The following is a 69,570-nucleotide window of genomic DNA, read 5'->3' as shown; positions in this document are numbered from 1 at the left end:
GATTAATTAATTTTGATGAATACTGTAGAGACTTGAAGAAGAATAAGGGGGGATACTTTTTCTTCAGTTGTGATATGTTTTGCTTATAATTCTTCAAGTTTGCACAGAGTTAAAATCACTCAACCAATGAAATGCCAACACTCTCCAGAGGAGGTATATATGTTACCATGCCAACAGTATTTGGTGTCTGATACTAAAATATATGTCAGATAATCAACCTTGTGCCAAGAAACTTGACAAGACAGACTTTTTTCAAGATTATTATGTTCCAAACTCCAAATTGACTAATTTGAGTGATCAGCAACTTGTACGATTAACAATCTAATAAGTGAAAGGTGATCTTTCTACAGACCATGACAAAAGGAACATACATGTATATATAAATGCTGTATGAGAGGAAAAGAAAGAAAAGAACATGTTGATTCTTGTGTCATCATCTCTGGTAGTGAAACTCAGTTTGTTTCCACCAATGACTAATCTCATTCAAGTGATATGCATTGTGAATATGTGACAAAGTCAAACTTGGCACAAGTTTTTGTTGTTGTTGTTGTTGGTTTTTTGTTTGTTTTTGTTTTTTTGACAGAATCTCTTCCAGTGCAATTTGTCAGGAGACAAATGTCAGGAGACAAAAAAAAATGTTCACATTGGTTCTTCACTTCCTTGGATATGAATGTTGAGAGCCATTTCTATGTCTTGAATGAATACACTGAGTCAGATGGTTCAGTGATCTTGCATAATGAAGACAGATACAAAACAAAACAATGACAGCTGCATACATTCTTTTTTTTTGTGTGTTTGTGAATGCTGCTGGTAAAAATCTTGTGTGTAAATAGAGCCACTTGTTAGTCGCATTCGGGTGAATGTCACACTGTAAAATGTGAGAGAAACAAAATTCCTTGGCTTGTTGCAGCCTGCTGCCCAGTGTTGTAAACAATCTTAGCTGTGAAGCTAATGCAGTGTGGTTTTAATGCATTGTCAAATTTTAGCGTGTAATGCCGACAGTGGTAGGCTGTGATATCCCTTGCTCAGTTGAGGCATGCTAGAGGAAGTTGTTGATTAAGTGAGCGGTGTCAGGTCAGCAGGTAGTTAAACCTCAAGGGAGAGGGGATGGAAAGATTAGAGATACCTTGTCCTGGCTCAAGTGGGGTTGCTCGTTTTCTGCTTGTTTTCAGAACGCTGCTGTCGTTTGCAGCAGATTGACAAATTGCCCTTCATCAGTGTAATTAAGCACCAATTATTCAGTGTTTCAGTTCTAGCCATCATGAAAAATCATCATACATGCAAGGGTTGGGATCGAAGCAACAATCTCCTGATTACCAGATTTGCTGCTTTTGTTTTGTTTAGTTTTTTTCCCTCGATGATATGCATGCATGTGTTATGTATTATGCCTTCTCATCATGGTTTGTCTATCATTATTGTGAGGAAATAGTCAATGTCGCTGATGAGGGACAGTAAAACTGTTAATTGTGAGCTGATTTTAGCAGTTGATATCCTGATACAGTAATGCTAAAATCCATGCACAACTGTGACAAATTAAGGCAAAAGAGAATGTTCTTTAGTCAAATTCTTGCGAAGTTTATGCGACCCAAGTTATGTCAACAGGAATGTTACAACATACTCTTCTCCCTGAGACCTGTGACTTTAACCACAAGAAATAATTATGAACCAAAACTAGACAATCTAGAAAAAAAGTGTGTGTGTCTGTGGATTGTATTGCTTGTACCTGCATTAGAATACTTCATTCTGCTTCATATTGAATTATGAATTAAGGTGATTATTAGTATTTTGTGATTTTTTTTTCTTCTTTTCACAGCTGGTGCCTTATGAATCTATGAGAGATAAATGTTGATGACATTGTAAGATGAATGTTTTAAAATTTCTGTCTTGCTGGAAGATCTTGCGCATGACATTTAGTCTCGGTCAAAAATATGCGCTGAAAGTAAAGACATTGATTTGGTCATAGCATTGAATCTGTTGATATGGTATTTTTTTTTCTTTTTGGTCAAGAAAGTCAAGGAAAGATCCTAAATAAAAATCATTAGATAAAGTATGACTTACATCACTTTGGCATTAATGCCTTTGAGATAATGTAAACAAACATCCAATGCAAAGGAAGTTGGCTAATTAACTGAACTTGATAGTGGAAAAAGATTGTACATGTAATTCTAATTGTGTTGATTGCCAGCGTTTCCCTCTCAGTAGCATGGCCAGTCTTGCACTGACCAGGATTAGCACATTTTGCTTTTAAAGGGGACACCAAAATGATCTATGGTGTATGGTACAGCTCCTTTGCATAATATCATTTATTTGGCAGTTATCCAGTCAAAACTAAACTATTTACTATGCAGTATTCACCCTTGTCTATAGCAAGAAATGGGAAGGTCTGTCTTATTTTGATCTGTTCATATTTCACTCTCCATCTCCATATTAGTAGACAAAGTTTCGCATTCTGACCCGTTCATGAACTTCTCCACATATTGTCATCTGTGTGGAGACTATTGCCACTTGATGAAAAGAAATATTGTGTGCTTCTAGATAATAATAGGAGTCAGTGTTGCTTCTTGTTAACGGGGTCCTCCAGACGATTTTTATACTTTTACATTTGAACAACTGTAAATTAGTTCAACTGAGTATGGAGTTTCAGAATTTATAGTGATTGGGATGAGGGATGAGAATGTTTTCAAAATTTATAACAAATTGCAATGAACAAGGGTGATGACATGGCAGCCTCACCATAAGATGTGTGAGTTGGAGCTCAAGGAAGCGGAACAAATTAAGAAGGCATGCATAGATTCTTCACAGGTGAACTTGTTGAGCAAATGGTATTGTAATGGAATTACACGTACATGTGCACTGCTACATTTCTGAAATATGTGAGGCTCTGATGTCATCAACACTTCAGTGTAATTTGTTTATGATTCTCACTTAATTGGTTTCTCTGCTCAAGGACCACAATAAATCCCACGAATCTAAACACGGAGTTGTCGATTATGTACTACATGATGTGAAATTATGAAAATCATCTGGAATGCCCCTTTAATAATCAAAGAAAACGTGGGTCCATTATCTGGAGAAGTAATAAGGTCATTGTGTTGGGCATAAAGCTTGATGATAAATGGTAGTACACATATGCAGTTAATCACACTGTATTTAGTCCATTCCTTCTGATGTCAGATGACTGACTCATATGACATTTAACCTTTGCATAATGTACCTCACTCATTTATTTGTCTTCTATGCAAATTGACAGATCAGCACACTTTAACTTTTAGAGTGAGATACTTGGTGGTTTATTGTCTCACACAAGATGGATTTACAAGAGGTTGATCTGTTGCAATGTGATGACAGATAAAGCATGTTGACAATTCTTCAGTTGGGATGAACATGGCAGTTTAATGTAGCCCACTAGGAAATGATTGCCTTTTTGTATTATTTCATGTAATACGAGGGTATTCTGTTCGCCTAAAAATGCAGTCTCATCATACTCAATTTGACTTCATTATTTTGAGCAGTTCTGTTCTAATGTGTGACTTTGCATATATGTATTTACATGCTTTCTTCCCAGTTGAACTTTAGACTGTGACTTGGGAAGTTTTGATCAGAGGATTTGCCATTATGTGTGTACAGATAAAGGCATTCTTTCTTCAAAGATGACAATAGAGTGCAGCTGTGAACTGTTTGTTGCATAGCATTAGAAAAATCCTTTTGTGAAGATTCTAGGCTTAATAAAAAGGTCTGGTGATTGTTGGAATTTCTTGCCAGAGGAAATGAAATTACTTGTACCATTAATCCAGTACAGTACCTGTGAATTTCATACAACTATGCACAGTAGTATTCTGTACTTAGAATTTGATTAAACTCTCTCTTCCTTACCATCTTGTGATTTCTCTTTATTTGTTTATTTATTTATTTATTTATTTAGTGGTCATTATTTTCCCGCTTTAATTTAAAGCATGGAGTTGGTAACCAAATACAAGCCTTTCAAAATACATGTATATTTTATTTGTGGTGGCATACGTCTCGTGTAAATCATGGGACTTTAGAAGAGTTATTTTTGGTTTTGTTTCTATGCCACATAACCACTTCATTTATGAATTTGTTTCTGTTTGAATATATAGGTGACCTGGTCAGTTGAAATTCTCAATGTTTGAGGGTTTTTTAAGTCTTTTTTCTTTTCCATGTGTATATACCAACCAACAATCATTTGATGGGGGATATCCACCAACGACCGCCAGGAAGAATCTCCTGGAAGAATCCAACCTTGTTGGAATAGAAGATTGTGCAGCAGTTTGCCTGTAACATGCAGAAACTTTACTTAAATACACAATGAAATAAGACATGTACAGTTCAAATACTGCACTTGTATGAATACCTTATCAGCAGTCATGTTACATTGTGTACATAAATGTCTTTATGTTGTTTGTGTATGCCAATGCACATACAATGTACATCATTATTTTGAGTCCACATCCATACGATATTTTACTAGCTATCCTTATCTTACGTTTGAACTGATGGTTTTAATTTGCTTTGTATGGATGTTTAAAGAGCCAACTCTTAATTTGCAGTTTGGAGTTTTCCTTGACTGCCCTAGTGAGTTGTAAAGAAAGATAACTGGGGGTAATGGGTCCAAAAATTCGATGGGAGTCGTCTCAAAGGATAGACACTGTATACTTTGGCACAGATTATGGCATGGATGAAAACTGATATCAGTGCTTTGTCAAGTTTACCTTGTGCAATTTAGTTAAGATGTTGCCCCTTGACCTGCACTACAAGAGGGTGGTGTTGATACTATATCATATAACATGTGTACATTGTGTAGAAATGTTTTGTTACATGCCATTGTAAATATGATCCCTGAAAGTGTTTATTGATCCATGTCAAACAGTTCGTGTGAGAGGGGCTGCAGTGATGATGAATGTGAGTCAGAGAATTTACATTGATCAAAACTCAGACTGAATTACAGTTTTCATTTGTTGAAAAAGAATCTGTTGCTACCATTGTGTCATTATTGTTACAGTGGACTCCCGTTCTAACGAAGTCCTCGGGACCGGCAATTTTCTTTGGTTATATCAAAATTTAGTTATGACCGAGCAAATAAAAAAATAAAAAAAATAAAGGCAAAACAGTTTGCGGTCCGAATTTTTACTTCAATATAACCGTGTTCGTTATGACTGGAGTGCACTGTACTGGTGTTTTAATGTGGAAGCTATGTTGATGCGTGAGCCAACGATGGGCCAAGTCTTTAAGCCAATTTCACGATTAGTTCATTTGTACATTGCTACATGTACATTCATGACCCTTTTTTTTCACTTGATTAGGCACTTTATTTGTTTTTAAAGCAGCATAGTGCTTAAGCTTGCCCCACGTGTAACAATTCATGGAAGTTAAGATAAAACAGAACGAAGGAGTATAGACCAGTGACCAGAATGATTCGTCAATTCACACTTCGATAGGTATCCAATTCATTGTTTTGTATTGAATGGTTTCACTGCTATTTGTTTTTTTATTTTGTTGGTTTGTTGGTTTGTTGGTTTGTTTTATGAATACATGTACAAGTATATTACCAAATACCAGGCCTGCTGTCCGGTGGATTTGCTAGCAAGCACCACTAAAAAGGATTAAATGAATACAGTAATCATTACACCAAGGATGTTTATTTCAGTAAATCTAAAAACCAACAAACCTGTGTTGTTACCGTTACCCTTTTTACCATTCTTTTTTCTACCGTTTTCTGTCGTGCGCAAAGTTAACTGTGAACTGGCTTCAATTCCAAATGTTTCAAGTCGGACCCCGGATAACTGGGCATAGCTTTCGACAACTCACTTACTCAACTTGACTCACAAACAGCACTTTGTACATTATAACATTTCATGTGCATCTCGGCAACATTTATCATGGGAGTAACAAAACCTTGGAGTTGATTTGCGTGTCAAGCAGCTCCTCATTATTTTGGTCTTTTACATTGACATTGAATCTCTTCTTCTTCTTTTTTCCAAAGGACAGTACATGTATTCAACACGATGAGTAAAAGCTGTATGTTCGCGTGTATTTGCTTTTAAAAAGGAAATGTCAGTCTATCATTGCGTTGACAAATATATACTATAAAAGGAATATTTCAGTGAAAGCTGACGCAATAAAAGAAAAACCAAAACACAGACAAACAACTAATAAAATCCTATGATATCAATTTGGCACCTGTACTTCGTGGATTGTAATATGAAGAGTTTTAATACTAAAAAGTATACGTGTATAACCTATCTATTTTTATCAACTGGAGATATCTGCGATTGAATTTGTAGTGGGAAAAAGTCATTAAGATATTTATGTGATGATTTCAGAAATATCTTCAAAAATATTTTGTTATATAACGAGTGCAATGTAATCGGAAAAAAAATATTCTTTTCGATCTGAGGATGACCCCATATACATGTACGTAAAAAACTGTTAAAATGTGTTTGTCTGTATGTATTTGCATTCAAAGTCTTCATTTAAAGAACTAGAGACCTGGGAGTCTCGCGCTCAACTAAGTATCACAAGTTTAACTTCAACACATTCTTGCACCTGCAGATTAGATTGGTAGAAGAACTAAGCAAATTCCGTTCTTTGGGAACCTCCTGGTGCATGGGGTCCATGATTTATTCTTATATACATACACTGGCAATAATGAATGTGAAATGTGACCATGCATTTTCAAAAAGGAACTAAAAATGTGAAAGCTGAAAGGTCCCGGCCCAAAGGAGGCCATCCCTGACGAGGTCACAAACAACTTATAATGTACATTGTATTTACTCAGAGAATTTATGGTTTCATAGAAGAAGATTTTTAAAGATTCCCTAATTTAGGGTTCTGGGGGCCCCTTGAGGGGCCCAAAAGTATAGCGCATGGTGCTCATTAATTTCGTACAAAAATCCATGTATAATTGTATTCTAACTTCCTTGCAAAGTACTTGTAAAGTTTCGTGAAATCTGTCTCGGGGGTTTTCAAGAAGAAGCTGAAAATAAAAAGTGGGGCACCCATGGATCCTCCATGAAGAAACTTGAAACTGCACTCCAATGTATAAGGCCTACTTTCTCATAACCTACTTAGCTCTATCACTTCTGGTTCTAGAGAAGAAGGTTAATTTGGGGGCTTTTAGACCATTGCGGGGGGGGGGGGGAGGTAGTGCCCATTTGAACAAATTAAGATCATATCACCCTATCAGAGATGCTATCTATATACATTTGATGAAAATCTGTAATGAGGTTTTCAAGAAGAAGCTGAAAGTGTGAAAATTGGATCCCAATTTTTCCCCATCCCTGAGAGGGATACTCCAGACTTATCATCAACAATCTTGAAGCTGCAATTACCAAAATGTGAATTACTCATCGCACTAGTTAAGCTGTATCACCTCTGATTCTTTAAAAAAAAATGTTTTCAAATTGCTAAATTTGGGGGTTTGGGGCCCTCAGGGGAAGGTGCGGGGATTGTGCAGATAATATGAACAAATTTGCGATGCTGTCACCCTAGGGATGTACCTGTCAAGTTTTAGTGAAAATCTATCAGCGGGTTTTCAATGAGCAGGAAATGTAAAAAACTCCCGACACCAGACGATGAATAGTCACAATAGTTCACTAAATTGGTTGGCTCTTCGGATGAGCTTAACAACCATTCGCGTTTCTCTTAAACTGTAAACTGCTAAGGTTGAATATTACTCATGTTCTAATTTATCGCATGCGAGATAAAGAGATTTTTGCCAGCGGAAATGTGGACGCGAGAAATGAGCCTTTGGATGGAGTTTATTAAAATAGCATATTCTTGGACCGAGAGATGGACTCTCGCAAGCTTCGAGAATCGAGAGGGGCGAAACTCTAAATCAATTTTCGCAAGAGAGAAAAAAAAATAAACCTTTGAGCTTACGCCAACATGCGTGTATGATTCGTTCAATAATGTCGCAGGACGTATGCCTTTTTCATTTCATTTTTTTTTTGAGGGGGGGGGGGGGGGGGGAATTGTGGCAAGGTCAAGATTTGCAGCAATCTAGGAATACCTCTTGTGCGCACTCAACCCGTGTATAGCACAGTAATAATGAAAACAATATGAATTCTCTAAAATTTGTAGTCATGGCAACATGGGCGTGTCCTTCCTGTAGTTAGATTCCCCTCGTTAGTATTGAATTTCCTGCCCTACTTTGTGCGTTCTTAAAAGCATTTCGGGCTTTTCGGAACTGACCTTTCCGTATCATTTCACGTCCAGGCGTGCCCCCACCCCCCCCCCCCCCCCTCTCAACTTTTAAGTGATATAGATCAAAACTTTGGTGCATGAAATCAGTTTGCTTCTTCACAAGTTAATGTGTGCTCTAACTTTGGTCATTACATCTTACTTTACAGGCACTGGTACGTTCCCGCGAGTGCATTTTGAGGTGTAAGTATACATCATGAACGGTTACCAGCCTTTATGCTCGGCTATAGGCGTCCGAAATGTGATATACGACCGTGTCATTCGGCTCACGTAAATACAAAGTATTATGATTGTTTCTGTGAAGCTTAGATGATTGTCATGTCAGGTAGAATGAATCCAATTTCATTTCCTCATTCCTGCTAAGGACGCAACATGCTTGAAACTTGTAAACCAAGCTTTTAAGATATCATCGTATCCAATTAAATGAAATATAGATTAAAATCCACTTGCTTGCAACAATTCTTAAAAAGGAGAAAACAAAGAAAGAAACAAAACTTCTGCTAGTGGAAAAAAAATCCAACTATACCCGTCTTATGATAAATTTGATTCGAGCGAAGCCGAGTTGAAATTTACTTTGTTAACCTTGGGGAATGCGACAATCAGCGGGAGCTGTTTAATTAGTTTGTAACCAACAGAAAAAAGAAACGGAGGAGGGGGAGGGGAGGCTGTTATGGAAACGTCGATCGAACCGTCAATTAGAATAACTTTCTTCTGACTCCCATGGCTATATTTATGGATGATTAGCACGGAGCTGCATAGGATTAGTGTACTAAGCCTGCTGGTGGATCATCGGGTGTCTGTCTCTTTCCGCAGGTTGCTGGAAACTCCGAGACACCGTTGAGACACCCCAACCCCCGCCCGATCCGGGAATCTTTAGCGAGATAGCCTGATGCAGGAAATGGCGTCTGTGGGATTAAGTCTGATGAGGATTGACACAGATAGCTAGCAAGTGTTTTTGCTTAAATTTGATTATTACTCCTACGGTTTTAAGTAAGACAAATTAATGTTTATTTCTGGAAATCTTCCGACGTTCCCAACGATAGCTACGTGTCTCAAAGAAAATGAATGGAATGAAGTCATTTCCGTTCTGGGCGTTCTAAAAAAAAAAATCATACTCCTGTGTATTTGTGTGTGTGTGTCGTTGTTATTGTCGTTGTTGTTGTTGTTTTACAATAATAATATATGTCTCAAACATGGCGAATATTAAATTGTTGAGAGCTTGTAATTTTATTAAGACCAGGTGTAGTCGGCAGTGGCGGATCCAGAGGGGGCGCAACTGGCGCACACTTCCCTTTCATTTTTCGTTAAAAGCAAAAGAAATAAAAAGTAAAATGAAATGTAACCCGGAAGTGGCACCAGAAATATTAGTTGCCCCCCTCCTTTTACAGAATTCCTGGATCCGCCCCTGTGGGGTGTACAAAGAGAAGTTTAAAAAAAAAAAGGAGAGAACTCCAAAGATCTGCTAATGGATTAGATCAGTGATTGTTTCTCACATCAGCAACAAATAAAACGGCAAATCACAGTACAAAATACTGTACGAATAAGTATATAGATCATTTGACTAGATGTTAACATTAATTTTTGATACACCATGCAGTCTTTCAAACCCTACTGTTGTATTTTCCTATTTTTGGTATAGGCTCCTGATGGCAGACGACATTATTCATGGATAAAGAAACACATATCCCTTTTGGTTTATGTTACTTGGATGTGACCAGGCTTGATGCGATACCCTGGGGTCAACCCAAGCAGGATGCCAACATCATGAATAAGGAATGAAGCACGACCTACGAGAAAAAAAGTCGCAATTTCAGCAGATTTTGACAAAATGATGTAAACAAATTGGTTCTGCCCCTGCACGAATGGCCTATAGCCCTAAGCTACTAAAAACGAACACGACAGAAACGTGACTGGCTGTTGATAGTACCAGGGAGGTGGGAAATAGTACCTGTCAAAGCTTAAAGTCACACTGAACTTTATCCTTCGAGTTGCTAAATTAGAAATAGGTGCCAGATGAGAGAAACATGGCCTCATTGTTGTCACACAGCGTCAAAGCTTTCGTGATATTCGCATTAAACCATAATCATCATGATTTGTTTCTAGTTTCGAATGCTTGTTACCAAGTTCAATGCTCTCTTCAAATTTCCGTGTCAGCATATTTCATGACACACACACACACACACACACACACACACACACACACACATATATATATATATATATATATATGTATATATATATATATATATTTATCATGCTGTATCATAGTCGTATTGATAATATTCGTTACCCTATTTTGCCATCTTGTTTGAAGTTTTAAATAGAAATCAGTAATACCTAGTTAAACTATATCCTTCATCCTTATTTGCATAAAGTATAGGCATAAAAAGTGTCACAAGATGATATCTGTTATGTCGCATTGACAATGAAATTCAGAGTATAATAATACGAATCCTTACCACATGTTGCCTTTACAAAATATGTTCAAAATTTCTTAGACTTTGGATAATCTTTATTTCACACATTGTATCTTAGACATTGAATCTACCTTACGCTAACATCGCCTTTCCAAACGACTGGATTAATACTTTACGATATGAACTCCGTCCTCGGTCTACAGTCATTAATGCTCACTGACAAAAAAAACCAAACAAACCCAACAACAACAGCAACATCACGAACAACACTGATACCAGCACCACCAACAACAACACACACACACCTCCTCCTCCTCCTCCTCCTTCTTCTTCTTCTTCTTCGTCTTCATCATCTTCTTCTTTTGTTAAAAATCACCTTATTGACATTGGTCCAATGGTTCTAATACGTATGACGGATATGGGAGTCGATTAAAGTGTCTCGCCAGGTGTGTATACTTCATTATTCCAGTCGACAGTCAGACTGTATGATTTCATATTTACACAAAGGCGCCTGCGAACACCATCCATCTATTGTGCATTCATGTTTGTTTGCCATGTGTTAGATACACGTCCGCCTGGATGTTTATGGCAGTCACAGAACATGATGGATGTACCATGTATACCCTCAGGGGACTCTTTGTAGTTCTGCGGCTTTGTATGTCTGTTGTATATAGAAATCAGAACGAAATCCCCATAATGCTCTCACCATTCCTCATCCAGTGAACGTTAATGATTTCCTTTTCTCTGTTCCACTGTTCATGGAACATGAATGTCTTCCGTGCGACTATTGAAATATCAAAACACCATGACATAAGAGAACAAAGAAAAAAGGTGTTATGGGCGTTGAGTATTTATTCCAAAATTCATCTTGTCATTGCCATGAACTGGCTTTTCTCAGCTGGTATGAATCTGGCCCTGCAGTTCTCGAAAGGCTTTAATTCCACTCTGCACGGTTCTTTTTTTTCACTTGGCCAATTGTATTCTTTTCTCTATCATACGATTATAATCATATTGTAATTCTATGTTTGATGTTACATAATTGTTTTCGTGATTGTTGTCATATAATTATTTTATCAATAAAGACTGAATTATATATGTATATAATATATATATATATATATATATATATCTGCTCAAGCGCTTCAGAATGCTACTATTTTCATTGCAGTTTCGTGGAAATTCAAGCGAATTATGTTGACGGGATTTTAATCAGTTGCTATTCATTCTGTATTCTTTGACCTTTGAAACATTAAGTAGACACCACTATATTAGCCCGAATTCGACTACTGTATCCTATGATACAGACAGAATGAATACATACGTATAAAGAGGCTGAATGGCGGCTACTTTTTATTATATACAAATTCATGTATAAAAAGGAAAGGTTATAAGTTGTAAATGTTTCGTGCTTCTTGTTAAAGAACACCGTACAACATGTAAAAAAATGTAACTGGACATTTTGGTCTAAAATTGTAATATCGAATAAAATAGGTTGCACGGCAAGCATCTGAGAAACACATAGGTTATTTGTTATGAAAATATTCATGCATGTACTGTATTACAGAGTGATGGGTTTATGGTAAAATTGTTATAGCACGGTTCTCGACCCATGCTGAAAACTTTCGGTCTGCAGTAAGACACCTTACTTTATGACATTTACATCACGAGATTACAGGGATGAACTTTCTTTACACACACACACACACACACACATATGTGTATATATATATAAATATATAAAATAGCATACATACTTATGATACAGGCCGGCAGTGCACGACAAAAGTTATAGTGCACGCAAAATATAACGATTGCAAACGATAACCCACTATCGATTTGATATCGGTTTTTGCTCCCTCATTTTAATCATCGAGTACTTGAATCCCGCACCTTATCAACGCGATTGCGCCACAACCGCGATATATTTTGCTCGATATTATCGTTATTCTCAATTCTCGCAGGCTGGCTGGCTCTGCCAGCAACTTACCTGTGTGATAGGACTAGACTTTCAGCGGTAGATTTAAACATGGAAGCTGAAATGAACAGGTTCGCTACTTTTAGAGAGACTGATCTATATAAACAGTATCTTAGACAATAAGGACACAAAGGATGCCATCAAATACGCCCTACGAATTTTGGACTCCTACTTTTCTGAAAAAGGAATCAATCCGACGGATATTACTGAGCAAGTCAACCCAAGATTTGTGCCGCTTTCTCCGTACATTCTACGTGAAAGTGCGCCGTGGAAATGGGCAGCGTGTGGTGTGTACAGTATATACTTGGGTGACCCGCACCTCGTCATAGTTAATGTTTGCGCATATTTGAATCACATTTCGCCGCTGAAATTCTTTGAAATCCAACTCACATACAGGAAAAATGCTGAAAATTCCAATGGAATCACAAGTTCACTGATCGATATCGAAAATATGCTGCTATCGTCGTCGAACGCGAACGATGCGAAAAAGTTGCCCGCTAAGGAAGGGGCCCGCAACTCGTCACCCGCGCTCCCATAGACAAAGCACGTAAAAGACGTGTGCGGGTGACCGTGATGCTCCCATAGACATACACGTAAAAGATGCGTGCGGGGACAGTGGTGATACTTATAACACGTAGGGTCCTATTCCGATTAAAATTTCCGATTTTCGCGAAAAACTGTTCGGTTTTCACCAAAATTTGCTTGGCCCTGCCAAGTTTCAAGCGTACTGAACACAGTCCCGGGCATAATTTTGTGTTAAGTGCGCTTAAAACAATTTTAAGCGGGGTGACGGTATTCGGGCCCCTGACGAGGTGCGGGTACCTCGCTATACTCGTACGCTAAGCGCTCTTTGATCACGCTACGCTATGAACTTTACTACGACATTCACAACACACTCTCGGAATCCGCATGTGCAGCAATGGGGCCTGGTACGAGCCTTGTGTTTAAATCCAGTAGATCCCTAATCCTACAAAACATCATCTAGTCCTGGTCCTGGACCCACAGTGCAGTAAGTAGGGCGTCTAACGTGTTACTGTTAGTTGACCTATTGTAGGGTCAAGTGTTAACTAGCTCTGTCGCTCGTAAGTGACGTACAGTACAGTGTACGTAGATCTAGCGTTAGTATAGATTAAAAACGTTAGGCCAGGACCCCTAGGGCCCTAGACCTAACCTATCGTAGGGCCTAGAAAACGTTAGATGTAACCACGTAGACCCTAGACTCTATAGTTGAATTTGGATCTTCAGGATTTTGTCTACACAGGTTCAAAGAAACTAGTAGGGCCTATTATTGCTTGTGTAGACACGTGCAACTGTTAGAAATGATCTAGGCTTATCTTGCCTGGGTATGTATGCTATTTTATATATCACATAGTGCATGACATCTTATTGCACTATAACAAGTACCAAGCACCTCCAAATTCTGAATTTGCCCTCAGGCAATTATATTCAATTCGGCCTGCGGCCTCATTGAATATAACTGGCCTTCGGGGCAAATTCAGAATTTGTCGGTGCTTATATTGTTATAGTAAATAGGTAGAGTGAAATTTGGGTTGTGATTGGTTGGATAGTATCACGTGATTGTGCAAAAATTCCGGTATAGTGGCACGACCGTGCCACTATACCGAACGCTTACAGTGCGTGCCTACGCTTTATGCACGAAGAGAGATTCGCGCAAGGCCTAGGGAGCTAGGCGGCCGATGGACGTAGTAAGACAAGGCCAAGCATTTCAACGTCATGCGCGCGTACAGCCGCCTGGACGCAGAATGTAGGAGTTTATCACGTGGAAGGGTAGGAGGGAGTTGGTGGTGGAGGCGGTTAAGGAGAAGGAGGAGGAGTACCGCTTTGCCAAGGCTGTACAGCAGGGAGTGCAGGGAGCATGGACCCGATGGGAAGGGGTGGAGCAGAGGAAGGTGTCATGGAATGACCTTTGGTCAATGTCCTCTGGAGCTGTGCGCTTCATGATCAGTTCCACCTTTGATGTTTTGCCGTCGCCAGTAAATCTCCAGAGATGGGGCATTGTGGAGGATGGTGGATGCAGGGTCTGCAACAAGGCGAAGGGCTCACTAGAGCACACTCTGTCAGCATGTAGAGGTCTATTACAGGCCTATACATGGAGGCATAACCAGGTGTTGAAGGAGATGGCGGAGGTGGCGAGGGTGGCAGTGGAGGCAAGGAAGAAGAATGGGCCTCCTAGGGTGAGGGGAATCCGGTTTGTGAAGGAGGGTGTGAGATGCAGTGTGAGAAGGAAGGGTCAGAGGGATGATGGTGGGGGAATCTTAGCAGCGGGGGATGATTGGGAGGTGCGGGTGGATGAGGGAAACCGTACAGTGCCAGAGGAGGTGGTAGTAACTGCCCTTCGGCCGGACATGGTGCTGGTGGCTAGGTCTGTGCACAGGTTAGCAATGGTGGAGCTGACTGTGCCATGGGAGACAAGGATGGATGAGGCAAGGGAAAGGAAGCTGGATAGGTATGCTGAGTTGAGGGAGGAGTGTGAGAAAAGGGGGTGGAGAGCGGAGGTGCATACTGTGGAGGTGGGGTGCAGGGGATATGCTGGTCGATCGGTAAGGAGGTGGGTCAGAGGGATGGGAATAGGTGGTAGGGACGGGGAAAGGTGGATCAGGAGAATTTGTGGGGCAGCGGAGACAGGATCTGCATGGATAGTAGGGAAGGCTTGGGGGGGTGGTGGGAATAGGGGGGTGTAGAGAGAGTGTTTCGGGAGTGAGGAGAGGTGATTGATGCCAAGCTTTTTCTTTTCTGTCTTGTTTTGTGATGTTTTGTTTTGTTTTGTTTTGTTTTTTGTTTTTCTCTTTGAAATGCCATGGGGGTGCTGTCAAGGGGATCCCAACGCAGCACCGGCCAGCCAGGGGGAGGTGTACAGCACTTAAATGGCCGAAACACTGGTGATCCCTGGTGTGCTGCTGACGACCCATGGCATTTGCGGAGTTAACATCTTTCCGTTTATTTTCTTGCTTTTGAGACGCTTGGGAGAGGCCAGGTGACGACTGCGAATAGAGCAGTGACACCCCGGATAGGTGGGGCATCAGGGAAGGCTACCCTGATGGCTATGGCAAGCAAATAACCGGCCCCTCAGAGTTACCGGTTTTAAGTGTGGCCCATTTGCGGCGTAGGGCTGTGCGCCAGGGCTGAGGGGTGGCAGTGGGAGGGGTTTTCACCCCTATTGGTGAGTGTGTGCCCACTTGACTGAAAGGCTACTCACCCGCCTCATCCGCTTTTTCGCATTGAGTCGTGCTGAATAAGAATCCATACTGGATTCTGAAAGGGCGGGTACTTTGACTCACGACAATGAACAAAGATCAAGAGGGTGTGTGTGCGGGATGCGGGAGGAGGTTCAAGGGGAAGAGAGGTGTGGCAGTTCACAGAGCAAGAACGAGCTGTGGAAGAGTGGCAGTAGGGCATGACTGCACCAGCAATGAGCTGGGTGAGACAGTGGGAGGTCCCAGTCAGGTTTCAGACCACAGAGCCGGAGACCCTCAGCATGCTCTACATGCTGTGTTTGAGCGGAAGGAGCCGATTGCATGGCCACCGGCGAGAAGTGAGAAGTGGGAGCTTTTTGACATCAAGCTTGCGGGAGTTTTGAAAGTGGAATTGGCTGGGAGTGTTGAAAAGAAGATGCGTATGTTTGAGGGGTTGTGTTATGGGGCTTGTGCAGAAGAGTTTGGGATAAAGCCTGTGGGTAGTGGAGGTGGGGGGAATGTGGAGGGGGATTTTGGAAAGTCAGGGTCGAGGAGACAGCGGTTGATGGCCCAATTGAGGGCGGAGAAGAAGAGCTTGCGGCGTAGGTGGAGGCAGGCAGACGGAGAAAGGGCTAGTCTGAAGGGTTTGTATGAGGACCTGAAGAAGAGGTATGCAGATGTTAGGAGGGCCGAATATCAGTGTAGGAAGAGGAGGAGGAGGAGGAGGGAGAGGAGGGAGTTCTATAAGAATCCGCACAGGTTCACAAAGAGGTTGCTTGAGGAAGGGGTTTCAGGAAGTTTGCAGGTGTCGAAGGAAGAGCTCGAGAGGCATCTGAAGGCCACATACTGTGATGAGAGGAGAGAGGAGCCTTTTACTGGGGTGGCAGGGCTATTGAGGCCACAGGAGCCAGAGGTCAGTTTTGACTTGAGTGAGTTGAAGTTGTGGGAGGTTGAAGCCGTGGTTAAAAAGGCCCGAGCTGGCAGTGCAGCTGGGCAGAATGGCTTGTCCTACAAGCTGTTCAAGTACTGTCCTCGTGTCCGAAGGGTGCTGTGGCGGATCCTAAGGGTGCTATGGCGGGAGCGGATTGTTCCAGTCAGCTGGTGTGTGGCAGAAGGGGTATATATCCCAAAGGAGAGGGATGCCAAAGGCATTGGCCAGTTTAGACCGATTTCGCTTCTCAACGTGGATGGTAAGATCCTCTTTAGTGTCTTAGCAAGGCGGTTGTCAGGATTTGTCATGAAGAACAAGTTTGTGGACACCTCTATACAGAAGGCTGGGATACCAGGTTTCCCTGGGTGTACGGAGCATGTCCAGATGATTTGGGAGTCAATCCAGAGGTGCAAACGTGAGAAGGAGGATGTGGATGTCATCTGGTTGGATCTTGCAAATGCATATGGATCAGTTCCTCACAGGTATCTCAGCTTTGCTCTTGAGTTTTTCTGGGTCCCTAGGGTGATCCGGGAGATGGTGCAGAGCTACTACAGCCAGTTCAGGATGAGATTCACGACCCAGACTTACACAACAGAATGGCAAGCGCTAGAAATTGGCATCCCCATGGGGTGTCCAGTCTCGCCGCTGCTGTTTGTCCTTGGGATGGAAGTGTTAACCCGGTGTGTGGCCCCGAGAATTGAAGGGTTGATGCTGGCTGCAGATGTGGTTGTGCCGTCGATTAGGGCTTTCATGGATGATCTCACAATCGTGTCTGGCAACGAGACCCAGGTCAAAGATGGCCTCCATAGGTTGGAGGAGTTGGTGGCCTGGACACGGATGAAGTTCAAGGCCAAGAAGAGCCGCTCAGTGTCAGTGCGGAAGGGGAAGGTGGTCGCAAGGAGATTTCAGATTGGGGGAGAAGATATCCCTCAGGTCACTGAGCAGGGAGTAAAGAGCCTTGGGCGGTGGTATGAGTGCAAGTTGAATGACAGGCACCGAGGAGTTCAGATCTATGAGAAAGTGGTGGAGTGGTTGAAGAGGGTGGACAGGACACTCATCCCTGGGAATGCGAAGGTGTGGTGCTGCCAGTTTGGCTTGCTACCACGGATCATGTGGCAACTGCAGGTGTATGAGGTGGCAGTGTCCAGGGTTGAGAGGATGCAGCAGAAGATGAACTCATACTACCGGAAGTGGTTAGGCGTTCCAAGAATGCTTACAGATCTGGCATTCTTTTGCAGATCAGGCAGGTTGCAATTGCCTATGACGTCAGTGGTGGAGGAGTTCAAAGCTGGCAAGGTTAGGCTAGTGATGATGATGAGGGAGTCAAAGGACCAGGTAATAGCAGGAGTTAGGCCACCGATCCGCACAGGGAGGAAGTGGAGGGCGGAGGAGGCTGCGGACGAGGCAGTGGCAATGGCAAAGTGGAAGGAGATGCAGGGTGCGGTTCAGGTGGGTCGGAAAGGGGTCGGGTTTCATCAGGGTGTCAGATGGTACAGCAAGCAAGGCAGGAAGGGTAGGAGGGAGTTGGTGGTGGAGGCGGTTAAGGAGAAGGAGGAGGAGTACCGCTTTGCCAAGGCTGTACAGCAGGGAGTGCAGGGAGCATGGACCCGATGGGAAGGGGTGGAGCAGAGGAAGGTGTCATGGAATGACCTTTGGTCAATGTCCTCTGGAGCTGTGCGCTTCATGATCAGTTCCACCTTTGATGTTTTGCCGTCGCCAGTAAATCTCCAGAGATGGGGCATTGTGGAGGATGGTGGATGCAGGGTCTGCAACAAGGCGAAGGGCTCACTAGAGCACACTCTGTCAGCATGTAGAGGTCTATTACAGGCCTATACATGGAGGCATAACCAGGTGTTGAAGGAGATGGCGGAGGTGGCGAGGGTGGCAGTGGAGGCAAGGAAGAAGAATGGGCCTCCTAGGGTGAGGGGAATCCGGTTTGTGAAGGAGGGTGTGAGATGCAGTGTGAGAAGGAAGGGTCAGAGGGATGATGGTGGGGGAATCTTAGCAGCGGGGGATGATTGGGAGGTGCGGGTGGATGAGGGAAACCGTACAGTGCCAGAGGAGGTGGTAGTAACTGCCCTTCGGCCGGACATGGTGCTGGTGGCTAGGTCTGTGCACAGGTTAGCAATGGTGGAGCTGACTGTGCCATGGGAGACAAGGATGGATGAGGCAAGGGAAAGGAAGCTGGATAGGTATGCTGAGTTGAGGGAGGAGTGTGAGAAAAGGGGGTGGAGAGCGGAGGTGCATACTGTGGAGGTGGGGTGCAGGGGATATGCTGGTCGATCGGTAAGGAGGTGGGTCAGAGGGATGGGAATAGGTGGTAGGGACGGGGAAAGGTGGATCAGGAGAATTTGTGGGGCAGCGGAGACAGGATCTGCATGGATAGTAGGGAAGGCTTGGGGGGGTGGTGGGAATAGGGGGGTGTAGAGAGAGTGTTTCGGGAGTGAGGAGAGGTGATTGATGCCAAGCTTTTTCTTTTCTGTCTTGTTTTGTGATGTTTTTTGTTTTTCTCTTTGAAATGCCATGGGGGTGCTGTCAAGGGGATCCCAACGCAGCACCGGCCAGCCAGGGGGAGGTGTACAGCACTTAAATGGCCGAAACACTGGTGATCCCTGGTGTGCTGCTGACGACCCATGGCATTTGCGGAGTTAACATCTTTCCGTTTATTTTCTCCTAACCGAGTCTGCTCTGTGATGTGCAATACGCATACACGGCTGTACTAGCTAGCGTCGCACGCTGTGTACAGTTTGCACGTAAACTACGTACATACGGTAGGTTGCGGTTGTTTAACTCTGCGTGTAACAAGTGCAGTGCCGGCGGTACGGTGAGTCTTGTTAGATCTAAATTAGGGCCTAGACCTACGGAAATACATGTAGATCGAGGGACCTATTTACTATAATAATTAGTGCACGTTCTATTGATGCACCAGTACTGGACTATAGAACTCCAAATACTAAATTATCCCTCGTGCAGTTCTATTCACCTCGGCCTGCGGCCTCGGTGAAACAAAACAGCACTCGGGATAATTTAGTATTTGTCGTTCTCTAATCCAGTATAGTGCATCATAGAGCATGCACTATTTATATAATAGCGCATTCAGCCTCATGCACTATATATATATAATTGGGCCCTGACGCGAGAAAAGGGCCCTTAGAGCATTATATACCCAAAATTAGTTTTCACCTCCATATTGTAGAAGAAACTCTGACGTATTTGGATATGCAAACCTTTGTCTGAAATTCCACTCCTAAATGCTTCAATTACGACATTCAAAACAGCATGTTTAGTCCAAATCCTGTCACTTTTTGATGCGTCTATGCATTTCCGCGTAGTTAGCCAGTTGATCTTTTTTTGCGCGTATTGCTTTGTTAAACTTCCGCGCCGTGTTCTAGCGTTTGCGCGCAGCGCCGCTAAGGGCCCTTTTCTCGCGTCACGGCCCAATATATGATATGATATGTGTGTGTGTGTGTGTGTGTGTGTTTATAATACATGGTAGTCGCCGAGGGGCAATAAAATACTGGATTCCATAATCACTGACAAGAACTGGGAAAAGATATCACTGGCAGCCTGATAAACTTGGTAAACTGGTAATTGTTAGACTTATTGCTGCGTGATATTTGGGTTAAGGGAATTAACCCAAAAACAACTGGATTCATTAAATGCAGAAATACAAGAAGAACACTTCAATTAATGTGAGGAAAATATAGGACGATCCGTTCAAAAGTAATTACACTGTATCTTATTTTTGTTAAAAGTGTTGGGTCGTATATAATCTCTGGATAGGAGGGCCACAAATGCTCGTGATGTTACACCATGAATTTAGATTCTTTTGACATCCATGGTTTCTACATGTTTGTAACGTTCAACCCTATTACTTATCCTAACATGCTACAGTAATTTCCAATAACATTCAACATCCTATAATACCGGGGACTAACACAATTTGTTATACACCTGTATAAACATGGTGTGGAATACTTTGACACGGTTATGACCAAGAACACATACTCGACACATACGAGTCTATTTTGAATGCTCAGTGGGGATCCCAAAGAAACTACGACCATTTTCAAATCAAAATATAGGAAGCTGCCGAGACGCCACCGCTACCGGTAAGATAATGACAATACCTTAGACCACTCTACTACAGAAATGATACATCAAGAACATACAGTGTATACAAAAAAAAAAACCCAAAAAACATGTATTTAATATTGACTCTCTACGTATTGGTTCAGGCTAAGAGTAAAACATTACACCACCACTGTGGTCGAAATGTTCCTTGTAAGTTGAGTAATTTAAACCAATTATACGGGGTACTGGGGGGGGGGGGGGGGTGTATATAAGTACAATCTATCTATTCAGTATTACTGGCAATAGAAGTCACATTGTAGTGAACCTGCAATTAAGACGACATACTATGTGTGGGTTAGTGAGTATTTACATTGTGGTGTAATTGCTTTGTATTTGCTTTGTGACACTCCAACCTTGTACAAATTGTTAATGTCTTACGTAACAATAAATTTGTATTATTTGGATATGGAAATAAATGAAAAAATGAAAAATGAGATCTTCTGATACTAACTTTAGAATACTCTTCTGCATTGTTTCATCAATCAAACAGCTTTCAGGCTGACTGAAATATTGATATAAGTAGTATCCCAAAAGCAAAAGACGTACAAGCGGTATGAAATAATCTTGCCGTCATTATTGAAGCTAATATCAATGAATTAAATGGCATTCCGTAAAAATTATAACTTTTCTTGTCGATCTGAATTTCTGGTCAGTCCTATATCTCTGAAAAGTCGTAGAATTATAGGTTTTCCCGCTCAATTTCATATTTGTTTCACTCGAATTCATATAGATGTAGTCAATTTCAGACGCTACCGCTTAACGATCAATATCGTTCTTTCGAATTTTACATCAAGTCACTGGAATTCATTTCGAGAACACGCGAATTAATTTATGAGCATCAAAATTCATCATAGGGCAACATTATTTCAATTAAGATCGTTCCAATTTTCTTTTTCCTCATTCGATTTATTTTTAGACCATTCAAATAAGCGATTTTTAGTACGACTCCGTTTACGTGTTATACGGTTTGACATTTCTTGCATTATATTTCAAAATTCGTGCATTCAAATTAAGAAAGTACCCCAGAGGAGCCTGTTTGGGCATTCAATTTCATTTTGTGGATTTCAATTCAATTTCATATGTTCTTTCATAATTTTTAACAGATTTTGTTGTTTACAGTGTTGTGTGTTTCTTTATCTCTGTAAGTACAATGGTGTCGGGTGCTGTTTGTTATTCCGAAGGTTCGCTATTCCGAAGGTTCGTTATTCCGAAGGGTCGTTAATCCGAAACGCGCAAATTCCCTATACCTACAGGTTCGTTAATCCGAAAATGAAAGAGGGTTCGTTAATCCGAAAATTTGTGGCGTTATTTCGAAGGTTCGTTATTCCGAAAATTGGTCAATCCGAAAATGAAATTCGGAACAACGAACCTTCGGAATAACGAATCTTAGGAATAAAGAGCCTTCGGAATATCGAACCTTCGGAATAACGAGCTGTAACCATGGTGTCTGTCATATGTTTTTGAGAAACAGTCTTGAATATACTGATAAATATGACTTTGTGGGCCATATACCTATTTCTCTATAAATGTATTCATGAGTGCGATTTTTGTTCGCATGATTATACATTGATTTTATATATATCTATATTCAATTATGTCATACATATAGAAATATATATTTTTCCCTTTTTTTCCAGCAGTTTCTCTTCTGCCGTCTCTTTTTTAAAAACGATAACATGACAACGTTAGGCCTATGTCTGGATTATAATTATATATCTAGACATAATTGTGTTTTTTGTGTTTAATTTTTAATCTAGTTTGTGTGAAAAGGGTGCGTTTTTCTTCTTTTTCATCTTTACATCCTTTATTTATTTTCATATGGGACTGACAGTCCAGAGTATACAACATCATGACATATTATCATTATTATGTCTGGAACTATATGAAAAGATGCACCTTAAATCTAATGCACTTATTTAAAACATGCTTGCCCTTTTATGAATTTGAATGAATGAACAGACGTCTAGGCAGTAGGCTTGTGAATTTGAATGAACATTTCTTAAACGTAATGCTTTTTATTTGAATATGAATGATTTGTTTAAATTTTCATGTGAACAAATAATACATTCGAACGAGAGAAAATTATTTTGTAAGCACATTCTTGAAATCGTTTGCTTTTACTTAAAATTGGGTGACGCATTCGCAGAATTGTTTGCACCGAATACAAAATGAGAATGAAAGAAAAACGAATTTGAAAACTCATTCCTTAAATTGTAAGATTGTTTTCGAACTTTGGATGCTTCATTCAAATTTGTCTTTGCAAGGATAACAAATTCGAAGGAAAGAAAACGAATTTGAATGCTCATTCCCAGGCCCGTAGCCAGGATTTTTCAAGGGGGGGTGCGGTCACTAAAAAAATGGACCTTCGGTACCAATACCAATGATGACACACACACACACACACACACACACACACACGATTATATATATATATATATATATATATATATATATATATATATATATTCTTTGGACGACCGAACTACAAAAGTTGTATAAGAAGCGCGCCGCAAATTGTGAATTTTGACTGTTTTAATGACGTTTTAAAGTCTCGAGGAAATTTGTATTTTTGTCTGTTGCATGCAATCGCGTTACGGTATTTCATCTAGGAAATAGTAAAAACTCATTTTGCCAGGAAGTTGCAAAGTTTAATTGTGTTCGAGACTCTGCGCGCGTAGCGCGCCGCAAAATTGAGAATAGTGATTTTCCTGGTGTTGTTTTAACTTTTATTTTTTCTATTGTATACCCGCGTTAGCAGGCCTGAAGCCAGGATTTTTAAAGGAAGGGGGGATTGCGTTAATTAACAAAACTGTCCTTTGATACTGTCCCGGGAGGGGTAGCGACAATTAAAAGGTGGACACCATGCTCATACATGGACTTTCAAAATGGCCCCTAAACGAGTAATGATCATATGATTTTTTTGGGCCTTAAAAACAAGTATTCCTTAAATGTTTCCTGCACCCTAAAGAAGTACTTCATCATGATTGAACAATATACCATTTTCCCAAATTTCGGCCTTTTTGATACTCTTTGATTATATACGCTCGTACATCACACTTTCCATCTGATCCGTGAGAAAAAACGACCCCTATTACGCGTTTTCTTTAGCGAGTATGGTCACGGTGTCCACCTTTCAGTTGGAGTTTTCCATCCCATTGGATGCTGTTTGGAAGATGAAACATTCACTTTACTATACAGTATATCAGCCGTTGGTATGCGAGTTTGTCAAAAACGAAAATAAATAAGAAAATTTTTAAAACAAAATGAATTGTAAATGTGAACCATTTATATTTTGCCTCCTTGTGGTAGGATATTTCCAGCATTTCCGAACTTTCAAATAATCATTTTAGATTTAATAATATTAAAGGTAGTAGATCCGATTCGCAAACATCTCCAATATCAGTCAAATGTCATATTAACCATCATGCTAAGAAGGTTTTCTTTGTGAAATTTGGAGGTCAGTGAAATTCAAAAATTAAACATCCGCTAGCCATTGGAAGAAGTTGAGTGCAAATTCAGACCTCAGGCTTAGTGCTCAGATGTTATCCTATTTGATTTGATCTGTCTTACTGTGCACACTAAGATACATACTGGAATGGTTATTTCTTATTTATTAAAATAATCATAGTAGCATATTTGGTTACTAGCTGTCTCTAAGCATTTTCGAATTTGGGCTGCAAAGAGATCCACTACCTTTAAGTTAGAAGAGAGATAAGTAAATAATGATGAAATAAACAAACAAAAAAGAATGAGTTTCTTTTGTAATACTATCTGACAAACTTTTTACTTTACCATTTTACTTCATAGCTCAGCACTTTCCATTCTCTCTCATACCCTCTTACCCATTACATTTAAATGAAATGCAACTAAAATGACTTTGCGTGCCTGCATAATACTCTTTGGAAATTATAAGTGAGAATGTTCTTAGGTTTTGGCTCACTTTAAAATGAGAACCAATAGAACTGTCACAACATGAGAAAATGTATAAGTAATAATCAACAGTACATTTCCGAATTTGGCCTGCAAAGAAATCCGCTACCTGTAAGTTAGAAAAGAGATTAGTAAATAATGATAAAATAAACAACAAAAAAGAATGAGTTTCTACCGCCGTATCCAGAACAGAGCCTGAAACGGTGCAGGCTCAAGAAATCGTTTGTACTAATACGTCTTGAAGTACTGTGTGATACTGTTGACTCAGACTTCTACAAAGCTGTAAGTAAGAATTTTAACCCAATCCGGCTCATTACCTGTGTTTTTTTATGAAAAAGATGAATAAAGAATGTAAATTAAATAACGCGTCACAATGCAGTCTAACGCTCTCACAATGTTATCATACATAGGGTTTTTCCCTGACTGTTTTTACTCCGGAGCTCTTGCAATATTCAGGCTTTTGTAATACTATCTGACAAACTTTTTACTTTACCATTTTACTTCATAGCTCAGCATTCTCTCTCATACCCTCTTACCCAGTACATTTAAATGAAATACAACTAAATTGAGTTTGCGTGCCTGCATAATACTCTTTGGAAATTATAAGTGAGAATGTTCTTAGGTTTTGGCTCACTTCAAAATGAGAACCAATCGAACTGTCACAACATGAGAAAATGTATAACTAATAGAGAACTGGAGTAAGACAGGCCTTTCATTTTGTTTTGTCTCTCCTGATCGTTCGCAAGAAATGCTAATTCATTACCACCTTTTCACAATTTGATTGGAGCATGCATTCATAATGGAAAATAGTTGACATAATAATCTATCCCCAGGCATCATCATGCCAACATGTACTTATATGTACATGTACTATATCTTTGTGAGACGTAGATATAAAATGTCTCAGGTTTTCGATTATAGTAATTTCGAGGAAATTTCTTTAATCTTTATCATATGTGACCGTGCACCTCAAAACGAACATAAAGTCGCACACACTGATTTTGCGTGAGGACTGAAAATAAGTGAAGTGGGTCAACCTAACCGAACTTGACTTTTTCATATTTTCTGAAAGAGAGGGTCTTCCTTTACATTATGCTAAAATTTGGTATCATAAAATGGGCAGGAATTACTGTGTTTTTTAGCAGTTTATCTCGAACATTTTTTGGTAGAATAGTGTGGTTAGGTGTGTCTTTAGAATCCCTTTTTCATTTCTGAAAAACCTTGTCCACACTCTTCACTTTCAACTTATAACTTTTGAAAAGATAGTGTTACCGCTTTGAAAGTTGGCATTGATTATGGACAGAATGTGTTAATGAGGCATGCTTAATTTCAGTTTAATCTGATAATCCCTTCATTGTTGTTACTCTGGTGGTTTACTTTCTGTTTTTTTGTCTCATTCATCGCACAGCTAGCACGGTTTGGTAAAGATTAAGCGCTTGAATAGACACTGTACTTTAATAAGAGCCTCTTTTCTCAGTTCACACTTTTCCTGAGTTTGTGCTGTCTTTCCAATATTTAGGAGAGTCCATTTGATTTGAGTTATACATCATTTTAAAGCTTAAAGTGTGCTCTTTCAGAATATGGTCTTAACTAAAAATTCATGTCTGGCGACTTTTTGTTTGTTTTGAGGTGCAGGGTCACATTATATGTAAACTTGAGGCTATTAGATTTTCATCCACTTACCTCTGTTCCTGTGAAAAAATGCAAGTGTCAACCTCAATGTCATCCACGAATCGCACGTACTCGGGCGGCCAGTGGAAAAAAAAAAAAACAACGGTCACACGCGCCAAGGGCCATGGCATGCAGTGCCAATATAATAATAGCTCGCACAAATTGATACATAACATTTGTGTTTGTGTGCATGGGGACGATCCGATGGTTCATACAACAAAAGGGTTTCGTACAATTATTTTTAACATTGTTAAACGTACTCTTCCACATTTACGTAGCATATAATGTGTCTTTATATTTATTTGGATTGTTATCTTGAGAATTGCTAAAAACCGTTATTATGAAAAAGTGGACCTTTCAGAATTTGGGGGGGGGGGGGGTGCGTACGCACCCGACGCACCCCCCCCCCCCCCCCCCCCCCTGGCTACGGGCCTGATTCCTTAAATCGCATGCTCTTAATGCAAATTCACCTGATCAAATTAAAGTGGCTCTTGCACGAATAACGAATTCGAATGAACGAAAAAGAATTTGAATGACGATTTACCGAGCCGATCACAAGTCTCGTGAATTTGGATGCTCTTAAAGCTAAATCGAATGACAAAATATCAAAATTGAACGGGAAAACCTATAATTGATTAAACAGTTCTATATTGCTTTATTCAGAGTTTGTTACTGTATCACAATGAAATTCACGTGTTGATGCAAATACTGGAAATCCTTTGTATTCAAACAGTTGATATGTTGTGCTTATGATTGAATTTTTTATTTGCAGTTGGAAATAGGTTTCTTTTGTTCCTCCAACCAAAAAACAAAAACAAAACAAAACAAAAAGATACATAAGGAAGGACAGAAAGAAGCCGACATGAGTACTTGCATGGACTTCCGATATAAACTAAACTGAATGCGTTGAACAGCTTGATTTCTAAAGAGGCGATGAGAATCCTCGCGGCACCGCTAAATGTCGCATACAAATCGCCATGCACGTAAGGAAAAACTTATCAAATTTCAAATTTGATAAAGAGAGGGAGAGGGAGAGAGAGAAAGAAGGAACTCACAACACCGTGTGACTAAACAGAAGTCACCTAGTCGTGACATCGGGTCACGTGGGTTCACTGAAGTCAAATTTCAGCAAACTCGACACGTTTATCTCGTAAATTGCACATCATGAACACCGGCACTGTAACCATGGCAACAAAGAATAATACACCGAGAGTTTCATTAGGGACTACTACAAACTGTTTGCTGCGAACCAGTATAGGTCCCATCAAGTTCAAAGGTTGCTGTTCGGAGGAATTTTTCAGCTCTCTTGAGCCTTGAGCACGTAATTATATTCGTCCAGTTGATATGATTGTATAGGGATAGGGCCTATATGGTTACGCGCTGCAAATGTTAATAACATGTACATCAGAAAGGAAACCACGGCCTACTCGTCATCATGCGCATAGTTGTTTAATCCAATTACAAAAAAAAAAAAGTACAGGTGATGATGGTATTTCAATTTTTCTTTCAGAAAATGTGATAAATGAAATAGTTTCTCCCCTCGTTTATATTTTCAATCAATCTTTATTGAGCGGAAAATTTCCTGATAAGATGAAAGTCACCAGAATTGTTCCTAGGGTTCTAAAGAACATGTTAATAACTATCGCCCGATATCTCTTTTAACTTCGATTTCTAAAATTTTGGAAAAGCTTGTCCATAAAAGAACTCTTAGATTCCTTGTTAACTGTAATATTCTTTCGAATTTTCAGTTCGGTTTCAGAAAGCAACATAGCACTACCCACGCTTTATTGGCTTTTATTGATGAAGTGGCTCATGTTCTTGACGATGCTTCACACACCATCGGTGTTTCTATTTATTTCTCGAAGGCTTTTGACACGATAGACCATGATATTCTCCTTTATAAGTTAAGCCATTACGGCATTCGCGGGACGGCTTTAGAATGGTTTGAGATTATCTTAGTGATAGAAAGCAGTATGTTTATCTAAATGGTCATGAGTCCTCAATGAAATCAATTACATGTGGTGTACCCCAGGGTTCCCTACTTGGCCAGCTATTATTCATCTAGTACAGTAATGACCCCCCAAAATTCGTCTGAGATTCTTTCTTTTATATGCTTTGCAGATGACACAAATTTCTTTCTCTCACATCGTAACGCTTATTCATATGTTAAACAATGAACTGAAACTTGTTCAGTCCTGGATTCATGCCAAAAAGTTATCACTAAACATTGATAAAACATACTATATGCTGTTCAGTAACTCTTTGCAATCTATTCCTGGTCATGTCCAAATCAATGGCATTAATTGAACAAAGCGGGTTGATAGTATCAAATTTTTAGGACTGTTTATTGATAGTGATTTATCTTCGAAATCTCACATCAACTTTTTAACCAAAATTTTTTGTAGGAATGCAGGAATTCTAAACAAACTGAAAGATTATTTCCCCACCAATATATTGCAAATCATTCTCAACTATGATTTGCCCTTACCTCAACTACAGAATACTGGCATGGGGTAACACGTCCCAATCTTTGCTTGACTAGCTCTTTCTTATACAAAAGTGCGCTATTAGAATAGTTGATAAGACTGGGTATTTATCTCATACAGATGAAATTTTCCATAAGAACAAAATTTTAAAATTGTCAGATTTGTTTCAATACAATTTAGGGATATTCATGTATGAATTATCCAAAAATGATCTTCATAATTTTTTTTTTTTTGCATATGTTCAAAAGAAATTATTCTATTCATAATTACCCCACCCGCCAACGTGACGCTTACCACCTTCCACGTACCCGAACCATTTTTGCGAAAAAACAACGGTATATACAAGGGCCGAAATACTGGAACGATCTCCCCATAGAACTCGCAGGTTGTTTGTCATTGTCGACCTTCAAATACAAATTAAGACAGAATTTTTTGAATGATTATTTTGCGTAAGTCCATTGAAATTTCCTTCTATCTTGTTTATGTGCCCTTTGCTGCTGTGTTGGTTGTTGTCATTCAAATCAATTAAGCCTCTCTGTTTGCGCTCTTAAATTCCTCCAGTGCCCCTTTTTCGTACCCTAAGACTTCGCAACGCATGAAGAGCTGGCTTGTTGTATTCCTCTCAGTGCTATACTGGCTGGTAATTCTAATTCTAATTCTTTTTTGAATGTCAGTAATTGTATGTTCACTCTTAAGACTTCCCGTGTCTATTTCGAGGACTCGCATGTCGAGCTGTTCTTTTTTCAGCATTATTCAAATCGTATTATTACACTATATTGTCAAAATTGCTAAATCAACTTTTTTACGTCTGCAGAATGTGGTTGTCTGTATAATATCTATCACTATTTGTCTTGAGAAGATTCTGTTATTGCCCTTGGTATTTATGCCTTTCATTTTTGTTTTTCTTTATTTTGGTCCTACGTTGCATCCGTGCTCCTCATCTGTATCTTACACTCTGTTCAGAATTTGGGACCTACGCTTAACAAGCTCGCTTTTAAGTATAGGTTCCATCATATTTCTGTAGCGTTATACATTGAGCCAAACGTACGATGATTGACCGGTATGTTTTATATGTTTACATTGATTTACTGTGCATCCAAGCCGGGTATTACGATTCACTATGTTTTATTATATTGATGTACATTTTTTCATTGAGAAATATGAAAATAAATTGAATTGAATTGAATAATTCAAAAACCTTAGGGAACAAGCATGGTATTGTATAAATGATTGTTTCCATATACTATCTTCACCAAATTAGCTGTGTAGGATGAGACACGTGTATTTAACAATGACTTAGACATTTTTACAGCTGTTGTGATGGAGAACTCAGTGCGGAAAATAATTCTCATAATAACATAAGTAATATCCTCTAATGTCGAGTGGCACGTAATGTAATTAAAGTAAACCCCCAAGTATAGCTCATCTGAAGCATGTTCAGCTAACAAGTTGTTGTCATTCTGATAAAATTGATGATGAACTATATAGCAAAGTGGTCGCCGCAGCTGTGAAGCAACTTGAGAGATAGACTACGACCATGTTTGCTGATTACACGATAAGCTTTCTGTTTAGTCTTGGCTGTGTGTATAGCCCTTGAACCCAGAGACAGAACACAGAAACGGAGCGCTTGTCCTATGCAATAAGTCAAGTTGGGAAAAAGAAATATGTAGAGATAATGCAACAAAATAGGTTGCAACTGATATTAATTATGCAAAGTAGAAGAAATGAGGACGGCATCACTTCAGAACCCTGCAATTTCTTTGTACCAAGAATGATATAAAATCATAATTCCGGTTGTCAATAGTACATCTCCTTCTCACCCTATTATCATGTTAATGTCATCTCTATTAGGTTATGCATAACACAATGATAATTTGACGTAATGGAGTACAAGACATCTCTTTTTAAAATTTTGTCAATAAAGCTCCCTAAAATGTGCATACCGGTTCGTGGGAGACGACATAATTATCACCTCCTTTAATTAGCATAATAATGCCGTTGTGACCAGTAACACTGTACAGTAACTATGTCCCCCCCCCCTAAAAAAAAAATTACAATCAACCATTTTCGCATTGATAACACCCAATATGATTAAACTGTCTAAATGCTACTTCAGGGTCTTAAAATATAACATTTTAGCTCTATTTTGCAGAAAACCCCATTCGATTTGGTTAAGCGGTCACAGAGAAATGTGGATTGTTGTAAAGCATGTCATGAGTCTGATTCTTCCAAGTTTAGCACTTTGATGATCTTGTGTGTGAATACAACAGACAGAACTTGGAGGGAAGAGATTCCCGACATCCTCTACAAAATTCCTCATTTCTCTTTGACCACCGAAGCAAATTAAATGGGGTTTTCTGTAAGATGTGGGCAATGAGTTATAGTTTCATACCCTGAATTTGTATTTAGATTGATCCAATATTTTTAAAGATATCATTGCCGAGGGTCCCGTTGTATTTTTTTTTTTTTTTGGGGGGGGGACATACGGTATAGTGAAAACACATGTAATGTAAAGCTCTCATTTTATGTTCAATTCTTATGGAAACCTCTATACCATTTTTTTTTTGGTTTTTATTGTCCTCTGCATTTGAGTCAAGTTGAACACGGAGTGCACACAGACCAGACTTAGATTTTTTTTTTTTAAATCTCCGAAAAACATCAACATCCACCCCTGAAAAGACCGTTGGTGAATCCGAAAATCCATTAATATCGTGTCTGTATTATAACTTCCATTCATTTCCATTCATTTAGAAGTGTGTGTAGAAAACTGATCGTTACGGCTTCCTAAATATGGAAGGGGTAGTTAAAAAGAAAGTGTTTATATATATATATATATATATATATATATATATATATATATGTATATATATATATATATATATATGTATATATATATATATATATATATATATATGTTTAATAGCATATGTTTCTACACTATTGGTCAGTATCTATAATCCATGCAGTTAATGCGTATACATTTGATATCAAATTTTAACTGCTTGATTGGTGACAACAATAAGAAAGGATTTCAAGAATTGCAAAGAGAAAGATTACGACAAGACTTGGACCAAGATTCGTCCCGAATTGACACAAGAGTTTTCAGAGATAATTCTCTGTATAGAGTTGCAGTGCAGCCTCTCTGCTTTGTGTATTTAAACCTAATTTAGGCCTTCATTCATTGTACAAAGCAAACAGAAGTCAAGTAGTCAGACCTTAATCTACGGACCAACTTCTACGGACATAACTAACATCAACTGACGTTATAGTTAATAGTCGATTGTAATGACATGCAGATAAGCGTGTATATCTTCCCAAATATCCACTTTTGAATACTCGTTATAAAGCTTGGAATTACTCTACGAAGTCCGGAAACAAAGAGCAGAATCATGATCAGCACCACAGGCATGACAGATGACCGTACAAGTCATGATCATAGACACAATAACACAACTCATGACACTTAAATTCTTTTGTTTATGGTCCCAGGCACATATCCTTTTCCAGTGTTATCACTCAAACATCGTTAAGAGGAGCCCCGGTGAGATGATGAAAATACCCTGACAATATTCTGATGCAGGTATACAAACTTTTACACCTCGAGCGGGAAATTGTGAGTGAAGCATCTTCCACACGTGGGCATGCACTCGGCAGGATTCGAACTCGGGACCTCCAATTTCAGTGCAAGTGTTGACTTGACCACAGTTATACTAGGCCTACCCCTCCTTCTCCCCGCCCCCTTGATGGTGCAAGTGTATGTTGAGAATTCGTATGCATACTATTCTCAGACAAGAGACTCTAAGATAAGTGAACATGGGAAATTTTGAATCATCACAAAATCACCCTAAAAACAACAACGAACGAACAACATCCGCACACACATTATACAGCTCAATTAAGGCGTAACGGATTATAAATCCCGAGTATACTCACATGCTTTCTTCTTGCTTTTCATTGTGATTTGGTGTTTTTCGCTCCAGCGACTGGACCAAGCAAATCTCTGAAGTCTCCGGTTTAATCTTCTTCCCTTGTTACCCACAGAAACGATAGATCTACACACACACTCACTCCAAAACGGCGTAAGTTCCCAAACTGGACTTCAAACAAATTCCCCTTGATATGTTTGGTTTCTTGTATATAGAGACGTGCAGAGCACAAAGGTGACTGAAGAGTTTGTGGCAGCGTTTCTCTCCCGCTGCTTTTCTGAACCAGTGTGCATTTCCTTCGGAGTATAAAGCTTAAAGTGGTGATGTTGTGTAGTTATTTATTCAGCGTAGTCTGCTCTATCTCTCAAAAAAGGCCCATACAGTAGAGAAAGCCGGTGCGCACTAACACCACAACATGGTGAGGACGAGGGAGCACGTGACTAGCGGGGATCGAGGTGTGTGTCAACAGCCCTGCGGCGTGATTCCCTTATAACCTCATGTCAGGTCCATCAGCTGATTGGGGGAAAATATCCCCATCCTCTGACTCATCTCAGTACAAGACTAGTGTCTATCAAAATTTAAGTTATACCCTAAACGCACAAACGGACACACTAACATGCATCCAAACTTAAGCACAAAATATTGCTGTATACAATGAAAAGAAGAATATATTTGAAAGAGCGTTATCTCTCTTGATATGTGACACTAATTATGCTTGTTGTAAATCAGTGGAACACATGGCTTCTACTGTTTTACGATTTCAAGAAATGAAAAAAGAAGTAATCAGAAACAATATACATATTGAAAACAGTTGTCAAGAGAGACACAGTCACGGCTCAGGGTCAGGAATCATTTCTGTATTTTTATCTCATCTCATTCATATATTTCATATCCAGATGACATAACATTATTACAAATAACAATTTCCATTTGAAAAAACAGTTAAAAAGTAAGATTAGAATAATACAATGTATTAGGAAAAGGTACAAAAAATAGATGCCGAAATTATGGTGTTGATAACTATGCCTACATGCCCATAGGCCCCACACAAATTAATATTTGGGTATACGTGTTATCACGGCAACCTGAAATACGGGTAACACTAATTGTGTTAGATATAGGGAAGGAAGTTGCTTAAAAAAAAGAAAATAACAACAAACCATGTAAAATTAAGAAGTTCCCAAGCAAGAAAGGGAAATTTTTTAATTCTTTTAAATTTATATACAGAAAAATATGAAAAAAGGAAAAAATGATGAGTTACCGGATTACATGATTGGAGTTATCAAATAACATAAAAGGAGTTGTCTGATTATTATTAAATAGCAATAATAGATTACTAATTGATATAGTGAATTATATCATAATTAAATGATGGGAGTTGTCGCCGGTTCTTCTCCTTTCAAAAGAAAAAAGAGGATGTGGTCTGTGCAGATTCCAAGTATGGTTTCTTGGCGAAACGAACGTTAATTCGACTCAATTAGCATGAAAAGATCCGCCCCCATTTCTCAATAAGTATCAGCCAATCGCAAACGAGAAGCGCCGTCTGCGATGGAGCAGTTGTTACAGTTTGTGCGCTGTAATTCATTGTATAGGTGTAAAGAGGTCTGTGGATCCTTTTGCTACCCCCCCCCCCCCCCCCACTTCCCCCTTTTCGACTGTGCGACAGTAGGCGTTCTAAATGCAAAGGGAGTTTATAGTTTTGGTTGAGATGGGGCTTCTGGTTTCAAACTTTTTGTGAGATAACGAGAAACCTCTTATAAGAAATATGAAAGAGCATGCAATTCAAAGAGGAATTAAACTTATCTAATGGAAATTAGTTTTTGAAAAAAAGAGTTCCTAATGAAAGGTGGGACCCCCACTTTTATCAAGACCACTTTGTTTTGCATTTCAAAAGCACCGATTTTCATCAAATAAACTTTGAATTCCTCTTAGAATTATATAGTCCTTTAGTATTCTCAAGTAAGTGGTTTCTCATTATCTCGTAAGAAGTTAAGATTTGAAGCCCCCATCCCAACCAAGACTATACCATCCCTTTAAGTCGTTGTTCGTCGATATTTTAGCCATTTAATTGCAGTTCAAAGTCTAATGATCAGTAATGGCTGGAGTTCTTGACGAATCGGTAACCTGTTTATGACTGTAGTATAACTGCGGCAAAGAATCACCCCATTTGCATATTTATTCTAATGTAGCCGCTATTATTATGTCACAATGCTTAACTTATGGTCAACATGTCTTGAAGTAGCGAGATACGGTCAGCTATACTTGCAAAACTGTGCATTAACAATGATTTAATGAGAACTGACAGATAACATTCTTTTCACGCTCTACAGATACGTCACAATAACGTTGTAATACAATGAATATACACATATTGTATTTCAAATACATGAGAAAAAATAAAGACAAAAGCAAAAAACAAACAAACAAACAAACAAACCCCGAGGTGGGTTTAAAGCTGCTCTGGAGGTAGACAATCAGTGGGAGGTAAGGGGCTGCAGAGGGGAATAGTTGCTGGTGAACTCAATGGCGATAGGATCCCTGCTTGCACAGGAGGGTGATGGGGGGGGGGGGGAGATGCGCTGACAACGAAGTGCTATTCAAAGTATATTTTTTTATATTTTGTTATACACAATCCAGAAATTAAGCCACTATTTTATCATAGCGGCGTGCTGTGCATGGGTCAGCACATGTGGCTACGTTGTTTTCCAATAAATCTTAGTTTTCATTCCATTCAACTTACATAATTCAAAAGTTCTATTATAGATTACCTGAAAAGTGGGGGTGAGAACATGAGGTCATGTATTGTTATTGATGCAAGTGTATATTAATTCACCATATCTGTTATTATACCCAATTGTCATACTATATATTTCAAAAATATGGAGGGAGTAGCACAACCACATATCGTAGGTACACGTATCAGTAATGACATCAATTTGGAATACTTTTATCAAAAAGTGTAGTAATGTCACACAAGCAGAATCGTTAAAAGTTTCATAAGCTTCGGACACGAAAAGCTGTGGAATTTCAACTTGATATCGTTCTATACATTGAAATTATCATACTACGTATTCACAAAAGTTTTATTGTAACTGTATCATTTAAATATTCAATTTTGTTTTCTAATTCTTTCGCACCTATACTATAAAAACCCCTCAACTTATTCAGAGTATAGGCCTACCATCGCATGATTGATGATTGATATTTACAGCAATATGACGTGAAGGATACAGTGTTTATGGTCATCTACAGTGTATTTAATTTCGTTTGAAAAAGAGGAATTTTAGTGACGATATTTGAGCCTATCAATGGAAGACATGCGACCAATTATCACTTCAGCTAATTTGTGCATGTGAGTTTGACTAATATTTCTGTTCATTCAAATCAAATTCACATCAAATCGTTTAAATCATTTATATCAGACATGTCAGAGTTCCAGTTTGCGCGCGTGAGCAGAAAAAGGTCATTATGAACTACGCAAAAGGCATGTTAATGATCGTTTTCAAATTCACCGAGATCAACACCTGGGATCTAATTATCCTTAAAAATGGAATTTGCCAGTACACATTCAAATGAGAGCAGGCCAGATAATTGGCAATTTTGATAGAAAGGGTTTGTTAATGCTCTCATAGCAAAACAATTTAAAGGATACTTCCCCCAAGTGTTGACTGACAGACCATTTTGGTCACTTGCTCTTTACGCAAGCTCATTCTTTGTTTGAACATGAATTCCATAAAATTGTCACGTCGGGCAGTTGTATATTATGTCGCTTTGAAAACGAGTGCCAAAGAGAGTGAGAAAACTGAAAGGTCACTTGCATAGTACATGAGCTAACTCCGAAACCGTCATGTGTTTTCATATCTACCAAACTAGCGAGATCGGGCGGTAGTCACGTCCATGATAACTGTAAATAGAATTATTCAGAGATTAGAAAGGAGCTGATGAAATAATGACGCAGCAAATTCGGTCAACGGTTATATTGTGACCGTTCTCACCACATATGACGTTTTGTGTGTCTTTGGCACGTGTCATCCATTTTAAGCAAACCAACTTTTTCTAAGGGTGCATTCTCCACTGTTATTGGCTCCGTTGTTACACGATTTCTCATAATACACTGTATTATGCAAAACTGTATCAAATAATCAAGTTATTCCGAGTAATGTATTTTTTCTCCAAGCAGCGGAAACGGGGTACTTGTACTGAGACACTGGAGAAATGAGAAGATACATAATACACTGTATATATAATTATATATATATATATATATATATATATATATATATATATATATATATATATATATATATATTACTTAAAGGGAATGCCTCTCAAAATATACATGTGGTATGAGTGAATGCAGCAATATTAAAAGAACACATTAATTAAGTTTGAGGAAAATTGGACCATCCCTTAAAAAATCATGAATATTTCCTACATGCATAACTTTAGTGTATTGCTCTGCCACCGTCGCTGGATGAGAGGACAACAACAGTTTGAGATGTCACAGCAGAATGATACGAGAAAACATAACAAAACAATGAATTCTGCAAAATTTGAATTTCTCTAGTTTAGTGAGAGAGCAATTGACTTTCCCCTTTCAGAAAATAGAGGAATAATTTGACAAACGCTGTCAGTAACCAGTCAAACCTACTCTTTTAAAAAGAAAGAAATTTTGCACTGCAGTGATTTTACAAACAGCAGTATAGCCTTCTCATTCAGCAATGTGCCATCAAAACGTTAAAAAAATCCCAACTTTTGAATAGATTGTCCGATTTTTGAAAACTTTACTGCTATGTCATATCAATTGTTGCATTCACTCAATCTAAATGTATTCCTGGGGAAACTTCCCCTGCATCCAGTAGAATGTACGACTGCACTTGTATTCTAAAAGACAAAAGCTATGAAAAAAAAAATACAGGCATCTGTTTGATTGTGATCGAAGAAAAAGAGTGAATATAAACTGCATGTGTGCATCAGAAACTATGTGTACACGTATTTAATGAAATCTCTTTACATAGACATTCACTGTACTGTACATGTACAATGTACACGTATTGTGTATATACAGTATATGAAAAAGGCCCTGGGTAAAATGGGATAACGTGACTGACCACGTGTAATAAAGTGTACATGTACACTGTCTATCATAATGTCATTTTCGAAAAAATTGGTACATGTACATGTAGTGGATTTCACTGACATACAGTACAAACATACAGCACGCAAACGACTAATCAGGACAGAGAAACTTGAATTACTGTATAGTCTGAAGAAAAGTTTTTATTTACGATATACACAAGACTTAGATAACAATTTTTCGTTGGCAATAAAATACATACAAGTTGTACAAACTTTCATTATCACATGGAACGTACAAATGAACACAATGTGTAATAATTTTTTTCTCCTTTTTCCTTTTTTTTTTTTACACAGAAATGTTCCAAAATCACCTTTTCATAATTTTTGGCAAAACTTTGTAACAAACGGTCCTTTTTTTAAGCTGCTTTGAAACATGGACATGGCAAGTGTTACCTTCAGGATTTAGAATCACTCAAACATACATGTGTATTTCAAACTAGTTATGCTGAACCTCTTATACATAATACCAAATGACAATTGTTTTTGTTTTTTTCCCCAACTGCTAACCTCTTGATTGCCAACTTCAGACAAAGGCACGGAATACTATGTAAACAAATCAAAGACAACAGACTGAGGTTAGCAGACAAATCCGGACATCAATGACACCGAGCCGTCCAGACATCGTCACAGAATGACATCATATCCCACCAACTCTCCCTCTCCTTTCAGTAAACAGTCAATAAACTCGACTCTCTTCATATGCTCTTAATGCTATGCTTACAGGCATTTGAAAATGAGAGAATTTATTCAAGGTAGACACGTGAGGCCTCTTATCTCTCATGATCTTGCCTAAACCACATTAACTCCTGGTTCTCGTTCTCATCCATATAAATGCAGTCCCAGTCAACCAGTGGTAAAATGGCAGTGAAGATGCAACTTATGGACAAGGATGAAATGGGACATAAACTTAGCAGACTTTGATCTAGGTACAATGTATTGTTGAGTACTGTAACTACAAAACTAACATTTTTTTCTATTTATTGTCTTTTTTCGGAACGGAAATACACGTATAGTTTTCGACCTCCAACCAATACACATTGAGGAACAATCATCATAATGTATCCACTTGTTTTCAACATGGATTGGACTAGAATGCTGCTATGTCGTTTGACGGAGGTATTTCAAATCTATTAAGAAGCATAGGTCCTACTGACTGACTATTAAACTCATAACAACGAAAACGAGCTGAGTTGTTACACAGTGATACAAAGTAAATATTAAGCACAAATATATTTTACACATAAAAATCAATTGAATTCATACTTAACATATAGCCTTATGCATCACACACTGCGCAGTGTACCATGTCTTGCATGGAATATTGTGTGTTACTTTCTAAACTGATGGTAATACGCAAATAGTTTACTGTATATTCTCTGACTTCCGGACATACAATAGAGTGACAGGTCTGACCAATAGCCAATACATGTACCAAGAAACATGCACTACTATCTCATTAAATTACTACAGTGTACTTAAAAATAATGTTTTGAGGCTAAATATTTTAAAGCAGTCTTTGGCACATTTTGTGGTTGTCTTTTTATTAAATACAGTCAACCATCACTTTGCTGAGAAATCACTGGGACCATAGAATCCCCCCCCCCCTGTCCCCACCTTCACTCCCCTCCCCCCCCCCCAAAAAAAAGTACCACATATGCTTGTCACAGGCAATGCAGAACTGATTTCAGTCATAAATGGGATTGTCACAGAGGTCCGCATGAGTGCTAAGGTAAACCACTGAATTCTGTTGTCAGTTCCTTTCAGATTGGCTGTTATAAAGCGGTCGTAATAAACACTGGCAGCAGTACCTTTAATGCAATTCTATCTTCAATTTGGAAGATGAAGTCGTCATCACTTGTTCTTGAGTTTGTGATCATAAATCTGGCATCAACTTGCGATTCTTATGGCACAGTTTGTCCCCCCAAAAAAAAGGAAAAAAAAAAGAAAAAAAAAAGGTCATGCCAAAATTTGCTTGGTCATTGGCTCGAAGAGATAATAACCCTTTTGGAAGCAAACACTCCTGACTAGAAATGATATCATCTAGCATGCAAACAGAATTGTGCATCCATCTGTTTATCACCTGCACATCTCCCACATCTGGTGACATCACAACAGAACATCATGAACATGACTTGTTGGCATCAGCCCTGACATTTTCCTGGCTATTTAATCAAGAGTGGTACACTGTATTAATTATTCATCATAGTCAAACACTTAAATGATGCGGTAGTTAATCATTAGAGCTGATAACAAAACAAGAGCCTTAAGAATTCACATATGTGAGAAAGATTCAAATCTGTTTCATTAAACTTCAATCTCTTGAAAGCTATCCAGAACAATTTCAGTGTAAAGAATAGCATAATATACAGGCAATTACAGTACAGAACATTTCCTGAACAGTGAAGCAATGCACAGTACAATTACCTACAGCAATTGTATGATGAAGGAATACATGGAGGTTGATTCTTTGTGAAGTAGACTTTTCCTGTGTATGTGCTCACAATGACATTCGTTTCTTGTTCCAAAGATGGGCCTTTCTCTTGTTTCGGTTGTTGCATTATTGTCCTGACTACCCCATAAAGTAGGCCTATTGCATACATGCTCTATGTAACTTAATCAAAATACACATCATTTCTCTATGCTCAAACAAACTTTTTTTCAACAGGAGTCCACCATGGACACATTCAGCCTTTGCCTAGAGAAATTTGTTCACCGAGTGGCGGCATTTTCCAGTGTCATACCAAGCCAAATTACAAGAAAAGAAAGAAAGAAAGAAAGAAAAACAAACACTGGATAATGTTTCATACTACAAGTAGAGTACTCCTCAAATTTGCTGTACTTTCCTGAATGAAGCTGCAAAGATGTTATAAACTGGAGTACATGTAGGAGTACTTGTCAACAGTTCACCTTGAGTATCTCAAATCCCATAAAGACAAATGACACCATCAAAACCCATGCACACTCTAGAGTGGTTTGAGACAATTTGTCCTGTCAACAGTTAGGAGAAAATGTGAGGACCATGGAGCAGGAATTTGTTGACATTGCCCAATTGGACCTGACTTCTGGCACTTGATTCTACATAGCCATATTTCTTATCAATGTGGAGACAAATAATCATCATTACAACCCCCCCCCCCAAAAAAAAAAAAAAAAAAAAAAAAAAGAAGAAAGAAAAGATTGAGTGACATGAACTAACCTACTGCATTAACTTTATGATTTGGGGGAAAAAAAGTGATATCAATGGTCAATATCACACCTAATGAGTAACAAAATATGTTGTACATGTTTTGACAAAATATGACTGCGATTTATGTATGATGACAGTGATATGCAGAGACTGTGCAGATACTCCATCAAAAAATAATAAAGTTTATAATAAACTCAGATGGTATAAGTCTATCAAAAAAAACAAAACAACAACAACAACAACAACATAAACCCACCCAATCATTTCTGTTCAACAAGAGTTGGCAAATACGGTGATCTGAAATGAGAAAGGTGTGAAACTTAATGACTGGCATCTCCAAATAAAATCATATCACAGCTGACACTTCAAAGTGCTGCATTCGTACATGTATTTATGACATAATCATAAAAATTCCAGCATACAAAAAATGTACCATACCTGCCCTCCATTCTATGTTCTGCTAAAAATGAGATTAGGTCATTGACATGGCTGGTGTGAATAGTCTCGTGTCAAGTTGGTTTCAGTATTTCACCAAATGTCAGATACTGCTACGGCAGTTTAATGGTATGGCTCAATAGATGTTCACAAGAGGAAGAATCCATATATCCATGCAGTAAGATGGCATTCAGATGATTCAACAGTTGCAAACAAGATGTATTTCACCAAATGTCAGATACTGCTACGGCAGTTTAATGGTATGGCTCAATAGATGTTCACAAGAGGAAGAATCCATATATCCATGCAGTAAGATGGCATTCAGATGATTCAACAGTTGCAAACAAGATGCAAATTTTTTATTAACACTTTTACCTCATTTCTACACCATTACAGGTTTTGAGTCACAACCCGAGGAATCTCATAATTCACACAGGAAACTCCCCTGCCCTCTTGGGAAAGCCTAGACACAGTATACATATACATAGACACCAATCAATCGAGTACAGTGTATCTAACACCTCATCTCTTTCCAATATGTTCCTTTATTCTGTAGCTAGTTGAGTCTAAATTTTACGGATTACACGTCAGTGGCACATAGGTACAATTGTCATAAATTGAGAGAGAGTGAGCAGTCTGGGGTGTGGTACACGGAAGGTGAGAGCCACGCCTCCTTCAGCCCTCTACCTGCGAAGGAATCCCCCTCTGGGAGGTGAGGGGTAAGACCTGGTCCAGGTGGCACTCCTCCCTGGCCACCTCTGTGACCAGCTGGGCGCCACCCAGCCACGCTGTGGTGGCAGCCGGTCACCTGCAGGACTGGGGCGGTACTGGGGGTGCCTGTAGAGATCGTCAGGTGGCCGTCTCACTACCTGTCTAGGAGGAGCTCTGGTATGACCAGGCAACAAAAACATGGAAAATGAGGGCTGCTGTCATGGAACAATAAATTCTCACTGCAGAAGTCAGTCTTTAAAAGAATGAGAATTTTAATCAACAGGAGGGAGTTGCTAGTAAATAAATCATGAAACAATTACCATAACACACTGTTAAAGTGAAAATATTTGAATATTGTCAGTAGATTAGCTAAGAAATAAAAGTACACAAATATTTTTGCTTGCTGTAGGTGCCACTATGTAAAGTCCTGATTACACAGAATTAAAAAAGACACATCAAATTCATCGCACTCAGCCAAGTGAGGAAAATTACTTCTACAAAAAATATATAATTTTTACTGTAGTGTGATGTATCAAGAAATAGATTACCTCATTCCACCCACATAAGAGACATGTGAGGACATTTCACGGTCATCCAGATCCTGCAGAGAAAAAAAATACATGATTAAATTTTTAGGACATGCCCATGTGAGTACTTTATATTCAACAAAGCAATGGAAATTAATGTGGTTTTACAAAAATGTCTCAAACACAAATGTGCTCATCATGAAAGTATCACTGATCAGCTACAGCATATTCTACAGTGGACTCCCATTATAACGAAGTCCTAGGGACTGCCAGTGTACTTTTGTTATATCAAAATTCTGTTAAAACCAAACAAATGAAAAACAAAAATACAGATCCGATAATGTTGTGGCCTGAATGTATAATTCGATCTCTCTCTTTTCCTCCTCCTCCGTTGTTGCACCCTGTCAGTCAAGCAAAAAGTTGCACTAGCTCTCGGTAGATCCAGGGAGGTGGAAGAGACCACCTCCCTATACTGGTAGATCTTTACACACGGTGGACTTCTTCCTGGACTCCACATCCTTCTCCTTCGACACGATCAGCCACGAAAGACTACCAGTGGTACTTCACAGAATGTAACATTAGGCCCACTGTTAGGCCCACTGTTAGTGTTATTCATTTTACAAACGACTTCAGTAAATCTTCCAATGTAATGTCTTTTAATCATTTTGCTGATGATACCAGTTTATTTTATTTTCACATAATAATCCTCTTATACTTGTTGAAACAATAAATGGGAATTATAGTTAAGATATTGCAATGGACAAGATCTAACAACATCCCTTAAATGTCAGAAAGCCAAATATATGTTGTTTAGTTACAGGGCGGATCCATGAATTCCGTAAAGGGGGGGGGGGGGGGCTTTACAAAATTAAAGGAGGGGCGCACATGCCCCCTCCATTTTTCTTTATATTGCTTTTGTTTAAACAAAAATAAAGGGGGCGCCACTGAGTAATACTATAATCTTCGCTACCGAGAAATATCGTTTTTGATGAGATTTCGATAGAAAGTGATCCTCAAATTAAATTTCTAGGGATCATTATTGATAATAAAATCTCCTGGAAATGTCATGTTGATAGCATCTCCAAAATTATATCTCGGAATATTGGTGTTATTAACAGAGTAAAGTTTACTCCGCTACACTTATGCTGCATCCTCTTTGATACTATTACCCTATTTACATTGCGGTTTGTTGGCTTGGGACAACGCCCATCAAAATGTGTTAGATAGATAGCTTCTTTTACACAAAAAGAAGACATCCGTGTTATTTTCAACTCTTTTATAAAATCTCGTACAGATCCATTAGTTCTTGAGAATGAATTGCTAAAAATAAAAGATTTATATTTCATTTGGTAGCTGTTTGGGTCAGTTCATGTTTAATAAAAAAAAAAAAAAAACCCGGCACTTTACTTGTATTTACTATCGGGATGTTTCATAAAAAATTGTCATGGGCTAAGGCCATATAGGTTATGCACAATCAAAGCCATTTACATGCCATTGGATATACGACGTGCCAATTAGCACGCCATGACACATATGCAATAGGTGCGATCACACATCGCCGGTTTAGATGGCGGTTCATGGCGGTTCTCAAACCGCCGTGAACCGTGTCCCAATGATGGCGGAAAGCACTTTGACTACGTTCTTAACACGTTCTGAACACGGAGCAAACGCGGATTGACGCGGTCGTAACACGTATCGTCCCGGAAGGTGGAGGAGTCCATACCAAGCCCATGTATTTGGATGCAATCAGAGCCCTTTCACTTTTCCTCAATGGGTTTCAACAAGGAGCGTTTTGCTTTGTTAGGTAAACGCAATTTTAAAGAAACAATTATGAATCGTTGTAGCCCCCTATGTTTTACAGATTGATATTAGTGATGTTAAAAGCAATTATCTTCAAGTTTCAACGTGCTTTCTCTCTTTCTCTTTTGATTTTTAAAATATCTGTATTAACTGTCATTAAAAGACATACATATCAAAGCAGAATCCAACATAGTTTCCGAAGTTTCCTGTTCATTTGCAGGTTTATTCATCAAGTGACGTACAAGTACTTGCTTGTTTCAACATCTCTCTTTTTCATTTAGTGTTCACATAGTTATTTCGCGCATTGAATTTAAGATCTTGTTGCTTGTTTATCCATGTTTTCACAAAATTGCTCCTTCTTACCTTTCAGTGCTCCTTGTGAAATATGAGCCTATGAGAGTTCCTAAATCGTAAGGGGAATCTGTATGTGATACCCTCGATCCATTACAACAAACTACTATGGCAAACGGAGTTTACGCCGCTCCAGGACTGTGGAACAGCAGTCCAAGAGATAAAACATGCAAGTTCCATCAATAAGTCAAAATGTTTTTAAAAACCTATCTGTTAAAATAGTAACATAGTGTTTGTAGATGATAATTAAAGGAGCATGTTGCTGTTTCTGAAATTACCTTTTCCTGTTTATCTTTTGTTTCCCCTCTAAAGCGCATAGAGACCTTGCCATAAAGGTATATGCGCTTTATTAGAGCGGCAATGATGATAATATAATAATAATAATTATACCTTTAACAACAGTCAATAAAAAGACATTTATGTATATTATACATTATCAAAGAAGCATATATACAGTATGTGTGCATAGTTTCCTCTTTACTTACAGGTTCACGTAACATAATAATGGTGTCTTTTTAAATTTTCAACATTGCATTTCCCTCTACTCTCTTAAGTTTCAACATAATATTTTTATCTGTATCAACATAACATATTCACATAAGTCTTCTGTGTATAACTTATCAGGTTCACGTGGCTGGCCATCTTAAAAGTTCTTAAGCTTAAGTAAAATTATGAAGTTACCTTTTAATGAAAATGATGGTTTTAATGTAAATAAGGTAATTCAACATACCTAACAACTTTTTGAACATTAAACTTTATTTGTTACTGTATATGTGTTAAAGAAGTAAGGAAACTATAACATTCAAATATTTATCCGATCTTGAATTATGGGTTCATCTTTGCTTTTTTCTCCATTTTTATTGCTCCGCCGCAAAGTGTCGCCGGAGCCATTATTCTCTTTTAAGTTCATTGTTTCTTTTCGCTTGAAAATTATGGCGGTGTTAACACGGTATTATCACGGATCTTGAGGTGCAAACACGGAGGATGCCGTTCTTTACACGATGAACGGCGATGTGAACACGGTCCATTTCAAACCGCCAAGACCGCCACGAAAAATTAAACATGTTTAATTTTTCTGGCGGTTCCCCGCGGTTCTCGCGGTTCATGGCGGATGAGTGACGGATGACCACGGTTTGTGTACGGTGTAAACACGGTCTTTGGCGGAGCACGGCGATTTGCTGAACCGCCATGAACCGCCGTCTAAACCGGCGATGTGTGATTGCACCTTATGGAGATCTATTGGTAAAAATAATTTCTCTAGAAATTTCAGCATACATGTAGTTTGATTTTTTTTTGGGGGGGAGGGGGGGGGGACATTTTCTGGCTATGAATTCGCACATTCCAAGCTAACAAGCATTATAAGACTCACGCTAACTCATTGGAAACTCTGGAATCCTTCTTGTTGTTCTCTGTAGGCCTACATTGAAAGCTTCATTATTTAATGTAGTACAACAATAAGGTAAATAATTAGTACATCGCATTAGTTTGGGTGTTGCCGATAGAGTATCGTCTGTTGATTAGCTTTGGTGTTGCCTATTAAATGCAACATGCTTATACGGTATCATCGTTTGTGTTTAGTTTCCGGGAAATAAAGTTAACCTCTATTCACCCCTATAGGAGTACAATCTCTGGTGATTTATTCACCTCTGATGTTATTATTTTTGTTTATCTGATTGTCTGCCTTGCAACGATGTCAGAAACCCAACCAGGGCAAAGCTTTTCTCGGATGGAAGGGGTGCCACTTTGATACTATAAATTAAATCAGGACATTATGTCTTCTTTAATCTGCCTTCCCTTCCACTATATCATCTTTCATAATAAGATGATAGGTAAAGGTATAGATGATGTGATGATGCTTATCTATATTGCTATTTTCTCTTCCTATAGGCATGCTGATGCTGAGAACGTGTATGACGACGATCACTGATTTTTAATATTCCTATACGTTACCATCCTAAAATGTGGATACGAAAACAGTTGAACTGTTCATCGAGCTGACTTATACATTGCAGGCTTAAATTTTGACGTTGGCCTATAGATCCCAGTGCGAGTCTGCGATGTTTAAGTCATCACAGCTCGATGAGCAGCTCAAATGTTTTCGTATTCACATTAGGATGACATTTTGTTCAAAAATTCAACATATAACTATATGTTGAATTTTAGAACTACCTGTAATATAAGTTAGTCATGCAACCCATGATCCGAATCATACAGCCCATGAGTTCGACACTAAAACTATAAAAAGGCCCACGAGAACGACACATTAAGCACCATGTTGAATATCGAAGTCGTGGGTTGTTTTGACCTAGTGTCGAATTATGGACTGTAATTTTATGACCATGGGGCTGTAGTACTCATAGATTTTGTTTGTTTGTTTGTTTGTTTGTTTGTTTTTTTGTTTGTTTGTTTGTTTGTTTTCAAAGTCGAACTCATGCCTTATATACCATGATTCCCGGGTGTCGGTCTCGTGGGATGACCCAGGTATGGTATACCTATGTATTGCTGATAAGAATAATGATAATAACGATCATATAACAATAACTTTACTTAAAAACAACACAAAATGCCCCTGACGGTAATAAAATGATATTGGTAACAATTACATAATGAAGAAGATGATGAAGATGAAGAGGAAGGGCAAGAGCAATGTATAGGAACCTTGTTATAGTTAGCAAAATTTGCATGTCACGTAAGAAAATTGATATACGATGGAATGTATGGACATTTTCAGTCCCACAATGAGCGTAAGGCGAGGTATAGGAATATGATAAACATGGTGAGGAGATGGTGTGGGAGGGGGTACACACGCGTTAGCTTGCTTTTTTTTATAAGTGCACTCTTAGCTGCAGGTGGAATATTTTGAAAAATAGGGGTAGTATAGAATCGGTTGAGATGAGGATTAATCTTTTAACTTTTTGCAAGATACTAATAGAAACCACTTTATGAAATATAAAGAGCATACAATTTTAGGAGGAATTCAAAGTTAATTTGATGAAAATCGGTTTTGAAATGGCTGAGATATCCAAAAACAATGTAAAACAAAGTGATACTAATATAAAGTGGGTCCCAACTTTTATAAACACTGCAAAAAGTCCTGTGTTAAATATGAAACACCGAGCTGTTGTTAGATTTCCGATGCTCATTTTTGGTGTTAAATGAACACCTCCTGCACTTCAATGTATGAAACTGGTGGTTTTTTTTTTGATAGTTACTTAGTTACTGTTTTTCTTGTTGATTTTGAACTTTAACAAGACAATCAAAAACTTTCCGATAAAGTACTTGATTTTTTTTTTAAAGTGTGAAAATATTTACACCACAGTAACATCAGCTGGTGTGGTCTCTTATTGAAGCTGGGCGGGTGTTATACCATTGACATTAACACCAGCAATACAAAATCAACACCATGTGGTGTCAGTGTTGAATTAACACCAACGCAGTGTCAAGATATCACCAGCTACAGTGTCAAATTAACACCACGAAGTGCCAGGTGAACACTTTTCAACACCATCACAAAATACTTTCTACACCTGTCGGTGTGGTCCTCTATTGACACTTGATCGGCGTTAGATTTAACACCCATGCGGGGCCATGGTGTTAAATCTAACACCGATATTTTTGCAGTGAAGATTACTTTGTTTTGGATGTCTCAGCCATTTCATAACCAGTTTTCACCAAACAAACTTTTAACTTCCCCTTAGAATTATATGTTCTTTCATATCTCATAGGACGTTTCTCATTATCTTAACAACAAAAAATCATCATAAAAAACATTGAAAACCTGAAGCCCTATCTCAACTTAAACTGTACCATCCCTTTAAATCCCAAAAGGTGTAGTGCCTATAATTGAGTCTTGGAGATTGACGAGAAGGGTGTGGGAAGAGGTATCCTCTTCCCACAGTCATGAGGGAATTTTTGCACTTTTAGAATTGAAATTGAACTATGTAGATCGCACTTTTGGTGGTACATATGTATATTATTTGGATTTTTTTTTCATTCCCGAAAGTGTATGTAAGGAGGCAGGGATAGCTAGACTCCATGAGCGGGCGGAGCTTGTGCATATTTAGAATTAGAATTCAACGATCTGATGCACACTTTGTGAAATGCTAGGAAAACTTAACGCCCCTGCACGCAGACTCTTAAGAATTTAGTACCGTTATTCCATTCACCTTGGTTATTCTACTTTGTTTATCGATCCGCTATCCAAGATAGATACCCGTTTAGCAACGCCCTATTGTCGTGGTAGTACAAACCCGTCCCCCGCGCATTGTGTCCACAGAAAGCTTGTCTGCCTGCCTTCACCCACCAATACTTACGAGCGAATAACGTTCCCGACACACTACAGTATTATATCCGAGGAACTTCTCTGCCGGGTATAAACAACGCACAGTCATGCACATACAGGTGTCAGTGGACTCCGTTTTCCCGTGAAGTTTCCGTTTCATTAAATCACATTGGGATCGTGAAGACTGTCAGAAGTACATTTTGTCTTGTTTGGAGTAAATTCGTCGTACATGTTTACAAAGATCGCGAGAGATTAAACACAAGTGTTTACCAGTGGCGTTTGATATAACTCATAAGCTGTACATTCATACTTCACAGTGAGGGTAACACGGGGTTCGCGCAAATGGAGTTCGCTTGGTGTTGCCATGCAATGGAGGTACATGTGTCCGTGCTCTCGTACTCTGGGTAAGTGAACACAGGGTTAGTGCAGTGTCATGTCCAGCTTCCTGGTTCCAGTCATAGGCAACAATAGCATAATGGCCACTAGAAAACTGGGCATGTACATAATTTTATTGCTTTTAATTATTTATATATAGGTACCCTGTAGTACTCCGGGGTAAAGTACTCATCAGTCATCAAAGTTTATATTATAGCCGTGTATATTCACCTAGTGGTTCAAACACACATTGTAAGTACAATAAGTGCAGGTGGTATATACCTGTGTATATTATGTTTGATTCAAGCTAGGACCAGTCGATTATTGTGTTCATCGAGTTCAGCCATCATGTCATTGTGAGTGTGTCAGTCATTCACGACTGTAGAAATTATTATGAAGCATTTTTAAAACTCATATTTCTGTTTTCTAATCTCCTCGTGTCAATGTGGAGGGACCGTAAACAGAATAGTGCTGTTTCCCTGTTTTTATACGCTATAAACGGCTGCTGCTGTACTAGATGCTATGGGGCTGATTTATTCTATCTTCTGAAATGCAGTGATTATCTGAACTCGAGCTCCCAACTCACCATGACCACTGAAGACTGAGATGTGAAAGGTTGAATAATCTCGCCTTTCTCAGAGTAAAACAGACACTTTACGTTACCGCGTTTATAGGAGTTCATTGTAATTCAAATAAAAAAAACAAACAAACGCTTGGCTCACATATTTACAATTGTATATGCAGATTTATGTGAACTACAGTCAGTCAGCATTATTTTTTTAAATACATACCAAGATAAACTCAATGATATTGTTCAATATTTCTTTAAACAATGTACGCTCAGAACACATTTTAAAGGGTGTGTACAGTTCTGGTTGAGGTGAAGATTTTGCGAGACATTCCGAAACCACTCTATGAGATGTCAAAGAGCATGCAATTCTAAGGGGTATCAAAAGTTTATTTGATGAAAATCGGTTTTGAAATGGCTGAGATGTTAAAAAAACAAGGTGAAACAAGGAGATCCTAATAAAAGGCGTGGCCTGTCGTCTTTTATTATCATACCTGTTTTGGATATCTCAGCCATTTGAAAACCAATTTTCATCAAAAAATAAACGTTGAATCCTTCTTAAAACTACATGCTCTTTCATATTTCATAAGAGGTTTCTCATTATCACACTTAAGGGCTTTTTACACTTGCGTTTCTTAACCCCGGACTTTCTCTGACCCAGGACTATCGTTAGTCCCGTACCAATTATTTCAGCTTTTTACACTCGCCAATTAGTCCCGTACTATCTCTTGTCCGGGGCTAAGGAGAAAACTGACCTTTTTACACTCGTATTTCTTAGCCCCGGACTTTCCAAACCACATGAATATTCATAATTACGCTGTGTACTGTACACGTACACGCACGCACCGGCAGCACTTGATTACCTCGTTTCTGATTGGTCAGTGAGGGTCGGACTTCGTCTCCGTCGCTTAGCCCAGGATTATTTTTTCGTTCTGTTTACACTCACTTGCTTGGCACCGCAATTGCGGTGCTAACCCCTGCTATTTTGCAGGGCCAGATAGTACCGTACTATCGGTGGGGCTAGCCCACTTTGGCAAAAACGAGTGTAAACAGAAAGTGGGCTAAGGATAGTCCCGTACCAACGGTGGGGCTAAGGCCCCCCCTTAGCCCCACCGTTGGTCCGGGGCTAAGCAAAAATTTACAAGTGTAAAAAGCCCTTTAGGAATGTTATAAACCTGAATCCCTACCTCAACCAGTAATGTACAGGCAGAATTAGACGCAAATGAAATATAACCACCGTGGTAATAAAATGCAATGATAATGGGCGGAAAATTCTATTCGATGTTAGGTCTTTTTTCCAGGCCATTTGACGTCATTGCAATGTTCATTTTACAAAATCGATCCGGTCACCAGGAGCTATATCTCCTGCGGGTGTGTGGCTGCACGAGCGATCTCGAGTGTTCTTTATACTCTTGTCTGCCTCTACAGTATACCATTGAACAATAATTGCTCTGCCCTGGATATTTTCATGTCGCACTGCACTGTAAATGGATCCAAGGCCGTAGCGAACTCGCTCTGTCCATACAGGGAGGCGATTTTTGGTCTCACCTCGATCCCTGCTTTGTCTCTCACTTTCTGACTGTAAGGCATTGATAGCATCTCACCAATACCTCTATACTATCTACAACAGATTAACCAACATTGATTTTTGCCGAAAGACTCTTTACTTTTCAAACCTACTGTTGTTTCTTGCGCACTTTCGTGTGCTTGACTGTATCTACCTGATGAAAATGACAACATGATCGTGATGTTCTCGGGCCGTTCATCAATGAAAATACATTAGAAAAAAGACGTATGCCCATTTACCTGTACGTATATGAAGAAAGGGTTACCGTTAAGGAACCGAACTTCAAGAGATATGATATGTCAGGTGATACTGATTATAAAATATCTAGAATTTGTGATAAAATCTTGTTTCAAGTCTCAAATTATTTCATGCATTACTATATAGCCATTGCCGATATAGCGCGCTGTGAGACGCCACCATCTGACCTGTCTGACCAGTGATTGTTATTCCACCCCAATCGTCGGGTTGATTATTAACAGTCTGCAGGGGCGGATCCAGGAATTCGGTAAAGGGGGGGGGGTGGGGGGCGTGACAAATATTTCTGGTGCCACTTCCGGGTTTCATTTCATTTTTTTTCTTTTTCCTTTTTTTTTTGTGTTTTTAACGAAAATTAAAGGGGGGGGGGGCGTGCGCCGGTTGCGTCCCCCTCTGGATCCGCCACTGGTCTGGGTCACACCCTCTTTGTACACATCCTTTCAAAAAACACCTTTGGACAAAATGACCAACTCTGGTATCATACTCATAGATCAGTGAACTAGTTTCTCTTGCCCATGAGTGAATCTACCTTTATACTTGCGTTATCGTGTGTTTGGAAATCTTTGTTTATTTTGAAATGCAGGATAGTCAAAAGTGAATTAATTAGGACCGCCAGTCGATAACTGACAACTCGAGTCTTTCATAGCCGACCTATCACCGGTATATTTACAACTAGACGTGGAGACAGCTGTTAGCTTGAATATCCCTCCCTCAATATTACACAAATGTGATTACATATGTAGTTTGAGAAGGATACACTGACTCAATGAATGAATGATTGAATTCAAGCAAAGTAATCTCTTTGAATTATTGAGTTGCACATCCTATAACATGTCGCATATTGTGCATATTCTCAGTACAATTGTATTTGTATTAGAATTAATGTGTTTTCTTTAGTATAAGTCTTCATCTTAGAAGACTGTACTTGTTAATCTATGAAGGAGTGATGTTGAAGTTTTGTAACCACTCTTTCTCAGGCATAAGTGATACTGTTTAGCTTGAAGTGCATTCCTATAAGATCGAGCTAACCTAACAACTTCACATCCACTGATGCATACGCCAAGTAGAGGTGAGAAAGAAGAATACCTTTGGATCGATAATCATTGTCATTGATCGATCGCAGTTTGATGATAGCTCTCTATCTCTCTTCTCTTGAAAGCTATCGTCAAAGAAGAATCAATAAGAGCAAAGTTGCATTATAGTGAGAACCGGCTCTTGCCCAGAAGAGATAACCCCTTTGTTGTTGTTTCACCCGAAGATATCTTGGCTATCCCTTACGGCACACTTACCGAAAATAAAGACGCGCAACGAAGCACAAAACTCCTATTATATCATGATTATACCGTCTATCGATTGATAAAGGTGTCGATTCAATGAGAGTATTCATAGTCCTTTTGTAAATAACAAAGAGACGGACTTTCACAAGGACATGCAACTGGACAGTAACAATTAGGGCATATCGAAAAAAAAAAAACAAGTATCGTATAGACATTTTAAAAAGAGGTTATGATTTAGCTAATCCAATTGTTATGATTTCATGAAATCAGTAAATCTCAGAGCTGCACCGGTCTCCTGACTCCTCACTGTAGTGATGTAAGCCTATACCGCTTATATTTTGCTTATGCCAAAAGCCAATAAGTTCACATTTTCATACATGATATGAAACATTTTACTCATGACTCTGGTCTATACCTAGATGTTAATGTTCTTTCACCGGGTGGCAATATTATGTTCCTCTAAGCAAAACTTGAACATTATCAAATTATATATTTTTTTTCCAATACCTGCTTTATTTCCTTTCATCAACCTTCCAGTGGTTTAAATTTTGGCTTCATTGAATATCAAGCATCACTCGCATTTTTATTAGCTCACCTGAGCCAAAGGCTCAAGTGAGCTATTGCGATCGCCCTTCGTCCGGCGTCCGTCGTGCGTCGTGCGTCGTGCGTCGTGCGTCGTCCGTCGTCCGTCGTCCGTCGTCCGTCGTGCGTCGTGCGTAAACTTTTTACATTTTCATCTTCTTCTTGAAAACCCCAAGACCGATTTTCATCAAACTTGGCAGGTAGCATCCCTAGGGGGTTAGGAACTCAATTTGTTAAAATGGGCACCATGCCCCACCCAGGGGGCCCCCAGGGGGGCCCAAACCCCCCAAAATTAAGGAATCTGTAAAAATCTTCTTCTCTAGAACCAGAAGTGATAGAGCTAAGTTAATACTATGAGTTAGTACATTGATGACTGTAGTTTCAAGTTTGTTCATGGCAGAATCAGGGGTGCCCCCCTTGGGACCCAGGGGAGGGGGGTGGGGAAGGGTTCTAATGGGGCCTAAATTGTACATTTTCATCATCTTCTTGAGAACCCCATGACCCATTTTCACCAAACTTGGTAGGTAGCATCCCTAGGGGGTTAGGAACTCAATTTGTTAAAATGGGCACCATGCCCCACCCAGGGGGCCCCCAGGGGGGCCCAAACCCCCCAAAATTAAGGAATCTGTAAAAATCTTCTTCTCTAGAACCAGAAGTGATAGAGCTAAGTTAATACTATGAGTTAGTACATTGATGACTGTAGTTTCAAGTTTGTTCATGGCAGAATCAGGGGTGCCCCCCTTGGGACCCAGGGGAGGGGGGTGGGGAAGGGTTCTAATGGGGCCTAAATTGTACATTTTCATCATCTTCTTGAGAACCCCATGACCCATTTTCACCAAACTTGGTAGGTAGCATCCCTAGGGGGTAAGGAAATCAATTTATGAAAATGGGCACCATGCCCCACCCAGGGGGCCCCCAGGGGGCCCAAACCCCCCAAAATTAAGGAATATCTGCAAAAATCTTCTTCTCTAGAACCAGAAGTGATAGAGCTAAGTTAATACTATGAGTTAGTACATTGATGACTGTAGTTTCAAGTTTGTTCATGGCAGAATTAGGGGTGCCCCCCTTGGGACCCAGGGGAGGGGGGTGAGGAGGGGTCCTAATGGGGCCTAAATTGTACATTTTTATCTTCTTCTTGAGAACCCCATGACCTATTTTCACCAAACTTGGCAGGTAGCATCCCAAGGGGGTTAGGATCTCAATTTGTTAAAATGGGCACCATGCCCCACCCAGGGGGCCCCAGGGGTCCCAAATCCCCCAAATGAAGGAATCTTTATAAATCTTCTCTCGAATCAGAAGTTATATATAGAGCTGAGATAATACTATGAGTGAGTACATTAATGACTGTAGTTTCAAGTTTGTTCATAGGAGATCCAGGGGTGCCCCTCTTGGGTAGGGGGGGGGGGGGGGTGGTGGTTGGAAGGGTCCAAATGGGGGCCTGAATTGTACATTTTCATCTTCTTCCTGAAAACCTCATGATGGATTTTTGTCAAACTTGGCAGGTAGCATCCCTAGGGGGTCAGGATCTCAATTTATCAAAATGGGCACCATGCCCCACCCAGAGGGCCCCAGGGGGCCCCAATCCCCCGAAATTAAGGAATCTTAAAAAAATTGGGCCCTTATTGTACATTTTCATCTTCTACTTGAGAATGCCTGGTCAAATTTTGGTAGAGCTGTGAATAATTTAGATTAGTGACTGCGTGAAAGGTGAACTTGCGATACTCAGGTGAGCGCTAGACCCGCGGGTCTCTTGTTTGTAAAATCGTATTGTTATCACCGGACTATCCTTAGAACCACTTATGAAATATCTGACATTCCTATAGCGTTTTAATATTCTTTGATTGGAAAAAGACGTAAATTCGGAATGTAGCAAACAGTAAGCGGTATATGGGATGACCAAGTCCGTGAAGATAATTATATATATTTGTATTCTTTCCCCTGATACTGATGTTAGACAGAGAAAGGTTAACGAGAGGGCAGAGGTGTAGAACCAGAATTTTCACCCGATCCCCGCTATATCTCGAACATTGTGTATCGTAATACCATAACAACGTCTACACATGAGCTCTCTATAGTGTCTTTCGTCTGTTCTTAGTTAGCCATGTTTTGACCGAACACACAATCGCTCTCCACAGGATGTCTCTGGGCACGTGGTGAGTTACCTGTAAGCCCCCACCAGTCATGCAGAAGGTCGGGGTTCGGGATGCTACGGGACGATTCATCGACGCCTTCGACCTCATGGTCCAGTTACCATGGGGAGCTCTAACGTCCGTGGTCGTCCATCATGACATGACAGTCATGCAGCTGAAATCCGTCGTGGAGTTCGCCGTCGGTCTTCCAGCTGACCTCATGACGATTGGTTACCGTCGAAGCGCCTCGTTGGATGAGCACTACACACTGCGGGAACTTCGCATGATTCCAGGTGAAGCAGTGGACTCCCGTTATAACGAAGTCCTCGGGACCGGCAGTTTTCTTTCGTTATATCGAAATTTTGTTATACCGAGTAAATGAACAATTCATTAAAAAAAAAACCCACCCAAACATGAGCAAGACAGGAAAGCCTTTTTTCCCATTAGTGTGTTTTTTTCCCTCCAAATCGAATTTGAGATAATTTGTTTTATCCAGGCTTACACAATGTGTATAATTCACAAAACCAATGGTGATGAACTAAGAGTTTTACTGAAGTGATTGATTCGTTTGTGTAGGTCATCATGAAACAAAAATGCTGATGTCCCGAGAGAGGGAATGTTTGTTCAAAGTAATGTACAGAAACTCCTCACTCTTTCAAACTCCCTATAAACCACAAATTCTGTTTAGGAATCAGTGAAGGTACAATTACAATGGGGATAAATTTCTCAGAACTGAGGATATACATTGATATATATTCGTCACAGGCGATCGCATCAACGTGATCATCGAGTACGGATTCGAAGAGATCGTAGCAGGGGCGGTGTCGGGAAGCACACAGAAGGTCATCAATGACATCAGTAGGCACTGGGACGAGGATGACGTTGCTAGGCGACGGACGATCGTCATGTTCATCTCAGCACATCGCGGATACCACTTTCTAGTGGAAAGGTAAGTCGCTCTTTAATGAGGATTGCTCCAATTATTGTCACGCCATTATTTTCTTTTTGATCAAAGTACTTATTAGAAAAATCACCAGTCACATGCAGAATATGACAAGACATAAACGCGAATGATGAGCGAAAACAACGATGCTCCAGCATGTTATGTCAAATACTGTATGTTAACTTAGCACTGCACGCATGGACATTGCTTTTATAGTGAAAAATACACCTTTCGAAAGTATTTTAAAAGAAAAATATATAATGTGATAATTTTAGAATTCACTGTGGACGTCACGTGAACACTCTGGGTTAAAACCTGATCCTGCAAAATCGACGACTGATTAATGCACTGATACCTGACGCGAACACTCGATGATAAACGTGTTGCAAAGAATTCAGTTGTTGACTATTGAGGCGGAAGCTCTGTAGTGAATAATACAATCATGTCACATTTAATGGTCTTATGTATCAGTTGACAAGAGAGATAACTCTGTTTACATGATATCTTCCCCAGGATGCTGGAAGATGGAGCACACCCCGACTCGGTGTCACCCTCGGGGAGAACGGCCCTTCATATCGCCTGTGCCATGGGCAACGGTGGCTGCATCGACGCCCTTCTCCAGCGAGGCGCCAACACCACGCTAAAGGTACTTAACTTGCATTAAAGAATACATGGCAGGGGATTTTTTCAGCCTTGACCTTGCTTTTCCCGAGGATCCAGTTATAATAATCACTGTTCGAGCATTTCCAGGTACCCATCTGCGACCCCAATCATAATAGGAAAAATAATCAATTACTCAATCAATAATTTCAAGGTTTTAAAACATCGTCCAAGGATGCATGCACATGCAGCGCGAAACTCATATCATGTTTCGTAGTCTATAATTTTATAGCCTTAATTCAACTACTGGGTATACTAGTCATCAGTGGATGTTTCATGAAAACAAAATATTGACAAACTTTATTTTAGTCTAATATGTTTGGTTTTGCAAAGATCTAAACACTGGAAGAGAACGGTGAATTATTTGACATTATTTGATCAAGAACTGTATCGAACTTGAAGGTTCTGTGCAATATACACATCTCGCCTTGTCATCTCCTTGGGTTTCCCATAGGATGCCAACAACAAGACTCCAGCTCAGCTTGCTTTCAGCTGTGGTCAGCAGGAAGCTGAGCGCAGGTTGGTCCTCTATGAGCGGGCCAGAAAGAGGCAGACGAGACGGATAAGCAAGCAGGAAGACTGGCTGCAGACACTCCCATCCAACACCGGCTCGTCGTGGTCTCGCACCCCAAGGTTCCCCGTCTCTCGGCTGGCGAGGAGCGTCACACCCACCTTGGCCTTGCAAGAATTATCCCTGTCCCCCGCGCCAGGTATTAGAGTGACGCTATAAATCAGTGTATTATTATCCTATCAGGTCATGAAAGAAATTCACCCAAATATGAATTTGTATAAAACAAACGTACTGCTGAAATATCAGGACAGAGGATGCAACAAAGAGAATTGACAAACTAGGATAATGGAGGTCATTATGATACCTGGATGTACATCATCTTCAAATAGGCGTATGGTCGAATAAACTTCTTTACGGTAAAACTGCGAAAATGCTCCACTCACGAGCTAAGGCCGAATGACCGTCTTTTCACGAATCTCTATTCAGGGACGGCGGTGACGAAGTGGGCTCACAAGATGTGACCTTTGCTTGTCCTGAGTATTGTACGTAAATTTAATAGTGTTAATCTTGTTAGCAAGTCCTATAAAATCTGTCATTTAGAATTCCGCGTTGTCCGATGGTCGACTCATATGTGTCGTCCCTTTGGCCAATGACAATGTGAACTCATCCTAAAGACATAAGTTCTCAGATTGCGTCACAGAAGACGGTGAATCTTGCGGCTACCTTTTTCGGCCATTCAATGTCAGTACATCCATATCTAGTTGATATGAATGATGATTGGAATATGATTATGGATTTATGAAGAATTGTGCATCTGCCCTCATTGAAAGCATTAATAACTGAGGTTTGGATGGTGTGTTTACAGGCCCTGAACTTCACGTCAAGTCGTTACGGACAGCGGTAAAGACGACGAAAGCGGCTCGGGACTGGTCGGTACGGAGACTGACACAGGCCGACATCGGGCATTTTGACAACAGCAGCGAAAGCAGCATCGGCTCCGAGCACGACAACGATGCTGAGTTAACCCACCACGATGGGCAGAACTATGAAGGAGGAGAAAAAGTCGAGGAGAACTTTATGGTAAAATACAAAAACCTCATCGTATTAATATTAAAGACGTTGTGATAATACAAACTTAGTGGGCCTATGTATATGCATTGTGACTTTAGATTTGAGTCCAGTTGTCATGAGTTAGTGGTTCTTGATTACACTTTGCTGCTCGAGAGTTGTAACGTTATAGATTCAGAACCTTCGAGAAAGCTGAAGGGGTACAGGATGCGCTATACGAAGCTATCGCCATTTTTTAGCCGCATGTGTCATATTGTCAGTATTATATGTAGTAACTGAAATTTTTGAAATACAATGATGCTATGGCAACATATTTTTATGGGCACGAGAATTAAGTAAAAATCGGCAAATTCTGAAAAGCGTCAGTTCGTGGCGACAGGAAGACGGTACAAGCGAATGTTTATCATGTACATTTGTCATCTTCCAGACACCGGACACGAGTCGGTCAGCCTCCATCACAGACGACACTATTTCCATGGGAACGTCACCTCGGCCCCCGACATCACCCGCCATTCGACCGCCGCACCTCCTTCGTACAACAGCATGGCAACAGGACGGTCGAAGGGTCCGTTTCGAGGACCCAAGTGTCAGGACAACGCCAAGAATACACTCGGCACCTCTGCCGAAATCACTCGGAGCTGCGTCGGTTACAAACGACTTGGATTTTGAGGACTCGTCAAGTCTGAAGTAAGCCTCTATTAATGTACAATCCTCACAGATTACATCGCATCTTCCTTAACATCCATTCCCAGGGGTCATTTCATTTCATTTCCAACAACAAAATTGAATTGCAGTAGGCCTATTTTATAAGATATTTAATTACTTATACAAGTACACAAAATCATGCAATGTTTGCCACTCAGAAATCATCAGTATATGGGTCCATTACCCAGTCTCCCTCAGCTCATAACGTATGAGATCTTAATTCATTGATGTGAATGAGAACAAAATATGAATGTGGCCCAAATGAACTTGACGCCAATTTGAAATATTAAATTTTTTTAATACAATGTACCACCGTATTTAATACAACACGTCGGTCATTCTGCAGTTGATTGTTATTTCTGTTTGATATTATTCATTATGAAAATGGTTCCCCTTATTAGTACATCGAATAGCTTATAACTATTGTGATGTGAAGTAAAATGAAGTTTTTGTTTATTTCGTTAAATTTGTAGGTTCTCAGCCGATAGTAAATCTGCACGTAAGACTCAAGACTCGGGAAACACGAACAGGCCCCGCAGAAGTAGCAGTGCGAACATTTACGATAGAGCTCCGGTGAACTCTACGACTGCTGTCCGACCAGTGAGGGCAGCCTCGGCTAGGGTCCGAAGCGCCAGGTATAACCCCCACTATCCAGACGACCGTTATGGACAGGATGAAATAATGGACATGAGGCGGATAAAAGACGTGCAGGCCGTCCTGGAAGTCAGCGTAGGTCTACGGGAAACAACCGAGCAACCACTGCTATCCAACGGTCGCCGAAAGGCCACACCAGATGAGAACTGCAGGGCGTTCAATGACTGGCTGGAATCCAAGGTGCAGGGAGCGAAGGATAGGAAACTTCTGAACCATGTCCAGCGAATGCTTGATGAGGCATTTGGGCGAGCAGACGAGGAGATAAAGAGACAGGAAGAGAAACTCCCTCCAAAGAAGACAGGACAGTCATTCGATGACTGGAAGAAACAGAAGGAAGACGAAGCACGGAAGCGGAAGAAAGAGGCTCAGGAGAAGCAGCGGAAGGAGGAGGAGGCGCGACAACATCAAGCCTCGGTGGACGCCGAGAACGAGCTGCTTATCAAGGCTTGGATCCTACGTAGGAATCAGATGGAGCGGCAGAGAAGGCAAGGTGAAGCCAGAGACAAGCGGGAGAAACAGAGGCGGCTGGTCGAGCAGCAGCACGCCGCTCAGAGCGCCTTTCAAAAATGGCGGCTCAACAAGGAATGGGAAGAGTTGGTTAAACTCCGAGAAGGCATGGAATTCTTCGACAAGGCTGGCAGTATTAACAAACTCTCATTCAGACCGCCTCTTAAAAGGAAGAGGGTGCAATCAGCTTCCTCGTTGCGTAGCAACGGTAAACCGATTTCAAAAACTGCGTCGTGATGCCTTTTCTCAGCTAGTAATAAAACAATCCGTCCATCGTTATGTGAGGTTTTTCATATTTATATTTTGTCAATTTCTACTGCAATTCTTTTGCAATTTCTGTCTTGTCAAAAACTTGTTTCTGAAATAAACATTTTATCAGAAATCAAAGTTGCGTGGCAATAAAAGCCTGTTTGGTTTCTTGAGTGTTGTGCCGTCAAACTTTGCAAATGTGGACATTTTTAGAATATAACACATGCTGTCATGACAGGTGTCACATGCAGACATATTTATCACTCTGCAATAATAAGTGGTAGAAAATACAAAAGTGCCATAATTTTACTTGTGTGTGTACACCTAATTTACCCTACAATATCAACGGCCTTCTGCAAATACAAAACGGATGATGATACATCTGTATAATGCAAGCGTCACACCCAAGACTTCAACATGAATTGTCTGGTGTAGCCGACTGACCCTCAAGTTCTGTAGCATGATTTATGATATCATGTCTTCTTACCAATGTCTTATCGATGTTTACCGATGTCTGTACAATAAAATGAGGATTATTGAACATGACGTAGGTGATTGATAGCACAAAGTCATGTTGTATATGTGGCACCACTGTGGGAATTAAGCCATCGGTGGTGTGTGGCAACACTGCTGTGAGTGAATAATGGCGTAGAGCCTTGGGTGTGTAAGACCACTGTACATGTATTATGATGGTGGTCGTGGGACCACTATACGTATAAGTGAGTGATGACAGCCATGTGGTATGTGGGACCACTGCGGGTTTTATGTCAGTATTACAGTATTAATTTTGAGACGGAAGAATATTCATAATGACTGTACCGTAACCGGTACAGCTACTCAATACTCATTCGATTGGTCTTTTAACCAAATCTACATTGACGCCATCGATACATTATCTTCATACAAAGAGCTCTTATTTTGACATCCCTTATACCATCATTTTTTGAAAAAATCATAATAAAGGTAAATGCTATGTACTATTATATTGTTAAAAAATCCTGGACGTGCAGGCGGTGTATTAATGGCTGCTTAATCTTTCAGTCCACATTACTTTGTGAGTTAGTTGCAATAGATGAAATTGCTTAACCCTAATCTAATGGGGTACTTGAGACCAAGTTTTAAATTTGACCCCCTTCAGATCTCGGCCGCCGATCGCGCGATCGCCGCAAAATTTTGCCTGAACATAGAGCCGGATGTAAAAGATTACATGGTCATACAAAAGAAAAATTTTGATTTTCTATTTTCAGTAAATTAATTATGCAAATTTACGCATGAAATCATATTTTCACCTATAACTCCATTAAAAAGACTGAGTGATTGCTAAATTTTTGTGTAAGAGTTCCTTAAGACACATTGAACAATTTTCTTGTAAAGAAATAGCACAATCAAAATCAGTTTCTTTTGTTTTTTATTGTTTTGTTAATTTCTTATCTATTTCATTGTTTTTTTACCTTTTGTTTTCTATTGGTTTTTGGCCAAAATTTGTTGCAGGCACTTTTTCAAGCTTATCTACATTAAAAATTGTAATATTCTCGATATTTTTAATTTTGCATGTTACGTCACTTCTGACTTTGATATACTGTACTAAAACCCTATGTTATATTTTTGGAACCCACATCCTACAAGCTTTGCTTTTTAGTGGGTTCCTCATATTACACGTTAATTATATGTCCTTATACATTTGTGCATTATTGGTTCAAACTGACCATTGTGTGAAAAACATTTCTGCTTCAAATCAAATGGAATATAAAACTTGTACGAAATGTGGAATATGGAACATGAATAAAAAAAATTGATTAATTTCAATGGTTAAAAGTTGAAATAATCTAATTTATGTCAATTTAACCAAAAAACACAATTTGCATTGGATTTGCACACGATATCATGAATTTGAGCCATTTTCGGGTTGACATGCATACGCAAAACATTACGTAACTTCAGAACAGTGTACCCGGACATCACATATTTGGTCTCAAAATATGCGGGAGACTTCAAAGAAAAAAGTCATGAAGCGACGCGGCAAAATCTTTGCGCGTTGCGGAATCGCGGCGCGAAATGTTATGGGGGGGGGGGGGTCAAATTGACCCCCCAGTTAGAATAGGGTTAATACACAAATTGCAGTCCTTAATGCAGTGTATAAAGTAGCATGATGTTAAAGGAATTATTTTGCCAAAAGATACCCCAAAAGTAACAAAATTAATGCGTTTGAATGCATAGTCAAAGATTCTACTTTGGTATGTGATAAAACCTGGCAATCGAAACGGTGAGATATTGTTTCCATAGTTGCAGAGATAAAGAGCAGACACTATCATGCCTGATGGATGAAATTTGATTCCTGTTCAGGTGGATCGTCGCGCATGAACAAAACTAGACCTGTTTATTTGTGTATCTTTGCTGAATGCATGCCTGTCTTTGATCCGCAAAAAATAAAGAAGTCAATGTCTTCACTGTGCTGAGGGTGTATCGCCTAAGTATTTGTGTGTGCATGACGCTTATATTATGTTTACTATATAGGAGCTACTACTGTAGCAGTACTACGTCGTAATCTCTACGGTGCGTGTGTATACACACGTTTGTGGTTAAAATGGTACAACGAGAAAATAGAATAGATTATAGGGACCTGTATAACAAGCTATGAAAACAAGTCACTACTACGTATACATTTTACAAGTCATCACGACAAATATTTTGATTACAGGAGTTTTTTCACAGTACTACCAAATAATAATAATAATAATAATAATAATAATAATAATAATAATAATATGAAAGTAATAGTAATAATAATAATAATAATAATAATAATAATAACAGTAATGATAATAATGATAATAAGCAGAAAGTTAATAAAACTGAGCCATGGTGGAAAAGACGGCTGGAGGGACAAATAACGGAGATGAGGGCTGCTATAAGTAAACTGACTGAGAGCGAAAAGAGGCACTCTCAAATTGAGAAAAGGTACAACGTAAAAGAAAAAGGGAGGACTGTCGTCATTGAAGAGCTCAAGCAGCGTGTGACGGCGAAGGCTGCAAAGGTAAAAAGATACCAACAACGTGTAACGCAATTCAGACAGAACAAGCTCTTCAAGACGAACCGAAGAATTTATATGAGGAATTGCGTGGCACTAGAAATCACCAGGAGGAACATCCAGACCCAGTCGAATGTCGACAATTCTAGGGTAAGATTTGGGGTAATCCAGTTGAACACAACAAGGATGCACAATGGCTAACAGATGTCAAGAGACAGCTCAAACATGTCGAGAAACAAGAAAACATCTTCATTGATACACAAAAAGTGAAGAAACAACTGAGCAAAATGCCGAACTGGAAAGCATTAGGGCCAGACGCAGTGCATGGATTTTGGATCAAACATTTCACGGCAGTCCATGAGAGAATAGCAAAGCAACTACAGCTTGCCCTAGAGAGCGGGGAGGTTCCCCACTGGATGACCACAGGCACTTCGCAGGACGGTCCTCATCATGAAGGACAAATCCAAAGGTAATGTTGCCTCAAATTACAGACCTATAACTTGCTTAACCCTAACTAGGCCGGGTTGGGGGGGGGGGGGGCCTCCGAGGCCCCCCCCCCCCCCGACGTTTCGTGCGATGTATCGCTAACGCGAAAAACTATCGCCGCGACGTGTCATGACTTTTTTCTTCGAGTCTCCCGCATCTTTTGACACCAAATTTGCGACGCCCGGGCGCGCGGTTCCGAACTTACGCATAAATATGTACGTGCATGTCAGACCAAAAATTGCTCAAAAACGTGAATTCGTGTACAATTTCAATGCAAATTGTGCTTACAAGCAAATGTCATAAAAGTATGATTATTTGGGGGTTTTATTGATTAAAATCAATTAATAACATATTTTCCTGTTCGGAACAATGTCGCGGACAAGTTTCATCGAAAAAACAATGAAAAACATAAAGTCAAAAAACGAAGAAATACATAAGAAATTCAAAAAACAAAATACTTAAGAATTTTTTTCTGATGGCACAATTTCTTTCACTTATATTTGCTCAGGACACTAAAAAGAATATTTACACAAAAGATGTGCTCATTTTGAGCTTTATTTAGTGATTTATACCAAATTGATTTCATGCATCATTATGCATAAATTAGCATAATTTAGCATAAATGATATATTTTTTTCAATTTAACTTCGTAGTACTTTAGATTACATCATAGGCAATGTGTGTGCCAATTTTCGTCGCGATCGCGCGGTCGATGGCCGAGATCTGAAGGGGGGGGGGGCCTGGGGCCCCCCCCCCCCCCCGGCTCTATGATCTACCTAAATACTAAGTATAGCCCGGCCTGGTTAGGGTTAAACATGATATGGAAGTTAATGACTGGCATCATAGCGAATGAGATGTATAGCTTCATTGAAGGGAAGGACTTATTCCCTGTCGAACAAAAAGGTGGGCGGCGAGGGTGCAGAGGAACTAAAGACCAACTACTTATTGACAAAATGGTGATGAGAAATTCCCAGAGAAGGAGGACCAACCTGTGTGTAGCCTGGATCGATTATAAGAAGGCTTATGATATAGTGCCTCATTCGTGGATCGATGACTGCTTGCAAAAGTTCGGACTTGCAGATAACATCCGAGCTTTACTGACTAATTATATGAAGGCATGGTGCACAACCCTCACATCGAATGGCAAAGATCTTGGTCAGGTGAGAATACAACGAGGAATATTTCAAGGGGACTCATTGTCACCTCTTCTCTTCGTTATATCATTCATCCCACTTACAAGCGTTCTGCGAAATGTATCGGCCGGTTATGACCTCGAAGGAAATCATGTCTCTCTCAATCATCTGCTGTTCATGGACGACCTTAAGCTCTTTTGCAAAGACGAGAAGCAGTGCGACAAGCTAGTTCAAACGGTTCGTCTGGTCGGCAAAGACATCGGCATGGACTTAGGCATCAACAAGTGCGCTACCCTGGTTATGAAGAGAGGGAGACGAGTGAAGAGTGCAGGAATACCACTCCCTGATGGAAGAATACTACAGAGTTTGGAGGAAGGAGAGAATTACAAATACCACGGAGTGTTGGAATCTGATGATGTCTCGAACAATGCTATCAAAGTGTCTGCGACGAAGGAGTACTTCTCACGTGTAAAAAGTGTACTAAAATCACACTTAAATGGCGGACACGTGATCACAGCTCTAAACACCTGGGCGGTAGCAGTTTTGAGATACACAGGAGGAGTGGTCGAATGGACGAAGGCGGAACTGGCTGCTATGGATCGGAAGACAAGAAAGATGCTCTCGATCTAAAAAAAACACCAAATGAGTGCTGATGTCGACAGGTTGTACCTGCCAAGGAAAGAAGGAGGCCGAGGGCTCGTGAGTGCATCAGATTGCGTCGAAATAGGGCAAATCAGCCTCAACAATTACATAAACAGCAGTGAGGAAAACCTCCTTCGAGCCGTTCTGGTTGAAAGTGGAAATAATGTAAACGTCATTGATCCACTTACTTTCAAAAGCAAGAAACGAACAGAAAGATCCGCAAAGTGGAGAGAAAAGCAGCTGCACGGGCAGTTTTGCAGAGAGACGGAGAACATCAGCAGTAATGACACATGGTTATGGCTGAAGAAAGGAGAACTGAAGAAGGAGACAGAAGGACTGATCATCGCTGCCCAAGAGCAAGCACTGTCAACAAATGCTCTGAAAGCCAAGATACAGAAGAGAGATGTGGATGCCGCATGCAGGATATGCCGAGAAAGAGACGAGACAGTGCAACATAATTATCGTATGTGGCTGTAGTAAACTGGCGCAAAAAGAGTACAAAAGACGACATGACAAACTGAAAATGATCAAGTTAAAATCCTGTGGGATTTCGACGTTCAAACTGACAATGTCATCCAACACAGGCGTCCGGATATCATCGTCGTAGAAGGGGCTCGACAGATGTGCACAATCGTCGATGTCGCGGTACCGGGAGACAGCAGAGTAGCCGAGAAGGAGAAGGAAAAGATAGAGAAGTACCAAGACCTTGCCAGAGAGCTTCGCCGCCTGTGGAATATGAGAGCGAAGGTGATCCCTATTGTCGTTGGAGCACTCGGAACAACGCCAACGCAGCTGCGACGGCACTTAGACGACGTTGGTGTGCCCGATCGGGTGCAAATGCTCCAAAAAGCAGCATTGCCGGGGACGGCACGAATCCTGAGAAAAGTACTGGAAGTCTAAGGTTCCAGGATGGAACTTGACGTGATATTAATCTCCAAGAGATATCTTGTGAAGATAGAGATGATAATAATAATAATAATGATAATAATAATAATAATAAAACACCATTCTGACATTTTTTAAAAACACATTCCCCGTCTGTGTATCGATCGACATATATACACTTTACTTATTGTATGTAGTTTGGACATTCGCATAAAAATGACCCAATGTTTACAAGCAAACACATAGGGGTTAGTCCTGCTGCATATGTAATTTTGATTATAACAGAGCAGCAAGAAATGCTAGTAAATAATTCACATATACAAATCTGTATTTCTTTGTTATAATGAATGTGTACACAATATGTGTGTGTGTGTATGTGCGTGTCTGTGTTTATATATACATTTCTTTTTTAATTTTCATGGTTCAAATGCAATAGTGGAATTGCAAGAATATACACTCCGGTAATGCAGTTTGGTATACATAGTGATTATGGTATAGCTACATGTATACACAGTCAAATACACTTTTTATTGTCGGTAAATACAGTATGATAAACCAAACCCTAGATTGTACTGTTTCGAGTTTTGCGTTTATGTACACAGACACAGACACAGACACACACACACACACACACACACACAGGTGTGTGTGTGTGTGTGTGTGTGTGTGTGTTTTCCATAGCCTATTTTTATGTCTAGGCTCGATTCACTTGTGATGTGACTGCCTAAAAAAAGAAAAATGTTTACCAGAGGGAGAATTTCAAACGTAATGTTACCGAGCACTTCGACGAAAATATTCAACTCTGAAGGATCGAAGAACTGACAATATTAACTACTCAAGAAGCAGAAGATGACGACGACGACGACGAAGAAGAAGAAGAAGAAGAACAACAACAACACCAAAAACAACAACAACAACAACAATAACAACATCTGTCTTATTTTCATAAATTTCAACTCACCTACGATCTTTGATACTGCAGCATTGGGGCAGAGGAAGGTGAAAGTTAAGTAAAATCAAGGAGGTTCAAGAGATGGAGTAACAACAGTCTTATTCCCTTTGATTCCATGTTTGATGCCACCACTCAGATTATGAAGTATGTGCTAAACTGGAGCTGCCCCATACAGATAGGAAGACAACTGTATCATGTGGCATTGCATCATGACTCGTCACTCTCTAAGGAAGATATGTCTTTATGATGGTAATTACTTTTCGCTGTCCATTCTTATAAAAATATGAGCGGTACGTATATATATACAGGCACAGACACGGGGATGTGCGAATAAAAATTGCTCAAATATTGATGAAATAAAAATCGAAATTACTCGCCTTTTACATAACCTTACACCAATCTAACATATGAATGAATAAAGAACTATATTTGAAGATTATACCATATCACTTTATTTTGTCGGAGGTGATCGGAAAGATGATAAAATCGGCTTTCCAGTGAGGGAACAGTTTTGAATATTTTTACGACATACAGTTCAGATTTACACTTTTGCACATATTTCTGGACGGGATTTGTTTTTCTTTCATATGCCTTATCATTAAGTGAAATTTCATTTCATTCAATAAATAAAAGAATGAAATATAGCCGACGCTATATGTTTGCGTTCAAAATGAATCTTTGCTCAGAAAAACGGCGACATCGAACCCCGCTCATCAAAGGCACAAATGCGCCTGCGGATGTGTGTGTGTGTGTGTGTGTGTGTGTGTGTGTGTATGTGTGTGTGTGTGTGTGTGTGTGTGTGTATGTATGTGTGTGTGTGTGTGTGTGTGTGTGTATGCGTGTGTGTGTGTGTGTGTGCATCAATAGAAAACTGACAAACTGCTGTGAGTACTGACCTGAATGCAGTGTGATTAGGGGAGAAATCCAAATCCTCTACAAGGATTTACCCCATGTCGAGGGAGCGTATCCACCTTGGCCAATCAATTTAATTCAATTCAATTCAATTCAATTCAATTTAATTTAATTTAATTTAATTCAATTTAATTCAATTTAATTCAATTCAATTCAATTCAATTCA

At 39.6% G+C, this 69,570-nt stretch overlaps 2 protein-coding genes across 2 annotated transcripts; both read left to right on the top strand.

Annotated features, from left to right (window-relative positions):
• Nucleotides 1-15,915: 15,915 nt before the first annotated feature.
• On the top strand, nt 15,916-42,112 carry LOC139717128 (uncharacterized). Its single transcript, XM_071628629.1, has 2 exons — nt 15,916-17,152; nt 42,042-42,112. The coding sequence occupies exons 1-2, from the start codon at nt 15,916-15,918 to the stop codon at nt 42,110-42,112; spliced, it is 1,308 nt and encodes a 435-aa protein (XP_071484730.1).
• A 14,009-nt stretch (nt 42,113-56,121) lies between these two features.
• Nucleotides 56,122-61,354, top strand: LOC139717127 (uncharacterized). Its single transcript, XM_071628628.1, has 7 exons — nt 56,122-56,362; nt 56,835-57,018; nt 57,526-57,658; nt 58,127-58,382; nt 59,049-59,263; nt 59,679-59,938; nt 60,430-61,354. The coding sequence occupies exons 1-7, from the start codon at nt 56,122-56,124 to the stop codon at nt 61,352-61,354; spliced, it is 2,214 nt and encodes a 737-aa protein (XP_071484729.1).
• Nucleotides 61,355-69,570: the final 8,216 nt, after the last annotated feature.

The sequence above is a fragment of the Diadema antillarum genome, unplaced genomic scaffold, assembly GCF_040938485.1.
Source record: "Diadema antillarum isolate AM-2024a unplaced genomic scaffold, OU_Dant_1.0 scf00000072, whole genome shotgun sequence".
Classification (NCBI taxonomy): domain Eukaryota; kingdom Metazoa; phylum Echinodermata; class Echinoidea; order Diadematoida; family Diadematidae; genus Diadema; species Diadema antillarum.
This window is presented reverse-complemented; position numbering and strand designations above follow the sequence as displayed.

What these genes read in the sequence shown, in the direction of transcription:
- LOC139717128 (XM_071628629.1), top strand. Translation starts at nt 15,916, where the DNA reads ATGAACAAAGATCAAGAGGGTGTGTGTGCGGGATGCGGGAGGAGGTTC. An exon ending in GTCAATCCAGAGGTGCAAAC is followed by an intron (nt 17,153 to 42,041) that starts GTGAGAAGGAGG and finishes ACACCATTACAG; the next exon opens with GTTTTGAGTCACAACCCGAG.
- LOC139717127 (XM_071628628.1), top strand. Translation starts at nt 56,122, where the DNA reads ATGCAGAAGGTCGGGGTTCGGGATGCTACGGGACGATTCATCGACGCC. An exon ending in TACCACTTTCTAGTGGAAAG is followed by an intron (nt 57,019 to 57,525) that starts GTAAGTCGCTCT and finishes TATCTTCCCCAG; the next exon opens with GATGCTGGAAGATGGAGCAC. An exon ending in AAGTCGAGGAGAACTTTATG is followed by an intron (nt 59,264 to 59,678) that starts GTAAAATACAAA and finishes GTCATCTTCCAG; the next exon opens with ACACCGGACACGAGTCGGTC.